Source organism: Spinacia oleracea, chromosome 4, assembly GCF_020520425.1.
Source record: "Spinacia oleracea cultivar Varoflay chromosome 4, BTI_SOV_V1, whole genome shotgun sequence".
Classification (NCBI taxonomy): Eukaryota; Viridiplantae; Streptophyta; class Magnoliopsida; order Caryophyllales; family Amaranthaceae; genus Spinacia; species Spinacia oleracea.
In genome coordinates, this window is record NC_079490.1 from 179,018,233 (window position 1) to 179,090,321 (window position 72,089).

The 72,089-nt window shown below is 36.7% G+C and overlaps 4 protein-coding genes across 5 annotated transcripts; all 4 read left to right on the forward strand.

The window, feature by feature from the left end:
* The first annotated feature begins 18,523 nt into the window (after positions 1–18,523).
* Positions 18,524–26,297, forward strand: LOC110801436 (MADS-box transcription factor 23). Its single transcript, XM_022006804.2, has 8 exons — positions 18,524–18,724; positions 18,876–19,090; positions 22,570–22,645; positions 22,865–22,926; positions 24,599–24,698; positions 24,779–24,820; positions 25,197–25,334; positions 25,821–26,297. The coding sequence occupies exons 2-8, from the start codon at positions 18,909–18,911 to the stop codon at positions 25,923–25,925; spliced, it is 705 nt and encodes a 234-aa protein (XP_021862496.1). The 5' UTR covers positions 18,524–18,724; positions 18,876–18,908; the 3' UTR covers positions 25,926–26,297.
* A 12,218-nt stretch (positions 26,298–38,515) lies between these two features.
* LOC110801434 (MADS-box transcription factor 23-like) lies at positions 38,516–45,253 on the forward strand. The gene is made up of 9 exons (XM_056843092.1): positions 38,516–38,672; positions 38,758–38,947; positions 40,755–40,833; positions 42,751–42,812; positions 42,919–43,018; positions 43,133–43,174; positions 43,272–43,355; positions 44,170–44,333; positions 44,438–45,253. Exons 2-9 carry the CDS (start codon positions 38,766–38,768, stop codon positions 44,451–44,453), a joined length of 729 nt encoding a protein of 242 aa, XP_056699070.1. The 5' UTR covers positions 38,516–38,672; positions 38,758–38,765; the 3' UTR covers positions 44,454–45,253.
* A 3,795-nt stretch (positions 45,254–49,048) lies between these two features.
* On the forward strand, positions 49,049–49,852 carry LOC130472223 (uncharacterized). The gene has a single exon (XM_056842727.1). It carries the CDS (start codon positions 49,049–49,051, stop codon positions 49,850–49,852), a length of 804 nt encoding a protein of 267 aa, XP_056698705.1.
* A 481-nt stretch (positions 49,853–50,333) lies between these two features.
* Positions 50,334–55,515, forward strand: LOC130472373 (uncharacterized). 2 transcript variants are annotated; one of them, XM_056843093.1, is made up of 4 exons: positions 50,334–50,850; positions 50,946–51,207; positions 51,837–51,901; positions 54,014–55,515. In XM_056843093.1, exon 4 carries the CDS (start codon positions 54,021–54,023, stop codon positions 54,663–54,665), a length of 645 nt encoding a protein of 214 aa, XP_056699071.1. In that variant the 5' UTR covers positions 50,334–50,850; positions 50,946–51,207; positions 51,837–51,901; positions 54,014–54,020; the 3' UTR covers positions 54,666–55,515. The 2 variants fall into 2 exon arrangements, 1 of the variants encoding a protein (XP_056699071.1); XR_008932494.1 differs by lacking the exon at positions 54,014–55,515 and adding an exon at positions 52,897–53,132 and having other exon boundaries at positions 50,393–50,850.
* Positions 55,516–72,089: the final 16,574 nt, after the last annotated feature.

Sequence of the window (72,089 nt, forward strand, 5' to 3'; positions counted from 1 at the left end):
AAGAACCTAAGGAATGTTTTCAAACTTATTACACGTCTCATATGCATAGTTATAACTTTCTAAGGCTCTTTAAAATCTATTATTTCACATTTAAGGCTAATTGGGTCGTTCTAGGTCATTTTTAGGCAAAAATGACGTTTTCGAACCCAACTTTGAACTAAAGAACCTAAGGAATGTTTTCAAACTTATTACACGTCTCATATGCATAGTTATAACTTTCTAAGGCTCTTTACAATCTATTATTTCACATTTAAGGCTAATTGGGTCATTCTAGGTCATTTTTAGGCAAAAATGACGTTTTCGAACCCAACTTTGAACTAAAGAACCTAAGGAATGTTTTCAAACTTATTACACGTCTCATATGCACAGTTCTGATCTGAGCTGTGCAGATCAGTGCATAGAACTGATCAGAACAGACCAGTTCTGTGCACTGATCTGCACAGTTCTGATCTGAGCTGTGCAGATCAGTGCACAGAACTGGTCAGTTCTGATCAATTCTGTGCACTGATCTGCACAACTCAGATCAGAACTATGCAGATGGATGCACAGAACTGATCAGAACTCATTGATATGCACAGCTCTTCATTCGCGTATTTACATGCTCAATTGCACTAAAACGCCCAAGGGTTTTGCAACATTTTGGAACAGAAACCCATAAAAGACACCATCAAAATATTGCAATGTAGGGACCGTAACTTAGAAACAGTCACCCAATCTCACAGAACTCTTCTCTCAATCATGCATGCTGTCATTATTTCGATTCTAACCCAAACCATATGCATAGTTATAACTTTCTAAGCCTCGTACTAATCTATTATTCCACATTTAAGGGTAATTGGGTCGTTATAGTACATATTTAGGCAAAAATGACGTTTTCGAACCCAACCTTTAACTAAACAACTTAAGGAATGTTTTCAATCTTATTACATGTCTCATATGCATAGTTATAACTTTCTAAGACTCGTACTAATCTATTATTCCACATTTAAGGCTAATTGGGTCGTTATAGTACATATTTAGGCAAAAATGACGTTTTCGAACCCAACTTTTAACTAAACAACTTAAAGAATATTTTCAAACTTATTACATGTCTCATATGCATAGTTATAACTTTCTAAGCCTCGTACTAATCTATTATTCCACATTTAAGGCTAATTGGGTCGTTATAGTACATATTTAAGCAAAAATGACGTTTTCGAACCCAACCTTTAACTAAACAACTTAAGGAATGTTTTCAATCTTATTACATATCTCATATGCATAGTTATAACTTTCTAAGCCTCGTACTAATCTATTATTCCACATTTAAGGGTAATTGGGTCGTTATAGTACATATTTAGGCAAAAATGACGTTTTCGAACCCAACTTTTAACTAAACAACTTAAGGAATGTTTTCAATCTTATTACATGTCTCATATGCATAGTTATAACTTTCTAAGACTCGTACTAATCTATTGTTCCACATTTAAGGGTAATTGGGTCGTTATAGTACATATTTAGCCAAAAATAACGTTTTCGAACCCAACCTTTAACTAAACAACTTAAGGAATGTTTTCAATCTTATTAGATGTCTCATATGCGTATTTATAACTTTCTAAGACTCGTACTAATCTATTATTCCACATTTAAGGCTAATTGGGTCGTTATAGTACATATTTAGGCAAAAATGACGTTTTCGAACCCAACTTTTAACTAAACAACTTAAGGAATGTTTTCAAAATTATTACATGTCTCATATGCATAGTTATAACTTTCTAAGACTCGTACTAATCTATTATTCCACATTTAAGGCTAATTGGGTCGTTATAGTACATATTTAGGCAAAAATGAAGTTTTCGAACCCAACTTTTAACTAAACAACTTAAGGAATGTTTTCAAACTTATTACATGTCTCATATGCATAGTTATAACTTTCTAAGCCTCGTACTAATCTATTATTCCACATTTAAGGGTAATTGGGTCGGTATAGTACATATTTAGGCAAAAATGACGTTTTCGAACCCAACCTTTAACTAAACAACTTAAGGAATGTTTTCAATCTTATTACATGTCTCATATGCATAGTTATAACTTTCTAAGACTCGTATTAATCTATTATTCCACATTTAAGGCTAATTGGGTCGTTATAGTACATATTTAGGCAAAAATGACGTTTTCGAACCCAACTTTTAACTAAACAACTTAAGGAATGTTTTCAAACTTATTACATATCTCATATGCATAGTTATAACTTTCTAAGCCTCGTACTAATCTATTATTCCACATTTAAGGCTAATTGGGTCGTTATAGTACATATTTAGGCAAAAATGACGTTTTCGAACCCAACCTTTAACTAAACAACTTAAGGAATGTTTTCAATCTTATTACATGTCTCATATGCATAGTTATAACTTTCTAAGCCTCGTACTAATCTATTATTCCATATTTAAGGGTAATTGGGTCGTTATAGTACATATTTAGGCAAAAATGACTTTTTCGAACCCAACCTTTAACTAAACAACTTAAGGAATGTTTTCAATCTTATTACATGTCTCATATGCATAGTTATAACTTTCTAAGCCTCGTACTAATCTATTATTCCACATTTAAGGGTAATTGGGTCGTCATAGTACATATTTAGGCAAAAATGACGTTTTCGAACCCAACTTTTAACTAAAGAACCTAAGGAATGTTTTCAATCTAATTACATGTCTCATATGCATAGTTATAACTTTCTAAGACTCGTACTAATCTATTATTCCACATTTAAGGCTAATTGGGTCGTTATAGTACATATTTAGGCAAAAATGACATTTTCGAACCCAACTTTTAACTAATCTACAAATTAACTTGGTGAAAAAAATAGTTGCCAAAATAGTACCTATCTCACTATTTCTCTTTTTCAACATAAAATCCTTCATCATGATCTCGGCGCGTATAACTCATGTCAACATCGTCAATCATTTGAGGGATATGCCAGGAGGAAGGTGGAATCTCATTAAACTACTCATCATACTCTTCTTCATCATGTACATCCTCAACGCCAAGTATTCTTCTTTTGCCTTCCAGAACAACTGACCAACTACGATCGGCAGGGTCAACCATGTAAAAGATTTGTTTTGCCTGTGATGCTAATATGAAAGGATCTGCAAAATGCCCAACTCGACTAAAGTTTACAAGTGTCAGGTACCCATGTTCATCCTTTTTGACACCGCGACTAATATCAACCCACTTGCACCGGAATAGAGGAATCTTAAAATACTTATATTCCAACTCTAATATTTCTTCAATGACTCCATAGTAAGAGTTCGTCTTATCTACAAGTGTTCTATCTTTTACACTAGCATACTCTGAAGACAAACATATTGCCGTAACACCACTATTTTGCATCGTCGTTTTGTCATCTTGTCGCTTCGTGTAAAAAGAATAGTCATTGATGTCGTACCCCTCATAAGATATGACTTGACATTTAGGACCATATGCCAACCATCTCACCATGTCAGATACCTCATTAGGCGTGTCGGAAAATTGATCCATCATTCGACGCTTGAACCATGTGAGGAATGAACTATTATGCTCTTTTATCAGTTGAGGACCATTTTTTGAAGGATATTGCTCTCTAAGAAAGTTCATGTGCTCAGCCACGTATGGATGGACTTCACTAAGACTTTGCACCACAAACAGCTCAACCTTACACATCATTTCAGAACCGATTGATATCCTTTTCCTGCCAATTGTACCTTGACCCCCAAGTCTCCCATCATGTCTAGACTTTGGTACTCCGACTTCTTTCAAACGTGCCATATATTGAGAAACCCATGCAGCAACTTCCTCCGCGACGGTTCGTTGGACAATACTAGCTTCAGGTTTGGCCGGATTCATCACTCTATCTTTCAAGGTACCCATTTCCCGTTCAAAGGGATACATGTACCTCATACAAACTGGCCCACAAAGCTTAATTTCACGAACAAGATGAATAATCAAATGAGGCATCATGTCAAAGAATGATGGCGGAAAATACTTTTCAAACCGACACATGGTCTCAAGTACATCGGCCTGCAAATCATCCAGTATTGTTGGATTGATCCCCTTGCTACAAATTGTGTTGAAAAAGAAACACAATCTTGTAATGGTATACCTCACTTGTGGCGGCAATATCCCTCGAATTGCAACCGGCAGCAATTGTTGCATCAACACGTGACAATCATGAGATTTCATTCCAACTAATTTCAAGTCAGACATGGACACAAGTCTACGAAAATTTGAAGAGTAACCAGCAGGGACCTTTAAGCCATGCAAAGAATCACAAAAGCTAACTTTCTCCTTTTTAGACAAGGTGAAACAAGCTGGGGGAAGGTACCAGCGTTTTCCCCTTTCTTGAGGTGCCAACTCGGAGCGACCCATAGCAGCCATATCTTGTCTAACTTTAGGCCCATCCTTCGTTTTCCCTTGCATATTCAACAATGTCCCAACAATGGCATCACAAACATTTTTCTCAATATGCATTACATCCAAACAATGCCTAACTTCCAAATCTCTCCAATATGGGAGATCCCAAAAGATAGACCTCTTCTTGTAACCACCACTTGGCTGACCTTTATAAGGCTTACCAAACTCTGTCTCAATGTCTTTAACCCGTTCATAAACCTCACACGCACATAAGGGGGCAGGAGCTTCTCTCATCTCTAATTCTCCATTAAAAGCTTCATTCTCTTTTCGAAATGGGTGATCTTCAGGAAGATACATCCGGTAATCCATGTACACATCTTTCCCACAAAATTTTAGGCGCCTCGAGACCAAATCATCATGACAAACTGGACATGCCTTCTTTCCCTTTACAGAATACCCTGACAAATTTCCATAAGCCGGGAAATCATTTATCGTACAAAAAATCATGGCACGTAAAGTGAAATTGGTTTTGTTGTATGCATCAAACATCAACACCCCTTCATCCCACAACAATTTCAAATCTTCAATGAGTGCCTCTAGATACACATCTATGTCATTTCCGGGTTGTTTAGGCCCAGAGATTAAGAGCGACAACATGATGTATCTACGCTTCATGCATAACCAAGGAGGCAAATTGTATATGGTGAGAAGAACCGGCCAAGTACTATATTGGGTACTAAGTGTCCCAAATGGGTTCATTCCATCCGTGCAAAGACCAAGCCTGAGATTCCGAACTTCTTCCCTAAAGACCTTGTACTTTCGATCAATGTTCCTCCATTGTGGAGAATCAGCAGGATGCCTCATTAACCCATCTTTTTTCCTCCCTTCGGCATGCCACCTCAAGAGTTTTGCAGTTTTCTCTTCTGAGAAAAGGCGCTTAAATCTTGGTATAATTGGAAGATACCAAAGCACCTTAGCCGGAGAAGGTTTCTTCTTAGTTGATGTTGCATCATTCTCCACGATCTTGTAACGGGACAATCCGCATCTTGGACACTCATGCAGATTTGCATACTGCTTTCGATACAACACACAATCATTTGGACACGCGTGTATCTTCTCATAATCCATACCCAAAGGACACATAAGCTTCTGGGCCTCATAGTTAGACCTTGGAAGTTTGTTTCCTTCAGGAAGATTACCAGACGTGGCCTCCAAAAACTGTGAAAAACTCTTGTTGGTCCAACCGTTTTCCACCTTTAAGTTGAAATATTCGATGACGGCACCAAGTACAGTTTGTGTAGAACCAGGATATAACGGTGTTGCGGAAGCTTTGATTATACTATCATACATATGGGGACGCTCAACGAAATGATGGTCTTCCACATCATGCATCATATCATTTATCCTATCTTTCTCCTCTTCTTCCTCACTTTCAACACCAATATCATCCTCAATTTCATTATCATCACCATTATCACAATGATTATGCTGACTCGAGCTCGGCATACTAGAACTTGCCCCATGATCTATGCTCTCACCATGCCATGTCCACGTCGTGTAGTTACCCTTAAAACCGCGACGAACTATGTGATCAACAATATCATCAATATCCCGATACCCCCTTGAATTATTGCAATCACAACAAGGACACATAATTAAAGTTGATTCATGTTCTGATTGATGTTTCAAGGCAACCTTAATGAACTCTTGAATCCCTTGTAAGAACCTTGTAGAAAATCGTTTACTACCATACATCCAACTCCGATCCATTTTCAACCACTAAAGATAAAACAATATGACCAAATTTTGTCAAAGGTTAGAATATAAACTAGGCTATTAATATCATTATAAATCCATGGCTTCCAACAAAACCTACCATAACTAATAACAAGTTCCCATAGTACAATTCATTTCACATCACAAATTCACAAACCCGAATTCTGTAGCAAACCCAAAACATCATTTCATCATCTAAACTTATTTCATAACCTACCCAAACCATCTCATAAACCTACACAAACCCAAAAATTCATTTCATAACCTTAATTCAATAAAACCTAAATGTAATAAACAAATAAATTCAATAAAACCAACTATTATAATAACCTATTACAATTCATCAAAAACTACAATTAAAATTCAACAAAACCTAAATCTTAAATGTGCACAATTAAAATTTAATTAAATAATATCCACAATCATAATATATTCAATCTTAAAATTCAACTAAAATGTACAATTGAAATTCAATCAAAATATCCAGAATTATAATTAAAATGCACAATTAAAATTCAATTAAAATTCAACTAAATAATATCAAGATTAAAATTCAATCTTAAATGTAAATAATACCTAATTAATTATTGAAGAGAGGAGAGACAACACATGGGGCGGCGGCTGTGAGCAGGGGACGGCGTGTAGGGGGCGGTGGTAGTAAGGGAAGTGCGCAGGAGCGGTTGTGAGCCGCGACGGGTGTGAGAGAAACTGCGGGTGAGCCACGGCGACACTGTGCAGGGGGCGACGGATGTGAGAGCAAGGGCAGGTGAGAGAAACGGCGGGTGAGGACTAATTCCTTGGCCGTGGGCGGCGGCGCCGGTGAAGTGAATTGAAGCATTGTTGTTTGTTTCGTTTGGTGGGAGTGAATTGAAGCACTGTTGTTGTTTGTCGCAAAACCTAAGTCAGAATGAAAAGTTCAAAGGAATAAGCGTGAGCGGGAAATTGAGGGGGAAAAAAAAATTGCCAGTGCGTCGCAGATTTACAAATCTGCGTGGCAAATGACTCTAGGAGCATCCTAGAGTCATTTCCGTCGCAGATTAGTAAATCTGCGACGCACTTGATTTAGTAAATTGCGTCGCAGTTTTACTAATCTGCGACGCAAATGACTCTGGCGGGCATCCTAGAGTTATTTGCTTCGCAGTTTAGCAAAGCTGCGACGCAATGAGTAAATTTTATGCTAAAATTTGTTATTTGCGTCACATGTTCAGAATGGCGTGGCAAATGCGGGGATGCAAATAAGCCTTTTTCCACTAGTGGTAAGTGGCTAGCAGTGGTGGTTGTGTGGGGTGGTGGCAGGTGTAAGTGGATGTAAATTAGGGTTGATTAGGGATAATGACTAAAGGGTTAGTCATTAAGGACATTTGGTGAATTTCTAAAAAAAATAGGGGTATTTTGTGTATTTTGGGAACTTAGTGAGTATTTGGTGCATTACGCGAAATCTTGAAGGCATTTCATGGGAAACGTTTTCTTACACTGTGATGCCTATGATAAATTTATAGATAGGAGTTGTCCTATAGGAGGACATGAGAGATACTCCGTAGTGTGGAGCAAGTATTAACCATCTTATAAATTTGAAGATCAACTCTCATTAGTCATTAGTCATTACCAACTTGTTTTGGAATGTAACGTAACATTTTAGATTAAGAGGATAACTCTTATCCTTGAGGCTCCATTCCTACTTTGAGATATTGTTAAATTCATCTCACTAAATAGTTTCAAAGTAGAAACTTTTAAATTTCACCCATTCATGTTTTTCAAACTTTCATAGAATTAACAGTCTACAATAATCAAATCAAACATTGTAAAACAAAGGGAGTATTTAAAATTACTGAATAACAATAAGCGTGAAACTAAAATATTATGGCTAATAAAAAAATAATGCAAGTATTAATTGGCATTGTTGTCTTCTTCGAAAAAAAAATCTCATCGTTCTGGGAAAAAAAGAAGTCTCTTCTCTCTCTCTAAAAAATAGGAAAAATCTTTCGCTTCTCTCTAAAAGAAAACCATCAAACACTAGCTCTTGTGCTCGTCGGCGACCTGAGTTAGCCGCTCAACTCGGGTCGCCGACGAGTACTCCTTTTCGTACCCTAGTGTTTGAGTCGCCTTACAAAGGTTGTGTCATTCCGTTTGAGAAGTTGAAGAGGAACCAAGCACCGCTTCTACCACATCTTAGACCGTTCTCTTCTCGTCGAGTATAGTTAATTCTCTAACTCATACACGCCGGCAGGTATGAGATTGGGTCAAGTTCGCAATTTTAGCGCCTCATTCAAATCGCCCCTAAGAACTGTCGTCGTGTGTTCGTCGGTAAATGTTAGTTTAGGTTTAGGGTTTTGGTTTGGAATAGGAACCGTTACTTTGGTTGTTTTCTTTTCGCAAATTTTGGTTGTGTTGTTTCCTATTTTGTGAGTTTTTGTCTTGTCATTTCCCAAGTCTCTATCCGCTGCATTCTTTTGGCGTCGGACCACCCCGATCTGAAAGATAAAGGTTTTTTCCGACGTCTTATAGTGTCGAACCACCCCAACCTTGATGGTAAAGGTAAAGGTTAGTTAAGGTTTTCCGTTTTGGTGTTTAATCTTGCATAGCTCGTGTGTCCATACCTCCCCTGCTTGTTGTGCATTGTTGTTATTTAGTTTTCCTAAGTATGTTTACTTTTAATAGGATTTTTTGGGTTGTTATTTTTTTTGTGTTCCTTCTTGTTGTTGTTAGTTATAACCCTTATGAGCTTGTTATTCTGGGAGTTCCATTGTGGTTTATGGTATCAATTGGAAAACCTATATGGTTTTTTGTTTTTGTTTATTTATTTATTTATTTATTTGGTAATGGCGTGAGCACTGTGTGTGTGCTTGTAGTTTGGGCCTGGTAGTTAAGATGGGGAATTATTGAGTGTTCTTCATTTTCCCTATAATGAAGTCGTACCTCGTGGTTGTGTATTGTGTGTGTCGGGAGAATTAATCTTCTTTGGATGTATGTTTGGGAGTTGGTGTCTCAGATGTTTGATTAGGGAAGGAGTTTTGGTCAATTATAGTAAGGTTCGGTGTCTTTGGGTTTGGGGGTGTTCTTGGGCTGGAGTTGTGGATGTTAACCTTTGTTAATCTTCATTTAGGTTAGCGTTGAGAGTTGGTCTTAATGCTTTCAAATCATTTATCCGAATGCTGCTCCCCGTTTTTTGGGGTTTCATAGCATGTTAAACCAGTCTCTTCTAGACGCTTGTGTGCAATGCACAAGGTCTTTCTACCTAACCCGTAACATTGTTTCTCTTCCGCTCTTTCCCTTTTACCCTAAGTTTTACAAGTTTTCAAATGAGCCTCGTAGTGATTGTCAGTCCAACAACAATGTCATCTTCTACAAAGAAATCACAGATATAAGAAGTGTTGGTACGATAGCACAATGTAGCTTATGTAAACAAGACAGTATCAAAATCAAGGGATGGATCAAGAAGATCCTGCCGCCCTTAAGTTTGAAGTTTATGTATTTTGTTTGTGTTATTTTAATAGGTCTTTAAATATTTTAGTGTTGTTTTAGTTTGTACTTATAGATGTATAAAACTTTTTAGTCATGTACTTCGTATATGTTATAATTAACACTAGTCTTATATGCACGCAATGCGTGCGAGATTACATATTATCTCTATTCTATAATACAATAGTACTACGTAGCCCTCTTACTACGTATCACCTCTAATGCGCCCTTATTAGAAAATAAACTTTCTCTCTCTGATTTGTATATTTTGATTATGTACGACTTGAGGGACGACTACCATCGAAAAGAAAGAAAAATTAACTGCGAGATTAAATGTGATCAACCAATATATAAAAAAATGAACCATATAGAATTTTTACGTTCTTTTTGTTTGACAACCAAATGCAAAGTACAATATTAGAAGCTCCCACATTATCAAATGGGGATTGTAAAATAAAATTGTGTAAAATCATGCATGAAACTTTAATTTTTCGAACATTTGTCTTCCGACCCTTTTCATTTTAAATTTGACATATAGATTATATGTACAAATATTTTGTATATTATTCTTTATATCATATTTAGCCACATATATTATTGGACGATATTCCTTGATTGATGAGAATGACATAAGTCAACATATATACAAACTAATCTACATAATTATAGGCTATAACTTAGTAACGGCTAATCACCTATCTAATTACATGAGATACAGAAGGATTACAAATCCTCACATATTTATATTAATGGTTATATTTATGGGGTTTTTTCATTAATAGTTATGCTTAAATAACATAGAGGGTAGTTTAGTAAAATCCTTAAGGGACACCAAAAGCAAGATTATGAAAATAACCCTTCCCTCTTGGCTTATATAATAGACATATGTAAAAAGAAAAACCATTATTTAAATGTTATTTATGAGTTAATTCCAACTAATTATGATTGGCTCAATTTTGTATTGTTACCAAATATATCCTAAAGCACCAATATTAATATGCGATTTGATCCACTATCTGGTCATGACATGTGATCCGATTCCATAATGTTATGTGGTTTCATATTATATTGATTAATTAGTTTATTATCTTGAGTCTTCAACTTTTAATATGGATTTATTAATTCTTTAATTAATGTATGTAATGTTGTATGGCTTATAGTATATGGGACATGATAGAGAAGCATAACTAGGAATCATTGTTTTGGGGAAAACTTCCCTCCCCCCTTTGATAAGTCTCACTACTTATCGAGTTGAAAATGTCTAGAATACACCCACAAAATAAAAAATTCATGGCAAAAACACCATACGTGGTCTTGACAAATAATCTGCAATATATTTTAAAACTTTTTAATATTATATGGCTCCATTCAAAATTTTAAGGATGTGAAAAATGCAAAATAATGAGAGATAAAGAAGCACCTTTGTTAAGAAATAAATTATATATAGCAGTTGGTCCGTTGTTGAGTGATTCTGTTATTTTTTTGACGGGAAGTGATTTTTTAAGTAAAATAAGTACTACCTTTGTATTTCACTACGCCCAAATTTTTGTTTTATTTTTGTTAATTAGATTGTACTAATATGTTTATTTTTAACGTATGTAGTGAATTACAAAATGTAACTATGTAAATTGTTGACAAGATTCAAATGAAAAATTTTATCATTAGAAAATAGATAAGTTTTACATATAAAATTTACCTTTAACTTTTTAAATAAATTTTTACTCTAATAAAATATTTATTGTACATCACATGTAAATAAGAATTTGCGTTATAAAGCATAAGAATTTGTATGGAGTATTCCGTACTTTGTTTAACATCAAATTTTTACTCCGTGTATTGTCCGTGTTACTCCGTGTCCGAGTTTTTCAAATCCAAGTCGTACTTTATGCTTAGCCAATAAAAATAAATAAAATAATGAATAATAGTTGTCGTACTTTTACAACTTTTAAAAGACAAACCAACAAACACATTATCTTTTTGCACATAAAACAAGGCCAATATAGTACCGCGCCGTCATTGAAACGTTCTTTTGCCATTTACTATATTCGAAACGTTCTTACTATCTCTTACAAGTATGTTGAATGTTGGGAGTAATTTATTTTATGGCTTTGTAACATTTGATTAACCTTAAACATAACCAAGTTAGGTGATGTACCTTAATTTTAGAATATGTTAGTTTGTACTTTAGCAGTTATAATTATCACCGATACATAAATGCATTTGGGTGGACCGTGTATCCTTTCACATTATGTTGTACCTTGTACGGTTGTACCCTCTCACAGTGTATTGTACCGTGTACCTTGTGTTAGCTAAATAAGTAATTGGAACGACTTAACTGGATATTGCATAATACGAACTGAACCGATTGTCGTGCCGTGGCCGGACCACTGCTCTAAAAGACAATTCCGCGCTACCTCAGATGCAGTAGAACGCTTGCGGTTGCCCTCCAGGGTTTACACGACACCGAGAATTATGTGCACTCACAATCCCCGATTGGAGACCAGAATATTTGCCCAGAAAGAGAGGAATTTGAGAGAGAGATTGATTGTAAGTTTCTGTATATTTTTGTGGAAATAAACGATGAATTTATAGTGAGGCTTTTGGGAAACTGTAGCAGCAAAAAATGGCTAATGGAGAAGTTACGGGAGTAATGGGGAACTGCAACAGTCATAAAACGGCTAGACGTGATTAATGGAGCAGTTTCCAAAGTTAGTGGGTTGATTAAGTCTTCTGACTTAGTCAAACCGCCCTTGACCAAAAAGAATAACCCGGCCCACAAAACCCACCCACGCCCGCGAACCGCATTCGCCAAGTACCAAGTACCAAGTACCAAGTACCAAGGCCCACGGCCCACGGGTCACGGCCCTCGCCCGAGCCCGGCCCGGCGCGCGCGCGTGTGTGTGTGTTGTGACCACCCATGCCACTCACATGCTTTCTTAAACAAATGTTTCCCTCAAACCCCCAAATATAAACATTGAATATGGTTTGTGTTTTTCCCATGTGGGACTTTTCATATTCCCACATTTTCCCACTCATTTTCTTTTGTTTTCTCACTAGGATTTCCAACAATCCCCCACAGGTCCGAAGATGAGAAGAAAAAGAAAGAAATAAAAGAATTGAATTTCTGGGCAAAACAAACAATTGAATAGGTGTCAATGTCTTGCGACTTGAATTGACACTTAGTGACATTCAAGCTATAATCTCTTTCCTACCAAGTGACTTTCGTATTGAACTTAATAGGGGGTTAGAAACTCATTACTCAAAGCACACAATTGAACATGTATGATTTCTGAATCTCCTCCAATAAAAGTGACGCATTATACTGGCCATACGTCCATAACCTGGATGCTCATAGGTGCTCTAGAGAATAGCCCATGCAATTCTCAAAGGAAGAGGCCTCACTTCCACACCTAAGTAGGTGAATCCCATCAAGTGTGAGCTACATCACACCACCAAAAATATGGATATGGGTTCATTAAGAGCCGTATGCTCAACCTCGTTCAATAATAGCAAGCACATCATAAACATCTAAGGGATGGACAAAAAATAAAATTTGTGCTTCTGAATTATTACATAATGTTCCCCTTTGAACTCATGGTGAGTAGGAGTTCATTACCTTACAATTCATCCAATGGGCCTCAAGCCCATCCCCTCCGACGTTTCCAAAACTAGTTTCTTACATAGGCCTTTCGTTAACGGATCCGCGATGTTCTTTTCGGACTTGACATAGTCCAGTGATATCACTCCACTTGACAGCAATTCTTTGACAGCCTTGTGCCTCAAACGAATGTGTCTTTTCTTTCCATTGTAGGCTTGGTTGTTTGCCACGGCAATAGCAGATTGCGAATCACAATGAAGTGCAACTGAAGGAGCTAGCTTCCCCCACAGTGGAATATCTGCAAGCACGTTCCTCAACCATTCTGCCTCATGACCTGCCAATTCAAGAGCAATAAACTCAGATTCCATAGTAGACATAGCAGTACAAGATTGCTTACAGGATTTCCAAGAGATAGCTCCACCCCCTAGGGTGAAGACATAACCACTAGTGGAGTTGACTTCATCATTTCCGGATACCCAGTTGGCATCACAATAACCCTCCAATGCTCCTGGAAAATTGGAGTAGTGCAATCCCCAATCCATGGTACCCCTTAGGTACCTAAGCAATCGCCTTAATGCACCCCAATGCTCATTGCTTGGGTTATGGGTGTACCTGCTCAATCTACTTACAGAATAGGCAATGTCAGGTCTAGTATAGTTCATGAGAAACATGACACTACCAATAATTTTAGCATACTCAGATTGACAAACAGGATCACCTTTGTTTTTCTTTAAATGAATGCTTATATCATAAGGGGTCTTGATTGGATCGACATCAAATGAATCAAACTTTTTAAGAAGCTTTTCAACATAGTGAGCTTGGCTGAGACAGATGCCATTTAGAGTTCTAATAATTTTCACTCCCAAAATCACATCTGCCTCACCCATATCTTTCATTTCAAATTTTGAACTCAAAAATTCTTTTGTTTCATTCACTCGATCCAAATCAGTACCAAAAATTAGCATGTCATCCACATAAAGAAAAATAATCACACAACCAGAAGAATCATGTTTATAATAAACGCAAGAATCACCTTCATTTACATGATAGCCATTACTAGTCATTGTCTTGTCAAACTTGTCATGCCATTGCTTAGGCGCTTGCTTAAGCCCATACAATAACTTGACCAGTTTACAAACTTTGTTTTCTTGACCTGGAACAACAAAACCTTCAGGTTGAACCATATAAATCTCTTCATCTAAATCACCATTCAAAAATGCAGTTTTCACATCCATTTGATGCACAACAAGATCATGAATACATGCAAGAGCAATTAAGATTCTAATGGTTGCAATCTTAGTTACAGGAGAGTATGTATCAAAATAATCAATGCCATGTTTTTGAGTGAAACCCCTTACCACAATCCTGGCCTTATATTTATCAATGGACCCACATGATTTCAACTTTTTCCTAAAAATCCACTTACAGGTGATGGGTTTACAACCTCTAGGCAGATCAACCAATTCCCAAGTATTATTACTTAGGATTGACTGAAGCTCGCTATCAATGGCCTCTTTCCAGAAAACTGCATCAACCGACCTCATTGCCTCTTCATAGGTTCTAGGGTCGTCTTCTAGGATAAATACATACACAAAATCATCAGTAATCAAGAAAGGTTCAGTTAGGAAAGCAGTAACAAAATCATCACCATAACTTGTTTCCTTTCTTGCCCTTTTGCTTCTCCTTGGTTCTAAATCAGACTCATTATTAGTAATGGAACAAGGAGCAATGGGTAAAGCATTAGACGTGCTAGAGGATGGTACATCATTACTAATGCAAGAGATCTTTAAAGGAAAAGTGTTTTCAAAAAACTCAGCATCTCTTGCTTCAATAATGTTACCACTTGCATAAGAGTTGTTAGCACCCTTAACTAAAAAACGATAAGCAGAACTTTGATAAGCATAACCAATAAAGATAGAATCAACCGTTTTGGGACCAATCTTGTCCCTTTTGAAACTAGGTAAGGCAACCTTTGCTAAGCACCCCCACACTTTCAAGTATTTCAGGCTTGGTGCTCGACCTTTCCATAGCTCATATGGGGTCTTGTCCAGCTTCTTGTGAGGCACCCTGTTCAAAACATGACAAGCAGAAAGAATAGCTTCCCCCCACATATTATCAGGAAGCCCAGAACTAATAAGCATTGAATTCATCATATTTTTTAAAGTTCTATTTTTCCTTTCAGCAATCCCGTTTTGTTCGGGTGTGTAAGGAGCTGTTGTTTCGTGAACTATACCATTCTGTTCACAAAACGCCTTAAGAGTGTTAGGGTCATACTCACCCCCCTATCACTCCTAAGTCTCTTGATTTTCCTGTCTAGTTGGTTTTCAACTTCAGCCTTGTACTTGAGGAACATCTCCTCAGCCTCATCCTTAGACATGAGAAGATAAACCATGGTGAATCTAGAGCAGTCATCAACAAAAGTAATGTAATATCTTTTACCGCCCCTGCTTTCATAGTTTTTAAAATCCCCCAAGTCACTATGAACAAGTTCTAGTACTTCTGTCTGTCTATCTATTGATTTAAAGGGTTTCTTTGCAAATTTTGCTTCTACACATACTTCACATTTTGCAAAATCAGTTTTAGAAAAGCTTGGAATCATGTTCATTTGTTTGAGTCTTTTAATTGAAGCAATATTAACATGACCCAATCTAGCATGCCATAAATCAATAGACTCAGCAATATAAGCAGAAGAAGTACTAGCTTTCTTATTCATAATTCCAATGGAAACATCAAGAGTAAACAACCCCCCATTACAAAAATCCTTTCCCACAAATTCCCCATTGTGAGTAATAACTAGCCTATCAGAATCAAAGGACAACTTCAAACCAGCTTTCATAAGTAAACTACCGGAAATTAAATTCCTACGCATTTCTGGAACATGCAAAACATTAGTTAAAGTGAGTGTTTTTCCAGAAGTGAGAGTGAGAACGATCTTCCCTTTGCCTTGAACAGTTGCAGAAGCAGAGTTACCCATGAATACATTTTCACCATCAGTCTTCTCGTAGGAAGTGAACATTTCTTTGTTGGTGCAAATGTGCCTGGTTGCTCCTGTATCAACTATCCACTCAGCAACATCACCTGCCAGATTAGCTTCTGAAACAACAGCAATAAAATTGTTAGGATCAGCAACTGCTTCAACAAGGTGAGCTTGATTCTGATCTGGCTTCTTCTTGACCCTGCAATCCCTGGACTTGTGACCAGCCTTCCGAATTTTCCCTTGAGGCTTGAACTGACTGCCCTTCCCCTTGAACTTATTAGAATAGAAATTGCCCTTAGGTTCAACCAGATTAGCTTTAGCAGACCCAGAAAATACAGATTGACCCTTATCCTTAATACGGTTCTCCTCCTTAATTTTTAGGTGACCTACGAGTTCCTCTAGGGTAAGGTCTTTCTTCTTATGCATTAACTGGTTTCTAAAGTCTTTCCATGAGGGTGGCAGTTTCTCAATTAAAACAATAGCAAGAGTTATATCACATATACTCAAACCCTCGGCAGCCATAGCAATACAGATATTCTCATATGCATGAATCTGATCAATAATAGGTTTATCATCTTCAACTTGAAAACCTAACCATTTACTAACACAATAACGTTTCGTACCGGCATCATCAGTTCCATACTTTTTCTCTAAACCATCCCAAATATCCCTAGCATGATTATAGCCCATGTAAATGTCAAGCAAAAAATTCGACATATGATGCAACAACATTCCCTTACAGGTTCTATCATCCTTAGCAAACTTAACCTCAAAATCATGCAATTCATCATCATTAACAGGTTTCACAACACCAGAAATAACATACGCAACATCAATTTGCTCCAAATAAAATCTCATCCTAACAGCCCAACGTTTATAGTTTTTCCCATCAAGAGGTTCCAATTTCGACATATCAGGAATAAGAAATTTCGACATATTCATAGCCATAACAGAATTATGTGCACTCACAATCCCCGATTGGAGACCAGAATATTTGCTCAGAAAGAGAGGAATTTGAGAGAGAGATTGATTGTAAGTTTCTGTATATTTTTGTGGAAATAAACGATGAATTTATAGTGAGGCTTTTGGGAAACTGTAACAGCAAAAAACGGCTAGTGGAGAAGTTACGGGAGTAATGGGGAACTGCAACAGTCATAAAACGGCTAATCAAACCGCCCTACCCCACGCCAAGGCCCAAGGCCCAAGGCCCAAGGCCCAAGGCCGAGCCCGGCCCGGCGCGCGCGCGCGTGTGTGTGTGTTGTGACCACCCATGCCACTCACATGCTTTCTTAAACAAATGTTTCCCTCAAACCCCCAAATATAAACATTGAATATGGTTTGTGTTTTTCCCATGTGGGACTTTTCATATTCCCACATTTTCCCACTAATTTTCTTTTGTTTTCTCACTAGGATTTCCAACACCTTGTCACATTATACTTTACCATGTACTCTCTCACAGTGTACTAGCTACATCGTGCACTGTGTATTATCAGTTATATGCTAGAGACCACCAATAGGCACAAAAATACCTTAGGTGCACATAATAAATTTTCAAGTACTACTAATTCAATCGTAGTACTCCGTATTAGATCTAGCCTGGGCATATTTAATTTCATCTGAAAAGAAAAAAAGCTAGACATATTTAGTTAGTCAATTTCAGTTAAATTCTTGAAAACCAAGGGCTCTCATATATAAGATTTCAAGTAAAATTTGAAGTTAAGTTTCACATAAAAAATAAATGAAATTAGGTGAATATAATATATCGGCCTTACGTTATAATTCTGTTTGGATAGAGATGGGTAGAGGTAACCAAACTATAAAACACAACCATTTATATTTTACTCCCTCATTTTTCAATGTAAAAACAAAGTTATCTAAACTTATTAGTTATTTATCTGTAAATTGTAAAAATAAGTTGAATATACAAGTATATAATTGATGGTAAGTAAGATATTTATAGATGATCTCATGTTGATACCATGTTGGATTGTAAGAGTTTCCATCAATTTTTTTGTAAGGTAAGATGAAGAAGACTTATGAAATTTATACTCATCTCAGGTCAGCCGGCTTAACTACGTAAGTCAATCCTTAAAAGTAGAGGATAGTAATTAAGAGAATCCTCACTCTCGAACACAAATAGTTGGTGAGCTCAAATTTATAATATTATGAGTAATAAGGTGAGTATCCCACCATCTCCACAAATTAAGTTTGGTTCAAATCCTTCTAGCTCCATTAAATATACGAAGTATATAGACTGTATTGCTATCTCTATATACGGAGTAGTAGTTAAAAAATAAAAATTGTACGGAATATAAAATAGTTTTTGAACAAAAGAAGGTGGTTTGACCCGACCCGCTGCATTAGTGCTGCAACTTTTTCAACTCTGTTGAGAGCCAAGACCCCCAAGAAATGCAGCACCATACAAGTATATTTTTCCAATAACTCCCCCAATTACAAATCTATCTTCTTGTGTGTGAGTTGTGACTTGTAAGTTAGTTATTTGACCTACAAATCGCACTTGCCATTTTCTGATCATCAAAACTCAGGTATTGTATATTACCAACATTATCCTACTTAATTACTTGCATTTTAATTTTCTGTTAATTAATTTCTGGGTAATAATAATTATTCACTTTCTTAATTAGTTCTTCTAATCTCTGCGTCTGAATTAATTCTTGTTGTTTGTTGATACCCTAGCAATTTAGGTTGAAAAATCGAGAAATCAGAAAAATGGGAAGGGGAAAGATCTCGATCGAGAGGATTGACAACTTGACAAGCAGACAAGTAACCTTTACTAAGAGAAGGAAAGGGTTGTTCAAGAAGGCTAAGGAGCTCTCCATCCTTTGCGATGCCGAGGTTGGAATCATTATCTTCTCTAGCACCGGCAAGGTCTATGAAATTGCAAGTCATTGGTATGTTTGCTATTCCGTCAAATTTACTTAATTTTATATGTTTTCGATCATTCAACAATTTTACCTTCACTTATAAACAAACTCGTTGCCTTACTATTTCTATTATTTTCTTGATTTCGTTTTTTCAAAACCAATATTCAACGTTACTAAGGATATTTCATAACTTGGTACTCGTATATACTTTATCAATATTTTCCTTCACAACGTTGAATTTAATACTCCGTATTTATTTGCTTAATTACAGAATGTATTTTTCTTTAATTGTTCTTGTATTAATTATAGTGATTTTATTGAATTTTTAAATCGTTTATATCGGATGATTGATCTAATGCTATGTGTTTGTTAAACTCGATTTCTGTTTTGTAGATAGATGTAGACATGTAGTGTGAAATTTTGTTAATCAAATCATTTTACTATGAAAAAAAAGTTGGAACATCAATGTTAGGAATTAAAAATATAATTAACCAGAGACGACTAATTTGGAGCTCGTTAATTCGGCACGCACATAATAAGCTGAGTTTATTCTACTATTATTTAGTCTTAGATAATACTCCGGAGAAGGAATCTACAAGAAAAGATAACAATGCATTATAAATGTATACTAATATATTAAAAGGCGCTTTGAAGAATGTATACGTGTCACGTAGATCTCTCCGTATTACGCCACGTCACCACTTATTAGCATCATGACACGTTATTACAACAAAAAACATCTAACAAGAATCGAACACCAAACCTCTTTGTTAAAAGTTACACTTCTTACCATCTTAACCAAACTTATGTAATATCTTTCCATATAAGCCTATATATTCTTTTTACAATAAAAAATACATTGAATAAAAGTGAATGCAAAAAAATGAATGATTACTTAATTCATAAATGTACAATTATTATTTTGAAGAAAAGGATCCGACTTTGTTTAGATTTTTGGATGTGGGGTTAATCGGGAAAGTTGTTGATCAGCCACTAATCTTATGTCACCACCGTAATTTGATGATGACACCATCTCTACGTGCACATATTTGTAAAAAAAACAAACCCGAATAAAAGTCAAAACCCGGGGCAACGCCCGGGTTACATACTAGTTTACAATTAAAATGGCCGGATAAGATCACTAGACCAAATGATGTATCAATGGGTCCATTCCATAACGGATAATAGATGATCATTCTACTAAGACAAGTTTTGATAAGTTTTCTACTAACACAAGTTTTGATAAGTACGTATATATCGAACACACCCTACAATTAAGGTGACTCCATTTCCGGATAGTATTAGAAAGTCGAATAAGATCAATACTTTGCTAAGCAACTTTTGAGGATATCATTACATTAGTTTTGTCAAATTAACATTCTAACTAACATTTCATTCATCATTGTTCAACAAATAAACTCTTGTGTATAATGTTAGTACTAATTTCTATACATAACCATAGTTTAATTTAACAAATCATCGATGTTGTAATTGGAGTCACTACTTAAAAAATAGGGCATTCGCAATGGGATTGAAGAAAGAGGTTTTAAATTCTTACTCTTATTCGGTTAATTGGTTTATTGGTAATTGGCCTATGTTCTCCCCAACCTAGTTATATATATTTTCCGAGCTTAATTTATGTCGTGCCGAACTTAAATGACTCCGTATTTTGAACTCTTTTTATTTTATTTTATAAGTCTAATCTTTTTATTTAAGATGATTTTATAATGGCTACATTAATTATGTAGTCATTATACCCTTTTAATCATGACCGTACATTTCTCGTTATTAAATCTATACCATTTATTCAATTGACTCTATATAATTATTTTTCTTTCTGGGTGATGATAAAGGTCACAAGTTGCTACAACATTTAGTTGTCGCAATCTTACGTGTCGGAGTTTAATTGGTACATATAGGTGACACGTAGGCTATGAGTCATCATAATATTTTTACTATCAATGCAAAATTTTTACTATGAAAATATGTAAATAAGGTAATCGATATAAACAAGAAACAAATTAGAATATTAAGATTTTCCTACCTTTATTTTAAACATGTATAATAGGATATATAAGTTAAATATTTTAGATTCTAATTTAAATTATGACACATAAGCATGACATGTCATCATTGTGACACGGCTTAAAGGTCGCATGTTGCGACCTTTAATCATTTTCGTTTCTTTTTATAATAAGATTAAACAAGTGGAAAAAATTGTCAAATTGTAGGTTATATACTTCGTAAACTTTCTCCTACGGTAAATCTATGTGATAATATGTTGTGCTTTCCTCACCCTTTTCCTTCTCCCTTCTCTCTAGATGCTCAAGGTTCCACGGAAACATAGATTAATTTATTTATTTTGACGAGATCATAGATTATGTATAAATTAGTTTTTAAGATTTGGGGCAACTTTAAAATTAAATATTACAGTACATGTTATGTAATTAATTTGAAGTTGATTTATGTGATTATATGGATTTATCAATGGATCGCTGAATGTAATTAAGTAGTTATGCATTTCTGATTCCGTAAAAAAAACTATGAATGAACTGCATACTTTACCAACAGTTTATTTTGAGTTATTAAAAAAAAAAAAAAAATTAAGGTCAAAGTAATAAATGGTTGAGATTGTTCCCTAAAAATAAACGGCTCGGATCTCAAACAATTACAATAGCTACCATTTTATCGTAGCCATTGAAAAACCTTCATTTTATTTATAACTTTATATTCACCTAGCTTAAATTACTCCCTATTTTAAACTTTTTTTTTTTCTAATGAAATCTAATATTTTTTTTAATGTTACCATATTTCTATACGTACTTGACTTTGTTAATTACTAGTACCATTTTGGTTATAGCATCTTGTTTTATTGAAAGCGATTTGTAGGATCCGAAACCCTGTATCAATAATTTATTTTCTGAAATATGTCTCGTGAAAGAAAACAATTGGTCGCTTACGTTGGTGCTTACGTTTGAAATGATAGAAATCACATGATATCGAATCAAATAAGATAGGCTTCATATTTACACTTAGTTCAAAGTCAAGAATAATGATTCTTCTTTACTCGTTTCAAAAGCAACAAGAAACCCCGTAATATTTTAAATTCATAGCCCATGCATCCATTATACTTTATTCATCATCATTCATCATATATTGATATATATATATACTCCACGGACAACCAACATTATAATTAGTAAGTTCACGTTAGTTATATGAATATTAAAGGCTTCCATGGCTAGTTTACTGTTTAGTGGTACATGGCTGACAATTAGCGTTGAGACCTCGTGATAAAAAAGCACACTATAATTTTTACTCTTTTAGTTACAAGTTGTATTGCTAGTACATTCACATAAAAAGATTCTGTGACTAAAAATAATAATTTCAAAAGAAAAAGTGGTAACAACGAGAATAGTTGGGGGTGGATCTAGGATTTAAAATTTGATACAGGGTGTTTTGTTTAAGCTGAACTAATGTTTGGTGCTATGTTAATATATATTCAGCATGCAGTCATTGTTGGAGCGGTACTACAAAGCAAATGAGGAGAATCAAGTGCTCAATCCTACTTCTGAGGCCCAGGTTAATTTCATACCTGCTCCATTCTTAATTACTTTTACCAAGTATATCAATTTGTAGTGGTCGTTTAGTTAGACATAAGAAGTAACAACAAGTTATCTACAATAAATAGTACAAATCCGGCCTATGGAATTCCAATTCATGGAAAATGCACCAAAGGCAAAAGGTGGATATAACAAGAATTGACGCAAATACATAATACTTGAATCTGTAAATTGTCAGTTATGGAAGGTTGAAGCTGAGGGTTTAAGGCAACAGCTAGAGGATTTGAGGAAGAACAGCAGGTATATCGATCTACATCATCTTCTTTTCTTACACCGGTCCATAAACTATGACTTACTATTCATGGAAAATTGTTATGGCATAATATTCATACGAGACAAATCATATAATATTTACATTCAAGACCTAAATTTTGTTTATACCATATATACTGTGTATAATAAACTCGATGTATGCAACTTGTTCAATGTACACACGGTCCAATTATTCTAAATAATTAACTACAGTATTTAATCAGTAGCACATTCCACATAAGATAATACGTAGTAGCAAATACATGATTTATAAGCATTTAGTTGCAAATGTTTGATTAGCCTATAAATAAGAATAATAATGTAGTTGGCAGGATTTGTTATGTGGATTTATAATTATTTTGTGCATGTAGCTGCTTGCAATTTATTAGACACGTGATAGCTTTTCATAATGCTTTGCTTATTCGAACCAATCATGTAAGTTGTTGTGTACGGAGTACTAAATCTATCTTGTTCCCGGGTAGCTAGACTTAAAGCTAAGTTATGTCATACTACGTACTTCTTATGTTGGTCTCCTTAGTATTAAGATTTTTAACCTAGAACTACTAGGATTAGGATATGTTGCACCAGAAAATAGTCTAGGGCAACGAAGTAAGTAGTACATATATAGCAATCCGTGGAATATGGACCATGGTGCACAGTGAGCATGGTGCACCAAAAGAACATATGTGTATAAGCAAAAGAACATGACACTATGACAAAAGAACATGCGTTATAATAATTCACTTTTTTGTTATAAAGAATATTATATTATTTTCACAATTTATTAAAAATATAAGTAAAAAATATATTCATGTTCTTTTCACGTAACCTAATGTTCTTTTGATTATATACCAGTGTTTTTAAGGTGTACGATGCTCATTGTGTATCATGGTCCACCTTCTAAATTGCGCATATATAGCAAAGGGTGTTGAAATTACAAATGAACTTCAGTAAACAGACAATTAGGTTTCGAAATTTAGATAATGAGTTGATTTGTTTCTCCTTGTCCATATTTTATTGCAAAATGTAAACCCATCTAATATAACGAGACTGAAACTTTCACAAAATGTACGTACGTACACCCAAATTAATAAGTACGGTGTTTATAATAATATTTCATTGGATGAAACATATATAGTTCTAATACTAATGAATTGGACATAAAGAATAACACATATTATATCACATCATTTGGAAATTGGAAATCAATCGTCTTTAAGGATTTGCAGCATTGCTCGGTTATATAAGAAACGAGTTGTTGTGATGAATTGCAGCCAGCCAAACACAATGTTGTACATACTACAACGTAACCTCGAGCAACAAACTACTAGTAAGTGTTTAGCTAGCTGAAGATCTATCTATCAACAAGCAGCTAGGAATTTGATGAAGAAGATCCATCACGAAGAATTAAAAGAACTCACATGGAGAGATGTAATACATACATGATGGACACATATTGAATGCACTACTACGTACATAAAAGAATGCATATCCTCGTCAGGAGATGTCAGCTAGCTTAGCTAGTCTGGTAAAGGCAGATGTCTGGATTTAGAATCCATTTTTGTCGATTTATATATGATCTTTTTTCTGGGGAAACAAAAAATAGAGGGATTTAGAGTGAAAGAATCATTTTGTTAGTTTAATAATCTTTGTTTTGTAGGCAGTTGTTGGGGGAAGAGCTTTCAGAATTAAGCATTGAGCATTTGGAAACCCTAGAGGCCCAGTTGGAGATGGGCACAAGGTCCATTCGTTTAAGGAAGGTGAATTTTCAAATCAAATTTATTTATGCTTTTATGATCTAAATATTGATTTGTGGGAAATCGTAATGTGAAATTTGCAGGAGGAAATCTTCAAAAACAAAATACAAGAACTGAACAAAACGGTATGTTATATTGTTGTAATAAATACGTTTTGCATGATAGTTTGACGCTTATTGGTTCGACGTAGGAAGTTACACTTCTCAAGAATTTTCACTTTTGAAACTTACTGGAAGTGCAGAAAACTGTTTGGTTGACTGCATAGAGTTACTTCCAGTGGGTAGTTCCCCTTATCGATTAGGGATTAGGTAAGCAATTAACTTACCTCGTGCATTTTGTAAAAAAAAAAAAAAAAAACTTTACAAGAATTGCTACTTCGATTCCCATATGTTTTTGTCAACCAAACAACTTCCTAAATTTCAATTATTGCACGTTTGGGAAAATAGTTCTATACTCGATCTTCATAGACTAGTAACTAACATAAAGATCAATATATGGCAGGAGATTATGGTGCACCAGGAAAACATGGAATTGCACAAGAAGATAAATCTCATGCGTCAAGAAATGGTAGAATTGCAGAAGAAGAATGAGGTCAATCATGAGATTAATGACACCAATATGACCAATTTAACTATCCAGGTCACCACTTCAGCTCATAGGTGTTATAACTTAATTAACTCGCCGTGGTAGTAGATTAGACTATATCTACTTATTATGATTAGAAAAGTCAATAAATGTTATGATAACAAATAGAGGTGGGCTGAGAATCTCCATCTTGTTCCCATGTACACCTAGAGCTATGTGTACTTGGGAACAAGATGGAGGTTCTCGGCCACCTCTATTTGTATGTGTATCTGGGAACAAGATGGAGGTTCTCGGCCACCTCTATTTGTATGTGTATCTGGGAACAAGATGGAGGTTCTTGGCCACCTCTATTTGTATGTGTACTCGGGAACAAGATGGAGGTTCTCGGCCACATTGGGGGTATGGGCCTGTTTAGTCCGAGCTCACCCTTGTGTTGCTTTAAATGATTTATCTAAGTTATGCTATAACCATGATCTTACACACGTTAATTATAAGACTATTAGGTAGAGGGACTAATTAATTTGCATGAAATTAATTCAGGTTTCTGGAGGACAAGGAAAGGATGATCAGGAAGGTGGTGGAGCCTCTAGCAGCGCGGCATCAGCATACGACACCTATGATCCCATTGAGCTTAAGCTTAGCTAATTAAAGACGTAAACGAGATTAATGGTACAAGCTTAGCTAAGCAAAGCCTTACCAAAATCCAAGCTTAAGGATCGGAGCATATTTTGAAGCCTTCCTCACAATTAAGCGCAAGCTTAATTAGCATAGAGGATAGATAATTTTCTAAATGCATAGACTAGACTTATGATTGAGTGGTTTGTATCCATTATTAAGCCCGATCAAGGCCCAAAGGGCTTTGATGTTGGGTTTGGGCCGTGAGGGGATGTTAAGTTGCATGCCTGAGCCTATTATTGCTTATTGTATTTTTCTTTCCTTTTTATCCTCAAAGTTGAAAACAATGTTGTGGTTTTCAAGAGAAGTTTCAAGTTCTATTATGTGACATTCAATCGTGAATTCCCGATGTTCTATTTTGTTCTCAATCGTAAATTTGAAGGTACAGTGGTAACTTGTCGAGTGGGGATCTAGTTTCAGGTAGCCCGATTCCATATTAATGTTATTACTGACTCCGATTCAAGTTTGAATTTAAATATTTCAAATTTGGTTTAGCTTTGACCTGAGCTCGAACCTAACATACACTTAAAAAAAAAAGTACCATTACTTAATTAAGTTGCAATACTCCATTTCTCATTAGCTTACTAGTTTTTTTTTTTCCCTACATATTTTGAGTTTTGAAAAAAAAACATTTTTGATAGGCGATGATCAATCAATTATACTACTAGAGATGAGGGTCGTGGCTCATGCCGAACCTGCTTATCTTGGATCTAAATAGATTTAGACCATATCCAAGCCAAACCCAATTGTTAAATGTCGTGCCAATAATTTTAAAAGGGTGGTTCAGGCACGACAAAAGTCCACGTGCCCTCATGACGTGCTGCTCCGATATGTAAGCCAACATTCTCCCAGGGTTTGGATCATTTCAAGTGAGTTTCAAACCATTGAATTTTGTATTATTTCTAGGGAGTTCCAACCCATCGGATTTGAAATTGGATTTTGTACATTATTTCTAGGGATTTTCAACCAATAGGATTTGAAATTGGATTTTGTATTATTTCTAGGGATTTTCAAACCGGCAATATAACTAGGAATATTTCAAGGAAATTTCAACCCATTGTAAAATTTGGAATGTTTCAAGGGAATTTCAACTCATTGTAGAATTTGGAATATTTCAAGGGAATTTCAACTCATTGTAGAATTTGGAATATTTCAAGGGAATTTCAACCCGTTGTAGAATTTGGAATATTTCAAGGGAATTTCAACCCATTGTAGAATTTGGAATGTTTCAAGGGAATTTCAACCCGTAGATTTTGGAATTATTTTTGGGGATTTTCAACCCATGAATTTTGGAATTATTTCTGGGGATTTTCAACCCATGGGAGTTTGTTTTTGGAATTTGTATTATTTCTAGGGATTTTAACCCATTGGAAATATTTTTGGAATTTGTATTTGAAAGCGGGGGTAGATAGGAATTTTTGTAGTTTGAACATTGAATTTTGACACTTGAGTTTGAATTGAGAATAGAATTTTGAAATTCGACAAGATAAGTTTGGTATAGAAAATGAGACTTTGAATTTGGCATTTGAAGAATTTCGAATTTTCGGACTTAAAAATCCGGCATTATGCCGCCATAGGTTTGAGTCATTTGAAGTCGGATTTGGAACTTGATTTCGAAAGGTTTTGAGTAAGGGCTTGAAAATTGAACATTTGAAATTAGGATTTTGTACATAGAACTTGGATTTGGAAACTTTGACTCGAAAATCCGGCATTATAACGCCGTTGGATTGGGTTTTTGGAACTTGGATTTGGAATTTTGACTCGAAAATCCGGCATTTTGACGCCGTTGGGTTGAATTTTGAATTTTGGCATTTGTGTGTGAGACGTGTTTAGGGGTTTTGAATTAAATGGAGTGACACTCCTAGAAGACCCTAAATCGACGATTTTAGATGCATGAGGTTTGGATGATGCTCCTAGGGGTTAGGTTTCCTAGTTGGAGGATAATGGTTTCGGCAAAGCTAGAATTCGAGGTTAGTTATTCACGCGTGCAAAGACGCCCACACAATGCACAAATAGCACGTTGTCACACTAACATGAACATGAATGCGACATGCAAAGTTCTCAACCTAAGGTCGGTTTAAGTTTTGTATGATGCAAGAGGTCGGCTTGGGTGTCAAAAGGGTCCTTGACTAAGAGGCGGATCTGGCAACAATCTTTTCACCTCCGCCTAGGGGAAGTGTTTGTTGGCAGACGACCTCCATGCTTGACGTCAGGAACGTCAAGAAAATGTCAAGTTTTGGTAGGCTCGGGAATAATCAGACACTTTCAGGAACGTACCGTATGGAAAATGACCATTCCGTTACCCCCGGGGCTAGCCCGAATGTAGAACACATTCATATTAGGTAAGGTAGAAATTCGTTTTACACAAAATAGTATTTTCGAAAACATGCATGAGATGCCTAGAATCAAAATTGTATTTAAATATTGTTCATGAAAATTTTACCTTTCGGAGTTCGTCTCGAAGTTTGGGAGCGCTCTTCCGAAGTTCAAAATTTGAGCCGAACTCCCACTCGAATATTTGGGCAGAAATGGGCAATCATCCACTGGAGGCCATTGTGCTGATGGCAAGCAGCAGCGCCAGACGTAGAGGTTGCGCCCATCGCTACTGCTCGCATTCAACACTTGAGCTCAACAGTGCCAGGTTGCTCGTAAGGTGCTCGCATACTCGAATTTGAAGTTTGAAACTCCCCAGCGGAGTCGCCAGATTGTAGGGGGGGTTATTTTTGTATATAGGATTCCCTACGGTTTTTAAAACCTTGAACTTGAAGGAGTCGCCACCAAACATTTTAAGGGTCCGGTTTGGATGGACCAAAATTGACTCTTTTGGATAAGGCATTGAATCTTAAAACCGAATGTGTGAGATTCGGGTACGGGAACGAACCGCTTATTTTGGCAAACTTTAAAAGTGCATTCAAACACAAGACAAAGATCATTTTCGTGAAATCCTAATCATGACACTAGGTTGGTTGGATCATGCATTTAGAACATTGTATTTGCTACTTGTACGTGGTCACTTTGCTTTACAGTTAATTAAAGGAACCTAGGGCCGGTTAGTCCAAAATTTATCTTTGTTAAACGTGATGTAACCTTTTGTACATTGTTGTATTTAGCATGAGGGGGTGATGAAAGGAATAAACATGTAAAGCATCATCACAAATAGGAATTATTGAAATGCGTACAACACCGTTTAGGTGCGAAACCACATCACCTTAAAAAGGTGAGTAAAGGGTGCGAAATTGAAATAGCCAGCATATGAAATAAATGTGCGATATTGAAAGTGCGTTATTGAAATTGCAATATTGAAAGTGCGGTATTGAAATTGCGATATTGAAAGTGCGGTATTGAAAGTGCGATATTGAAAGTGCGATACTGAAATTGCGGTATTCAAAGTGCAAAATTGAAATGACGATATTGAAATTGTATTATTGTACTTGAGATCCGAACGCTAAACAACTACTTAATAATAAGTGTGTCCGACACGGATTCAATTCTCTAAAAATATCAACTTTAGATGAGTTGCTCATCATAAAGCATCATGGATTTTGATTATTGAAATAGAACTCGAAATAGAACTTGAATATAGAACTTGAATATTGAAATTAGGAGGCTTGGTTCTTAAATATTAGACCTTTTCATTCTTAAAATGCTTCACCTTTAATATGCTCCATAACTTGAAATTCATTCTATATTAAGGAGAAGTTGATCTCACTTAAACATCATTGAATATTGAAAGTATAACTTGTATTTCAACATATAAAGTTGAATGTTCATATGTTCTAGTTTGAAAAAGGGTTTGCAATTTTCAAACATCCTTGAACTTTAAAAATATTTGTATTTTGTAAAATTGTATGATGATTGTTGTAAAAGGGAAACCTTTCAAGTATGAAAGTTCCTCACTTTACTAATCATTTTCGAAAATAAAGCTTGAATCATTCATATTGATATTGAAAATGTGCTTAGAAAATAATTTAGGAATTGTTTCAAGAGTGAAATCCTCCCAAAGATTGCACTTTTGATTACTTTTCCTAGTTTATCATGAGTGTGCACTTAAATGAAAACATCATAGGAATTGAATTTTGGATTTAGAAATGTAGAAAAGTAGAGAATATCATGATAATTTGATTAGGGATTCGGATTTACCTATTTAGGATTAGGTTATTTTTCTAATCTGTACTCCCAATTGCTTTGATATTTTAGAAAATTATAGTGACAATTGAAAGTTTGAAGCTTGAATTTTGTATTGGAATTTGAGAGAAAATACCAGAATTACGACGTTGTATTGTTTTTTCGTCCTCCTGATTTGCCTGAAATGAGTGGTTTACATAGGAGATTATGCGGCTAAACGCCAAGACACGTCAGCCCCCAGCGCAAGGCTAGTGCCTGGCGCATGTGACGTGTCCCAGGTACCACCAAGCAAGGACGATGACACCGTCCTTTTGCTTTGTTTTGTAGCTTTGTACCTTTATACGACTTGTACGAATTTTGGCACGTATCTTTGCTTTGAGGTTAAGGCATTTTGCGTCTAAAAACACTCCTTTTTTTTGTACTCGGGTTTTGTATTTTGGACTCGGTTTTACTGGACAGGGCCCGACATGCTCAGTTTTATGGGTCGACGCCCGATTATGGATTGCTTAATGGCATTTCGACTCGAAACGACCTTGTTAAACCAATAGAGAGGTCCATTAGGTGAGATTGTGTTTGGATTTTGAATTTGATTTTTGAAAATTGAATTTTGTACCGAGTTCCGGAATGGGAACGGGTTCGGGAATTGGACTTTGGATTTTGGATTTTTGAATATATCTTATCAATTGGGACTTCCGCACGGAGTTGTACCAACCACCTAGCAAGGATAATGGTTTCGTCATCATCCCATTAGGGGAGACACGAATTAGGTGTCTACAGAAGCCCCCACTTTGACTAAGCGTTCGGTTAGGAAAGAGAAAGTCAAAGTTTTTGAATAGGGACGGAGATTGGTCAAGATATTCTGCAATCAAGACCATTCTTTGTACGTTGGTACCTGCACAAGGCAAGTGTTAAAAAAAAGGATAGAGTCTACCTCCGTGCGGCTTGACGACTCTGACCTTTGTATTTGTATTGCTTTTCTGCCTTTGGATCTTGGCATTGAAAATTTTGAATTTTGAATATTTATTATCAAGTTTTTGAATTTTGAATTTTTAATTTGAATACCCGGAGTTAATCCGCTGGGTTTTGTACTTGCTTCGAATGTCGTCTAAAGCTTGAGCCACTGGGGAATATATCCACTAGGGAGAAGAGTTTTTTTATTGACTCTTGGGGTTTGAATTTCTTTGACTTTCCCAAAGCTTGGGTCTTAAATCCGCATATTTTTCGGACTTCGTATGCTTGAGATATTTATCTGTTGATGTCGGTGGAACAGGTGTATACCCGTGTTCATCGGAAAGTAGCATGATTCGATGTTTGATGCCTGTGTAGAAAATCGTAGCAAAAAAGTACGTATTATCAGCAGGAATGACCGCTCCAAGATTCCGCGCATGGATTAGGGGCTACGCCTGGCGCAAGGCTAGCGCCCAATGCAAGGTTTGAGTATAAATACCCCTCGTCGTGTTCTTTGCATGAGAACATTCATTTGCTTCTTCTTGCTCTCTCAAAGTTTGATTTCTCTCTCCCTTTGGTTTTATTTCTCTTGTCTCTCCTACTACACTTGTCCATGTAAGTATTTCAATTTTTGCTTATGAAATTACCTTATGATTGCATGTAGGATAAATCTTTGTACTTGGAATGTTCTTGTATTTGTTGATGTTGTACTTGTATTCTAAGAATGTTTGAATAGTAGTAGGCTTCTTGTACTTTGTGTGAAAAATAATTGTTTGGTAGCCACCTTACATAAATTCGTTACAATTCCAAACTTCACGCTCCTAAACTAGCTCGCTTAGCTAAATTCAATCTCTCCGTTCACTTGGGACGATCCATACACTTGCCACTATGATCAATATAGTTGGTCAGTTAGGTGTTCTTATAAATATTGTTTGATTAGGTGGTATTCGTATAAAGACACGAAAATCGCCTATCAATATTCTCTACAACAAGATTGCCGGAAATAAGTAGCACCCATATATAGATTTTTACCATACATCAGCCTAATCGGCAGTGATACAAGATACGACAATAATAAAAAGTTGAGTACATCGGTCCAGTCGACGATGATACAAGAGACGCCAATAATCAAAAAGTTGAGTACATCAGCCCAGTCGGTGATGATGCAAGAGACGTCAGTAATTAAAAAGTTGAGTACATCAACCCAGACGGTGATGATACAAGAGACACCAAAAATCAAATGTTGATAAGTACATCAGCCCAGTTGGTAATGATACAAGAGACGCCAATAATAAAAAAAAGTTGAGTACATCAGCCCAGCTGGTGATGGTACAAGAGCAACAATACAAAATTCAGTTGAGTACATAAGCCTAAAATGCACAAGTACAAGAAACAATAAGAAAATCAATTTTGTACATAAGCCTAAAGGACATGAGTACAAGAAATAATAAGTCAATTTTTTACATAAGCCTAAGCGGCATAAGTACAAGTAACATCGGTACAATAGCCTAAACAACATAAGTACAAAACTCTCGTACAGAAACACCAATAACACTAAGCTTACAATACAAGAATTTGTATCTTTAATGACAACCTAATTACGACGGGTCAAAAATCCCGTCGCAAAAGCCTTTTGCGACTAGGCTAACAACCAAACAAAGTCGGGATCAACTGTCGCAAATGTCTTTTTACGACGGGTTAACGACGAGATTTTACATTAACGACGACCCCCTTTTATGACGGGTTCGCGACAGGAAATCCTGTCATTAATCAAAGATTATTGGCCTGTAGCGACGGAATTTCCCGTCGTTAATGGTACAATTTTTTGCAGTGTTAGAAAGTAATATTGTTTTATACAAAAAATCCTAAACGGCATAAGTACTTCGACACCATTTTAATCATTAAGCCAACCATTACAAGTTAGCGAGTACATATCTAAGCGGCTACAATATATGTAGTATACCCACTCCGAGAGGTTAAGCGCATTTAGCAAGAACATATCAAAGTGGTCACAATATAACTATCATAGCCACTTTGAGGGGCTAGTTAAATTAATCAGCTAGTTTCAAATCAGTTTATGTCAAAGTTTGTAGCCATTCGCCCTAAGAAATAATCAAGTGGGCTAGTTAGCCTAAAAAATAAAAACGAGTAATTCAGCTGACTTTTTCTTCTCTTCCTCAAGCTTGGCTGGAAGAAGCCCCAACTCGACCTTCTTATTGCCTGCTGCAATCACATCCAGCCCACGCTTAACAATCTTCTCCCTCAAAAAAATTAGCTCGTGCACGTTTTAAACGATATTGATAACTCTGATAGCACTCCACGGGCTCGTTCGCAGATTGCATTACCTGAAGAGAAGAACCAACATAAAAATCAGTGCGTCTGGCAGAGTCAGCCTAAAAAATTAAGGGGGCTAATCTGCCTAAAAAAGCAAGGGGGCTAGTCGGTCTAAAAAAGCCAGGGGGCTAGTCAGCCTAAAAAAGCAAGGGGGCTAGTCAGCCAAAAAAAAACAAGGGGTCTAGTCAGCCTAAAAAATCAAGGTGGCTAGTCGGCCTAAAAAAGTAAGGGAGCTAGTCGGCCTAAAAACGCCAGGGGGCTAGTGAGCCTAAAAAATCAAGGGGGGTAGTCAGAAAAATCAAGGGGGCTAGTTAGCCTAAAAAAGCAAGGGGGCTAGTCGGCCTAAAAAAACAAGGGGCTAATCGGCCTAAAAAAGGCAATGGGCCAGTCGACCAGAAAAAGAAATTTTAAATAATGTTTTTTATCTGCATATTTTCGCCTCATAAGCAGGCTACGTCGATTCTGAAGGGGCTAGTCAAATACTAATACAAAATCGAAGCACCCATCTATTATGCGAACCTCAGCAGATAATTAAGGGGATATTTGTACGGGGTGATTCACTTTTTCAGAGCAAACACAACAGTCTAAACGCTTGCAATTGCTCTGTGGAGGCTAGTTGTACGGGATGATTCACTTTCTTAAAGCAAGCACAACAGTCTAGACGGTCGTACTTACTCTGAGGGGGCTAGTTGTACGAGATACTCCCTTGAGTCCAATTAAGGGCCCCAAGGTCTAAAGACCCAAGGTCCAAAATCCAGAAGCCCAATGATGGTCCATGACCTAAATCCTCCAATCTCTATAAATACTCATTATATGGCAAGGTAAGAAGGAGGACTTCTCCACTCTCACACTCTACTCTCTACTTTCTCTTTCTATATTATATACTAGATACTAATGTTGGGCGTTGGGGGCCGGTCACGATCCTGAGAACCTCCCCCGGACTCGGGGTTCACTTTGCTGGAACTCACTCCACACTCAAGATCTTGAAGCCCGACCACACCACCTGGTTCCAATACCGGAACAGAAAGAGAGCAAGTGAGAAAAATTACCATTAAGAACATCCAAAAAATATTATGAACAATATTTTAGTGACGTACGGATGGAGTACAGAGTAAGTATTTTCAATTTATTTCATGTTATCTTCGTACATTTAAAACTCGAGAAACATGATTTGTAATCCGTACAAGACTTGAACACTTGGACCCATAGTATTTGACTTTTAGTACTCAATACTAATTGATATAACTATATGTGGGCGAAAAAATGCTTATATGATGAATATGGGTCTATAAGTTTTAAAATAGATATCAAATTTTAATAAAAACAAAATTAGCTCATACTTTTATATGCTCAAAATGAACCTTTATTAAAAAAATATATCTTTATGCATATTAATTATCTTGTAATTAAGTAAGTACTCCCTCCGTCCCAAATTAGTTACACTTTCCTTTTTCGTCCGTCCCAGATTAGATGTTACACTTCTAAATTAGGAATGACCCCACAATTATTATATTGTCTCTCTCTTCCCACTAAATTCTTTTTTGTCCCCACACCCTCTCTCATTCAATTAAAAAAATACCCCACTAACTCTTATCACATCTACTTTTTCAATAAAATAACAATTGATAACCAAACAACCACTTATCACCTAAAACTTTGTGCAAAGGTAAGTGTAACAACTAATCTGGGACGGTGGAAGTATTTATTTTATTGTAATATTTCAAGAGATCGACTAGAGCAAGATTTTGAAATTATAGGATTCTGCAAAGGATATATAATAATTATTTAATAATTTGAATTCAACAATATATTGGATTTAATAAAAAGATATTATGATATTATTTCAGTTAAAGACGTATCATTTCGGAACCCTGATCCCTGATTTCTCCTAGAGCCCTCAAAATGTCAGGACCGGATCTGAAAAAATGGAATATAATACATGAGAGATTTTTAATTAACGCATTTTTAATTAATATAATACATGAAAAAATGAGAAAATTAGTGATTAAAAATAGCAACATAATGATAATTTTGAGACACCCAAATTAAAAAGCGGGACTATAAATATAACACGGAGAAAGTATATAAAAAGAAAAGAACCAAATAATTCGCATATAAGTAGGTTCATGGTTTCCTTAAAATAAAAAATAGAAGTTTCATGGGAGGGAGAGACCGGAGAGATAGCCAATTATACCACTAATAGTCCGAAACGTGGAAGTCTTTACCATGTGAAAAGCGTACTTTCATTCATTAATTAAATCCCCTGGATTTAAAATACAACCATCTTCATCCAATAGATTTTCGAAACGTGGCAGTCAATCTTCATGTTCAACTTCATATTCATACTGCCCGACAAAAGTTAGATTTTGGAGTCCTAGGTCACATATTCCCCATTACAAAGCCCTAATTTGGAGTGATTTGTTCTAATTGGATCTTCCTTTTTTTACCATATTTATTGGCTTTACACTTTCGATTTATAATTGGACTTACTAATTACATCAACAGCCACTTATTAGAGTACTCGATAATTTTACGGTATAATACGAAGTAATAAAAAAAAGTGATCATATATGCCCATAATAAAATATCTAAATTGGAATTGATTTGGACATAACGAATAAATCACGCTTTGATATATTTGATTTAATACGAGTGATAAAAAGTGATCATACACACCCATATAATAAAATACCTAAATTGGAATTGAGTTAGAAATAATGATTAAATCACGCATTGATATGTTTGATTTAATATACGAAGTAATAAAAAAAAGTGATCATATATGCCCATATAATAAATTACCTAAATTGGAATTAATTTAGAAATAATGATTAAATCACGTATTGATATGTTTGATTTAATCTAATATTTTCATATTTAGCTCCTTATATGTAACCCTTGGAAGTTGGGACTGCATATATCATGTTTCAATTAAAAAAGCACATGCTATCAAAGATACGTTCTCTGGAGTACCACACATGCACCGGATGCTTCTCATTAGCACACAAAAAACACAAATTCTTATTTAAGGTTGGTATACGATAAAATTTGTAAGGTCGATGTAAAGTAAACTCAATATGCTTAAAATTTACCTCGCTATAAATATTATGTGTCGGTTAAATTGTTGCGAGCAATCTTAGCTTGGAGTAGTTATCTCTATTATATAAGAGAACGTCTAAAGTGTGATAAATAGTGATTGTCTATTTTATCCTTTAATAAGATTAGAAAAATAAACAAATTAAACAAAATAACATTATCGCTTGTTTAGATATAGATATTTCATTTCAAATGATGGAATTGCGTCAAACTCAGTGTTTGGGATGCAAAGCATTTGGAATTGAATTTAGCCCAATTTTACACACTTGTTAAAAACAAACTAAAATGAGAATTTCAAATTCTTTTAAAAAATAGTGAATTCATAAGTGAAAGTAGGGCATTTTGGGTCTAATTACATACTCCCTCCGTCCCAAAATTATCTTCCTGCTTTCCTAAACGAGCGTCCCAAAATTATCTTCCTGTTTCTAATTTTGGCTAATAAGGAGTATTAATTAAAATTGAATTGAAAACCCCACCCATGTACTATATTTCACTTTTTCATGTACTATATTCTCTTTCACATGTACTTTATTCCCCTTTTCCATACAACTCAATCATCATTTGTACTTTTTTCCACTTTTTTATGTACTATATTCCACTTTTCTTAAAATCCGTGTTTTTTGTCAAACAGGAAGATAATTATGGGACGGAGGGAGTATTAGTTAGCATTTAGCGAATTGCATATTTGCATACCCGTACACAATCTCGTATTCGTTGGCCATGTCATTTAAATACCAACCATTATTGTCTTTCTTGCTTCCTCTGCCCAAGACCCCTAAGTCCGATACCTGCCATCTTCAGCTCCTCTTTGGCTCTCGATCAACCGTATCTTCGATGTCTACTCGGCCATTTGATTTAGTACAATGCTTGACGACACAACTTTTAAAAACTCTGTAGGCTCTTCTATTTTATTCAGGTGTTCTTCCATTGCAGATCTTATTTCCACATTTTTCTCTTTCTTTAAAAATTAAAAGGATAATGAAAATTGCAGATGGGATGGTGGAAGATTGAAGTAGAAGAAGGGCTGAAGGGGATTAGTACGTGATACCTTAATATTTTTAGGTGCGAAATAATCATTTAATTGTGAAATAAAATATTTAATTTCTTTTTTTTTTTGACATAGAAAATATTTAATTTCTTGCTGGTCAAAAAGAATTTGAAATGATGGATTTGAGTTTTTGTTTTACCCAAACAAGTGATTTGAAATTGAATGTCAAGATTTGAAATGAAATCCCTATATTCAAATATTTTGTATATTTAATGACAACTCAATAACGACGGGTCAAAAATCCCGTCGTAAAAGACTTTTGCGACGGGGCTAACAACCAAACAAAGATGGGAACAACCGTCGCAAATGTCCTTTACGGCGGTTTAGCGACAGGATTTGCCATTAATGACGGTCCCATTTTATGACGGGTTCACGAAAGAAAATTCCGCCATTAATCAACGATTATTGGTCTTTAACGACGGAATTTCCCATTTATGACGGCCGCCTTTTATGACGGGTTCGCGACAGAAAATCCCGCCGTTAATCAACGATTATTGACTTTTAGCGACGGAATTTCCCGTGGTTAATGGTACAATTTCTTGTAGTGCTACAAGTCTACAAAAGATATTTACTAAAATTAACAAATATTAAAACTGAAAAATATATGAATAAAAAGAGCAAAAATAATTAACTACATATTGTGTGTGCGTTTTTAAATTAAGAGCACGCATCGCATGTATAAAAAAACTAGTATAAATAAGGAAAATTGTTACTCCCTCCGTATTTATTTAAAAGATACACTTGGCCGGACACGAGTATTAAGAAAAAGAATTGAATGAAATAAAGTAATAAAACAAGTGAGGTTGAGTAGATATTTTAATAAGAAAAACAAGTGTGGACCATGTCATTTTAGGGGGTAGGGGGTGGGAGTGGGGTGTAGATAGATTATTTAATTAGACGGTGGGGTTGATAAGTTACTAAAAATGGCAAGTGTATCTCTTAAATAAATACTGCCGAAAAAAGCAAGTGTATCCCTTAAATAAATACAGAGGGAATAATAGACTTTCCAAATGAAGAAGAGCAGTATATATATATGCGCAGAAATAGAACAGAGCCAGGCCAGGTCCTAGTGTATACATAAACAAAGTTAAAAATAAATAAATAAATAAAGCTGTCTGTCCCGCCTCATTGATCTCGCAATCTTCTTGATCAAATCATCAACCTAAGTAAGTTTTCGTACCTTTATCTTATCGATCAAGTTAAATTCGATCTGAATTTGTTCTGATAGATTCTCTATTTTCTTTCTTTCAGCTGAAAAAATGGGGAGAGGAAAGATGGTAATCCAAAGGATTGATAACACAACAAACAGGCAAGTAACGTTCTCCAAAAGGAGGAGTGGATTACTCAAGAAAGCTCGGGAGCTTTCTATCCTTTGTGACGCCCAACTCGGACTGATTATCTTTTCAACCACTGGAAAGCTCTATGAATTTGCTACCACCAAGTACGTAACTATAATTTATACTCTGTCCGTCTCTAAATGTTGTGTCTGATTGACTTTTTTTTCTTCTTTTTTTTCTCCTTTTTAGAAACGGAGGGAGTAATTATATTTTTGTTGAGATATTTTATGTATATATTTCCTCTATATTTATTTATTTAAGGGATATTTTGCCTTTTCCAACCGTATTTATTTAAGAGCACAAACTTTTCAAAAAGGCCGATCTACGATAATATATTGTGTGGCGGCCTAAAAGAGAAAGGTTATCCGCACATGTTTTGTTCTTTTAGTTACCCTTATTGATGTTATAAGTTTTCTTTATTGTAGTTATAAGTTACCTTATTTTCAAGACTATTAGCTCAAAGGGTAGAGCAATGTACAATATTGTACATGGTGTGCGGTCAAGCTCCACATAGCCTACTACCTATATTACATTTGTGTATTGATATAAATTTTCATTTGTGGTGTTGTATTGGTCATAGTTATAACTTGTAACAAGCATATCACTTTTGATTAGGGTCACTTCATTGTTTATTGTTAGAGTTGCATTTTTCAATCGTTAGGGTCACATTTATCCTAGAGTAAGGTAACTTTAGTCTTCGAATAAGGTCACTTAATATCTTTGGTCTGATTTACTTTTATATTTGGATGTACAGTAAAATACCGTAGATCGGGGGCACAAAAAAGTTTTTGATTTAAGATATACACTTGCCATTTTTAGTAACTTATCAACTCCACCATCTAATTAAATAATTTATCTACATCCCACCCCCACCCCATCCCCTAAAATGGCATGGTCCTCACTTGTTTACTTATTAAAATATCTATCCAACCCCACTTGCTTTATTACTTTATTTCATTCAATTCTTCTCCTTAATACCCGTGCTCGGCCAAGTATATCCCTTAAATAAATACGGATGGAGTATTCTTTAGGTTTTTATTAATGTTTTTCTTAGTTTATTTCTAGGGTAAAAGTTAGGGCTTGCTTTAAATTACCTCAATTCCCCTTTTCAATTTCTGTTCTCTGGATTGCAGCTCAAATTTCCCATTTTTTTCCACTAGTCAAAACCCTAATTAATTCTCCCGATCTCTTCGCTTCATATGTTCCCCAAAGTTGTTTTGGGTATGTATGAGCCATAACGGCCCTATAAATTAAAAATTGGGGAGTGGAGGTTCTACTCTCGTGTAGATAATCTTAAGGGCACGCTTGGATTGGGTGTAATGAATTATGGGGGTAATAAAAGTCAAACCACCATAATAAAAGGACAATGAAGGTGAATTGAGGTGGTTATAAGGAGCTGAGGGTGATGTGGTGGTATTGTGATGAGAAGTTGTGGTAGTGGTGGTGTTGTGAGGAGAAGGGATGAAGGGGGGAAGTAATTACTCCCAAAATGAGGGTAATAATCACCCTAGTGGGATGGTGGGTAACTATTCCCCCCATGATGAGGGTATTTGTTCCCCATTCCTTTTTATTTTCTTCTTGCCAACACTAGCTTGTTCCCTTTGCCACCACTTCATCCCCTCATCATCACCTTCAATTATCTTAGTTTGACTTTTATTACCCCTTTAATACATTACCCTCAATCCAATCATGCCCTAAATAATGAATATGAATGCCGACTAATTTAGTTGATAAAGTCGTATATATAGGTAGTACCGGAAGATCTAGACAGCACTCACAGCAGCAAATGATTTTAATTGATTGTATCACATGTACAGTTTTAATTGTGTACTTGAGCATTATATGAAGTAAGGAGCTAGTATTATTTATTCAATTGAAGATAACAATTTGTTTATATGTTTTTAATTCCAGCATGGAATCAGTTATAGAGAGATATCATCATAATACAAGTGACAATAATCAACCACCACCTCCAGCTGAGGATCTTAAGGTACACTTCTTAGTTCATACTTGTAATTTAGAGCAACAATAGTGGGGACTCTTAAGTGAAAATTGGAAAGAGAGAAAAATTAAGAACTAAGGTAATAAGAGTTATAGAGTAAGTAGTGTTAATTAAAAGTTAGTGCGTTTTCACAATTTTTGGAAGAGACTCTTATTTAAAGTTGGAGCTTATATAGCATGAAAGAGATATTACTCCGTAAGATTTAAGAGTCCTAAATGTATAAGAGTATTCCCCTCATTGTTACTTAATCTATTTGCTTGTTTCGTAAAACTGATTCGATCATGCGGCTAGATATAATATTTATATGTATTGCATAGATCGACTGTCCATATTCCTTTGACAAAGCGCGTTACGTTGTAACGTGTGAAACCTGCACAATAAGAAAAGGTACACAATATATAATACGGAGTATACGAAGTACTTGGTATAAAAATAATATATACGGAGTATATGTATTAGACGTGTCCCGTTCTCGCTTTGGAATAAGACCTACTTAAGTCATTTTATAGATGCTGGTAGTAGTATACTCCTTCCGTCCCTTAATACTCGTATCGGTTTGATCGGTGTGGAGTTTAAGACATATGAATTGACTTATTAATTTAATGGGTGTTTGTTGATAGTGGGGTATTTTTTTAATATAGTTAGTGGGAAATGTGTAAAGGGTGGGGAGTGGTGAGTGAGGGATGTGGATTTTTAAATGATTTTTTGCTGCTAGGGAGTAGGGGTGTAGGTGGGGTAGTAGGTAAGTGAGAGAAATAATATAATATTGGTAAAGATTTTCATTTATAGAAACGGTGCAAGTATTAAGGGACGACCCGAAAAGGAAAGCGGTGCGAGTATTAAGGGACGGAGAGAGTATATGACAATATGAGTGTTGTAGGTATTGATCACGATGTAATTAATGATGTATAGTATGACATCTATACGACTTTACTTAGTATTTAAAAACTCAAACCATAATGATATGTGTGACATGTGTCCACTTCCTCATCATCTCCATCTTTTTCTCATTATTTATCTTTTTTTAATTGACTCATTATAATGTTAATATTCAATATTAGTACTTGTATTAAAATTGTGGCAACTCAAAAGACAACTTTGAATATAAAAATAATAAACAACTCAAAAGTCACCCATAATAAAAACATAGAAATAAATAACCACAAATCAATAACATTAGTACCTATAACTTAATACTCCATAATCTTTTTAAATTCTTAACTTCGAAAAATAATAAGAGTCGCATAAATCTCTCATCTCCTATGCCCCCTATAAATAAATTTGACTACCAAACATTTTTTTTTTTTTGAGGGAACCCTTTAAAGGGACTACCAAACATTTTTGGTTATATTTCGCACATTCAATTGATCAACATACATTTTCAGAGGTAATATGCCTTTATCTCATATATTTTCTACCTTTTCGATGACTATTTTTTTGTAGTACCTTTTTCAATGACTATGTCTTAATTTTTTCCTTAATTTTTATTATTTTAATTAATGACCATCTTTCTTTGCCATGTTAGAAGAAATTATATTGTATATCACGATATCACAGCAGTTGATATTTTGTTTAGGCTGCCTTTATAATAACATTAAAGTAGAAAAAGTGTAATAAACATAAAGTGTTTATCATTATTTATATGTTACACTAACCAAATATTTGTGAATTTACCATAAAAAAGTTAGATTTTATGACACCTAAAAATTGTATGTTGAGGGATAAAAGTTTTCACACTTTATATATATAATGCTCCCTTGCATTGCACGGGTGAAAATGCTAGTTCAATTCTAAAAAGTTGTTAGATTCTACCTTTATTTCGATGAATTGTAAGCCCTATCAAAGGCCTTAGATATATTTATTATACATATAGATTGGATTCATTTTTGTTTACTTGGTCTCCAGTTTTGGCAAAGGGAGGCAACAAAACTTAGGCAGCAACTAGAGGTTTTAGAAGAGAGGCACAGGTTACAAATTATCATTCTTTTAAGTTTTAAGCCCTTAATTTGTCTGTTTTGCAAGCTAAGAAAGATGATTATAAAAGGCTAGCTAAGATTGGCGCTTTGATTACAGAAAAGTCATGGGTGAAGAGCTGACAGATTTGAGCATAAGAGACCTACAGAGTTTAGAAAACCAGTTGGAAGCAAGTTTAAAGGGTGTTCGAATGCACAAGGTGATCGATCGAGTAACTTCAATTCTTAATTTGTCCTTGGGAATAATATTATTAATTAATAATGAATTCATGACTTAATTACTGACAAGCTAAGTTGGTACTGTTAATTGGCAGGATCTTGTTCTGGGTGATGAGATAAAAAATCTGAAACGAAAGGTGAGTCATCTGATATAAATCCTACCTGTTATAGATCGATATCGTTGTATTCTGAGCTACCTATAAGTCTCCTAATTAATTATATTGTTGTTTGCAGGGAAGCCTCATTCGTCAACAAAATCTCGATTCACATCACAAGCTCGACCTTGTAAAACAAGAAAATTCAGATCTTATATTCAAGGTAACCTAACTACTCCCTCCGTCCCATAATTATAGTCCCGTTCAATAAAAAACACGGATTTTAAGAAAAAATGGAATATAGTACATGAAAAAGTGGAATAAAGTACAAATGATGATTGGATTGTTTGAAAAAGTGGAATAAAGTACATGTGAAAGACAATATAGTACATAGGAAAGTGGAATATAGTACATGGGTGAGGTTTTCAATACATTTTTAATTAATATAGTACATGAGAAAGTGAGGACCTTAGTAGTCAAAATTAGAAATATGACTACTCCCTCCGTCCCGGAATACTCGACCCGGTTTGACCGGCACAGAGTTTAAGGGACTTGAATTGACTTATTTAATTTAATAGGTAGTAGTTGATAGTGGGGTATTATTTTAATGTAGTTAGTGGGAAATTTGTAAAGGGTGGGGTTGGGGGAGAGTAGGGGTTGAATTTTTAATTATTTTTTGTATGGAGTAGGGGTAGGTGGGTTAATAGGGGTGGAGTGAGAATTTTTAATTATTTTTTGTATGGAGTAGGGGGTAGGTGGGTTAATAGGGGTGGAGTGAGAAATAATATAATATTGTTAGAATATTTCCATTTTTAGAAACAGGTCAAATATTAAGGAACGACCCGATAAGGAAAATAAGTCAAGTATTCCGGGACGGAGGGAGTATAATTTTGAGACGCCCGATTTAAAAAACAGGAGTATAATTTTGGGACGGAGGAAGTACCTTTTTATTACTCCACGTACCCTCAGTCATCTCATTTATATACGAAGTATATATATTGAAGGTAAATTGATTTTTTTATTATTGTCTCATGCAGTTGAAAGGCGGTTACAAGGTGCATCAAGTATATCAGCAACCACAAACATCAATCAGGGTCCAAAGCGAGCATTATATAACACCGATTCATCTTCAGTTAAGCCAAACACAACCACAACCACTCAACATTGATGCATCACCAACAACTACAACTATGAATCTAGGGTAATTTTTCGACTGCATGTAATCCTAGCTAGCGCGTTTTCAATGTTCCAAGACATCATCATTTTTACTATTGTTAATTTCATCAATATATGATCTATCTGCAGGTTAATACTGCATTAGCAAATTAAAAGAGATTAACCATCCATCAATTCTATACTCGAGATCGCTCGTTAGTCGTTACCATTAAGGTATTGACCTAGTGGCTAAAACCGAGGGTCGGTTTTGTGTACATTCGCCGTTCGGTTGTAGATACAAATCTCCCCTCCCAAGTTAGTAATTTTGTGGGTAATTCGCATCCAAAAAATTATGTGTGCTGGTTTGTATTAATTCCATTTAGCAGGAAGGCCAGTACGAAGCCACCAATTAAGCTAATCCCTTTCAGAAAGACATTGTTTTTTTTGGTGTTAGTACCCGATTCATTCTTAGGGTTAATTCGGATTCGGAGCGAGTTTTGGGTGGATACGTTTCAGTCCCCTCACAGTTATTGTTACGGGGGATCGAACACGGATTCTCCCTACCAAGTTCAGCCCCAATCACCACTAAAGCAACAGACAATTAGTTGCAAAAGGCATTGTGTGGTAGCATATCAATGTACTCCCTCCGTAACCAATTGGTTGTTGGTTCAGTGGTGATTGAGGCTGAACTAGGTAGGGAGAACTCGTGTTCGATCCACCGCAACAACAATTAGGAGGGGACTGAAACCTATCCACCCAGAACTCGCCCTGAATCCAGATTAGCCCTAAGGGTGAACCGAGTGCTAACACTAAAAAAAAAATGTACTCCCTCCGTATTTATTTAAGGGATACACTTGTCTTTTCCGGCTGTATTTATTTGAAAGATACACTTGCCATTTTTAGTAACTTACCAACCATATCATCTAATTAAATAATATTCAATCCGTCTCACATTAGTTGTTACACTTTCATTTTTCGTCCGTCTCAGATTAGTTGTTACACTTTTAAATTAGGAATGACCCCACAATTATTATATTGTCTCTCTCTTCCCACTAATTTTTTTTTGTCCCAACACCCTCCGTCATTCAATTAAAAAATACTATACTAACTCCTATCACATTACTTTTTGGGACGGAGGGAGTACATCTAATTTATTCTATGATCCACCATCCTAATAAACAAATAATTTCATAAACCCACTCCACCTTCCACCCCCAAAATAATATGGACCCCACTTGTTTACTTATTAAAATATTTATCCAACCCCACTTACTTTATTATTTTATTTCATTCAATTCTTTTTCTTAACACACGTGTCCGACCAAGTGTATCGTAACCTATTTTGTAAGTCTGTCAGTTTATCAATTGTGGATGTTAGAGATATAGGAGTATCAATTTATAATTAACGAACTGCCTAAAATTCTTTTCAAGCATTACATTATCCAGAGATTTATGAATTTTTAGTTCCTTCAATGGCACATGCTTATGAATTTTAAGATCCTTCCATTGTACAAACTTAAATTCCATAAGCCAATAACATGTTCGAAGCTAAAAACTCATAAGTCTGTACCATGGTACAAGCTTAAAATTCATAAGCATGTACCATGGTACAAGCTAAAAATGCATAAGTTTCTAAAAAAAAATTCGGACAAAAAAAAAAGAACTCCTTTGAAGACTCGGCCATTTTGTCGCCGACGACGTGATGGTGGTGGCCAGAGGTGGTGGGAGAGAATTGGAAAGTAAGATTAAGTAAGGGTACTAATGGAAAACAGGGAAAATAGTGGGACGGTTTTGAGTAATATAGGGCGGCTTTTAGCTCTACTTTCATCTTATTTTAATAAATTCAACACACTCTCTTAAAACTATGTGCCAGTCAAATGTATACTCCCTCTGTATTTATTTAAGGGATACACTTGCTTTTTCCGGCAGTATTTATTTAAGAGATACACTTGCCATTTTTAGTAACTTATCAATCCCACCATCTAATTAAATAATCTATCTACACCCCACTCCCACCCCCTACCCCCTAAAATGACATGGTCTCCACTTGTTTTACTTATTAAAATATCTATTCAACTCCACTTGTTTTATTTCTTTATTTCATTCAATTCTTTTTCTTAATACCCGTGTCCGACCAAGTGTATCTCTTAAATAAAGAGGGAGTATCTTTTTAAAATGTGGGAGGAGTATATTTATTCTCATTTTAACATTTATTACTGGGTACCAAATGGCCCAAGTGTAGGAGTTTTATAGCAAGTACATAGTACGTGTTACTGTTTCTTTTGCTGCAATTGAGAGTTTAAGACCGGAAAAAACAACTAAACAAAATTAACGAGTAACAAAACGTTCATAAGAGCAGTTTTTTTTTACATACGGCATAAAGCTAAGTCCTTATAAACATCGAAAATGATAAAGGTCGCAACATGCGGCTTTTAAGTCGTGTCACAATGATTACATGCCAGACTTATGTGTCATGATTAAAATTGGAATCTAAAATATTTAACTTATATATATCCTATTATACATGTTTAAAATAATGGTGGGAAAATCTTAATATTCTAGCTAATTTGTTTCTTTCTTTATATCGATTACCTTATTTACATATTTTCATTGTAAAATTGTTGCATTGATAGTAAAAATATTATGATGACTAATATCCTACGTGGCGCCTATATATACCAATTAAACTCCGACACGTAATATTACGACAACTAAATGTTGTCACAACTTGCGACTTTTATCATCACCCTATAATTGACAAGGAAAGATGTTTAAATGGGATAACGTACGTACAAATTAACAAATTCACATGAATCTTCATATGAATATACTGTATAGGCTAAGGGACCTTGCGTGTATAAAACGAATTAAAAATACGAGCACTTTAGTTATAAAACAGGAAACCACAAACCCAGGCCTTGTCCGGCACTACTTTTAATTTTGAGTTTTAGGTTTTAAAAAAACTGAAAACTGGTTTTAGGTTTGATTTTCTTTATTTTCAAAACCAAAATTAAACACACCTTATTCCTTTCCCCTTTTTTCAATTTAGTTTATGTTCTCCAGTCAAATACTCAAGTTCTCTGTAACTCCATCTCCATGACCCACTGTAGCCCCAAAATTATATTTTTTTATGATTGATGATTTTTTCCTCGCCATTAAAACTATAGGTAATACAGCTAATATACCCAGCTATTTTGGTGTTGGTAATCATTTTAGCAGTTGTATTTATTCAATTCCTCTTCTTCCCAAATAAATACCGTAAATCAATTGATGGGGTCAACAAAGAGTCGAAGGAACCAAGTCGATGAAGTTCCTCGTAGATACCATGCGACAGAGGAGATTCCAAATTCTTGAGTTTTGGAGGAGTGACAAAGTGAGAAGCAAAATATGAATTGAGGAGGAGAGATAAAGTGAGGCGGGAAGGAAGGGAGAGCAAGTGAGTTATGAAGTATAGAGAAAGTGAGACAGTCAGGCAGAGGGTTGAGGAGGAGAGAGAAAGTGAGCTATGGCCTATGGAGGAAAGAGAAAGGAAGAGTAAAACCTGAAAACCGCAGAAAAGCAAAGAAGGATTGAGGAGAGAGAAAACCTGAGTGACAGGAAACAAAACTCATCTTCCGAAACGACTAAAAGTAGTTTGGTGTTTATCGTTTTTGTTTTGTTAAAAAATCCCAGAATTGGTTTTAATAATTGATTTTACCGAACAAGTTTGTTTTGTTTTTTTTTTCAAAAAAACGGAAACGGAGGAAACTGAAATAGTACCGAACAACCCCTCAAATAGCCAAATGATTCCTCTCGGAGTATTTCTCTCTAAATAGTCAAAATCCGTCTCAAAATGATGCTTAGAGACGGATTTGAGATAGAAATAGGGCTTCTCTATAGAAGGCGTGTCAAAAAATTTGAGACATACACAATTCCGTCTCAAATTGGATTTAGAGACGGAATTTTAGTAATCCATCTCAAGTTTCAGATGTTTATTGTATCCGTCTCAAAATCCATCTCTGATTCATGCATAAATTTATAGTGTATGTTGGTGTTTTAGGTAGTGTCTGACTGTCTGGTTTGATGTAAAATTTATTTTTGGAAAACAATTTTTTCTCTTTATAATTATTTTCCATTGTTTGTTTCGGTAAGCGGCTAAAATTAATTTTCAATAAGTCTTTTAATTGCGGAAAATATTTACCATTTGAAAGAAAGTGTTTGGGAATACAAACGGCTCACGACACGTCGACACACGGGCCATACGCAATAGGCCTTGACGAACATTAACATGGGTAAAATACAAATATTAGGGATGACCCACGGGAGACGGCCCACAAGGGCTGGCCGGCCTGTAGTTATTAAGATCGTCCAAGTATACTCGCCGAATGGATGTGCTCCCAAACCTAACAGAAGTCGACTAGGCAAAGAGTTCGTCTTGACCAAGGAACCAGATTAGGGTTTCTATCCTATATTCCTATATATACGGCCCGGATGCACATCAGAAGGCACGCAATCAACAAACCTTAAACCTAATTCTGGAACTTGAGCCAAGAACCTCCGTCTAACTCCAGTCAGGAAGAAGACTTTTGAAGACCTCTCGTCGTGTTTACCGTACGACTCCTTAACTAAGGATCCCCTTTATTTTTACCGAAATAATTTGGCGCCGTCTGTGGGGATTCAAACAAAAAGCTAGCAAGAAACCATGTCTAATGGAGATTACGATGGACGAGTCCGTACCAACTCACGGGATCTGGAGAGAACGACTGCCACCAGGACCAACCCATGGCTGACGCGGAACTCATAGGTCTCAATATGACCAACCGGGTATCCGACGATCGACCTAGGGTGGAAACCCCTGTTGTGGCCAGATTGATTGCCGAAAACCTTCCAGGATCCTCGAACGCTGCACCAATCACGCCGGAACAAGTGGCCGGCTACATGAACTTGATGAAAAACCTGCTCGAGGCCTTCTCTCAGGCCGCGACGCCTAGGGTGGAACCTGTCCGCCAGGAGAATAGGGCAGAGCCCTCCAGGGAAACCCTAAGAAGGCACAAGACCGGTGAGACAAGATCTCACCGCAAAAGTAACGTCTGGAGAAGAGAGGACGCCCCGAGCCAAATGAGGAGACGTTCTCCCCCTAGAGGATCTGTCCGGACCCCCAGAAGTTGGGAACGTCTGAGAACAGATTGGGAAGAAGAAGAAGAATGGAATAGCAAGAACGCCCAAGAAAGACACCCCTCGTGGTTCGTGGCCGAGCAGGAAGAGTCATCTGGGTCCTCTCGTTCTGAGTACGCTCCGAGACCACCTAAGATGATTGAGAATGAGCAACCTCGCCTACGATCTGAGGTGGTGCTCCCACCACCAAGGTCCTTCGAAGGACGATCCCCCACCAGGGCTCAATCACGGAGGTCGTCACCACACAACGGGAGAGGTCCCCATCCCACTCGACCATCGACCGGTCGATCACCTCCAAGGAAGGAAAGGTCTAGGCACGACGCCGGGGGGCACACCGGTCAACACCCCAGCGATATCATGATCCCGGAAGGTTCCCCTTTCACTCCTGGGATCCTTGAGGAACCTCTCTGACAGGATAAATCGCACTCCTATCAAAGATAAACCTAACGTTCACCAACTAAAAATATAGTAAGGGAAGCAGGGATCCTATCCACAGGGAAACAGTGTTCTTTCTACTATTAATTAACTAATCTAGACTACTGGTAACAAGGAGTTGGATTTCTTTGTATATTAAACTAAGGCAAATAATCAAATTGGAATATAACAATATTAAGGGAATCTAGGGCAGCGATTCACCATAAATGCAGACCGGGATTGGACAACGGACAACAACAATCAATTAACAATCATAACTAGGAAAACATGCATCTCTCGAATCTTATGAATTCCCTAGGCAATTATAACTAGCAGGCTCTCGCTATATACTAATTACAATCCCTATCTAATAGCCACAGATCAAAAACATCAGATTTATACCTCTCGGAGCATAATCTAAGGCTAATCAAACTGTAATCCCCCGTAAATTTATAAATTTTATTAATATATATTAACGTACATTATTTATATTTAAATAGAATTTATGAATTTTAAGTAATAAATATATAATTAACGTATATTTATTTTATTTAATTACGTTCTAAATATTTAACGATTTGAGAACTTTATTATATATTTAATGTATATTTAATTTTATTTAAATATATCCTAAATATTTTAACGGTTTGCGCAATCAAGAATAATTTTAGAATTTTATGTTGAAAAGAATTTGAATTACGAAATACATTGGAATTTGGAAAATAATCATAACCGGTTTTGGAAGTTTAAATGCAAACTTAAATCTAATCCTAGCCCAAATTGGCAAAGCCCAATACAATGAACCCATAACCTTCCTATACTCCTATTCCACGTGAAAACAAAAGAAAAACAAACCCTTCCCTCTCAACCACCATTCACGTAAATTGCAAACCCTCCTCCTTTCTCACATTGCTTCCCCTTACTGCTACAACTCACGCCGCCAGCTGCCGGCCACCTACAACCGCCGGACCACCGCCAGCTTCCTCTTCCGTTCGGTAATTTCGTCTTCCTCCCTCTCCCTCTTCTTCTTGCTTCTCCTTCGTTCTTACTCTTCCCCTCTTTCTCACTTGCTGCTCTGTGTTCGAACCAGCAACCACCAGCCCAGCACCACCGCAGTCACCGTCGGCTCGTCGCTAACCTCTTTCCGCCACCCCTGCTCGCCGCCGCGCAACCCTATCGCCGACCAGCACGTTCTCTCTCCACTCTGTTTCGTCACTACTCCACGCGGGCCATCACCACCTTCGGCAACCAGCCCAACCGCAACCTCCACCGCGCCCAGCCGCGTCTCCTAGCTCGCCACCACTGCCGTGCCTGCACCACCGCCGGCCAGCACTCTCCTTCCTCTCCTTTTGGTTATTTCTTAAACCCTAAGTTATTTAAATATTTTAATTAAGTTTATTAATTTGAATTTATGTTCTTGAATTTAAATTATGTTCTTGAATCTAAATTATATGTTTTTATGATTTAACTAGAATTTTCAGATTTACATATTATGTTTAAATAATGAATTTAATAACGTTTTAATAATTTAAATTGCGTTTCTTGAATTTAAATTATAGGCTTTATGATTTAATTGTGGATTTCAGAATTTTAGGTTTGCATAATTAAATTATTAATTTTCAGATTAGGTAATTGAAATGAAATAATGATTTTAATTATTAAAGTGTGAATTTTTAAGGTTTTTAATGATTTAAATCATAATAGAATGGTTATATATTATTAAAGCTATTATTTTTATGATTTTAAGAACATTGATTATGCTTTAGAGTAGTTTGGAATTAGTTTATATTGCCGGAAATTAAAGTATGATGTTTGTAAAGAGTTTTCAACGAATTTCAATCACTAATTCAATAATTATGATGCTAGGAAATCAGATGTTCAAGTTTAACGTTAGGGAAGGTTCTGAATATGTTTAGGATGTATTTAGAATGCTTTATTATGGTTGCGAAAATTGATTGGGAATATGTGTTGGTTGTGTTAGGCGAAGAATTCTCTTTAGGCGACTTTTGAAAGTGTTAAAGTGGTCTATCAGTTTGTTTACACAAGGTACGTACATACCTGCGTGCTTGGAATGTGTGCTAATTGTTGAAATCATGTTGATATTATTGTTGAACTTGGTGATGTTGATATTATAGACAAACTTGGTTATATGGAATGTGCATGTTTAATACTGTTGGACAAACTTATTGAACTTATTTTGCACTATAAGAACTGTAACATGTTAGTATGGATGTTTGATACAAACATGTTGGTTGGGAACACTAGATTATTCTATATGATTGGGTTGGATCAATTGGTTGTTGTTCCCTTTCTATCTTTTCACTACTTTATAAGGGCGGAGGACCTTGTTTAGTAAGTTGAAACTTTATGCCCATATACAGGGTCGCTCATGGTTAAAGGAAAGGTTGGTTAAGTTGGAATGAGTCTTGATTGATGCTTTTATGATCACTTACTTAATTCCAAGATAAAAACAGTTGTGAACAAATGTGAATTGTCTGTCTTATGTAATGGTTGAGTCATAACGAAATCTCAATTTGTAAATCATGTAAAGTGAAACTGAATAGCAATAGCTTTAGACTGTGCACGTCTGAAGTGACGGACAAACAGGAGTTGGGGTTCATGGTGGTAGCCCATGGCCTTTTCTGGGACCGGATTGATCACCGTGTCCTATTTTTATTTAAACGTTCCTCGATATCGCAGGTCACTGAGGTTACGGAGTCGCGCCCGTACCTCGTCTTCCTTAGTGAAGACTTCTGGATGGTCAACTCGGTCCATTGTCTATTTCAACTAAAATAATATTATTGCTAAAAGTCTAGCCTAGTCTAGTCTGGTCAAGTATGGTCGTCAAACTATCATGTTTTGTCTGCCCTTGTTTGTGTTCATTAGTATCATGTTAGGGTTGTTCGTTTAATAGAATCATGTTAGGATTATTATTGATTCAGTATGTAGTACTCAGCTTTGCTGATTACGTGCTTTTGCTTGTGCATGTTGATCATGGCTATGCCTTATTGATCCTGTGATGACCCAACTTTGGTGAGCAGTCTCTAAGGATCAATAAGCGTTGCCCATCTACAGGTTTGAAGATGATGCATCATTGGGATCGGGATTAGAGAGCTCGTAGTTATATTTGTTTTATTAAGTGATTTGGGTTGTTAACTTATATTTGGAAGTTGTCGTACTATTCGTATTTCCTTATTTCCGTTAATTGGTTTTGGACTTAGTATGTAATCGATTATTTATGAACCTAAAAGTTAGTTTTATGTTTTCCGCTGCAAAATTCTGAATAAGCCGTACGTTTTCACACGGGCGATAATGCCTTGATAATTCTCTATAGTTATATTTATAAAAGGGTTGTTTTAGAAAAAGGGAATTGTCGGGGTGTTACAAAGTGGTATCTAGAAGCTAAGGTTTTACTTTAATAAATTTTTAGGCGCCTAACTATCTAGTTATTTAAAATAAATTTCTTAAAAATCGAGATTCTACGTATTATAGTGTTCAAAAATTGGTACTTTTTTTTGGGGGGGAAGATCTCCTTTTATCTTGTTTGAAAGTATATAATATTTCTTATTTAAGTTCGAAATCAAATTATTTATTCGAATTAAATTGACTTTCGAAATTTTTATTCTTTTTCTTATTAATTATTATTCAAAAAAAAGGAGTACAATTTTTTTTTAGAAGTTCAATTTTTTTTTAAAATTGTTTCAAGAGTTAGAATTCGTTATTTAAAAAAAAAAAAAAAAAAAAAAAAAATATATATATATATAAATCTTCTTCGAATTAATAACTTTATTTTCGAATTTATTCGCTACGCATTTCCTTAATTTATTTTACTTTATTTATTTTATATTTTTATTCTATGTTATAATTTAATTATATTATCGTCCTTTTAATTTGTTATTTAAACTATTTCAATGCTTTAGTTTATGAGAGATGGGTAGTATAAGAAAGGCATATAAGATAGAATTATATGTGCATTAGCAGCTAGTCAATGCTAGCATAAGAAATTGATTGTTATGTACGTGCGTATGCTAATTGTTTAATGTTACATTTAAATGTGCATAAAGAATTGTTTGCTTCCACCAAACTTATTGCATTATTGAACTTTGTTTATGATTTGGCTGGAAAATCGTTAGTGAGACTTTGAATTGTTTATTCCAGGAATAAAATGTTTCTTTCCAAGTATACTAACATAGGATCCTTCGAGAAACTTGATATAGAAACCCCTGATATTTACGTGAAGAAAATTGTGTTTGGATGTGAATATTATGCTAAAGTTCAAGGGCAACCTATCTTAATGAGAAAGGATATCATAGCAGCCACAATCATTAATTGCTTACCTAACAAATTTCCATACCTAGAACTCAAGGAAAAGTTTAAAGACATGCATTCTGATAATGGGACTCCAAACTTGACTAAGTATGGAACTTGGGATGGTAGATGGAAATATGATTCAGAAATTCTGACCACCATTATTGAAGCGGCAGAAAGTGGGTTTAGAGACGGTAAAATCGTAGGGAGTCATGTTGGGGATTCAGTTACAGAAGAACCTATGGGAATTAGTGTAAATAATGACCTAGAGGAAAATGATGTAGCTGTGGAGAATGAGAATGTAGGTGTTGAGGCAGAGTATCCTAACCCAGCGGCTCATGAGCCAACCATTGAGATCTCTAGTGATTTGGATGCAGAGCTCGAAAGTGAACAGGAGATGGCAAGTGAGCCTAATCAAGATGAAGACATGGGTGAAGATGCAAACCCTGAGGAAGACCCCGATGAAGACCCTGAAGAAGAGTTCGATAATCTTGAGATCTAAATTTCACTTCGCAAGTTTCAGGAGCAATGGATAGGCAAGAGGCCACAAATATTTTGAAGTCATAAATAGTTAATTTAACTCTTTTATGTTTTAGAGAATAAGTAGCGAAGCTACAATAGTTTAAAGTTAAAGTTTATTGAAGTTTGAAATGTTCTTTATTATTTTGAAGGATGTAATAAATATTTATGGAGTTAGCAATAAAAGTTAAAGTTTTCAAGGAATTGTTCTTTATTCTATTTTGAGGATTCCATAATACCCCAACCTTTAGGTAACACGTCATGGATTAATTTTCCATTGGTTGCATACTCAGTGTGAATTGTGGATCAATTTAATTGCCACAATAATATTAAATGATTTGAGTACATAAAGAAAGTGAGGGCCAATCTAGACCCTCATGACCAATATGATTCAAAAGGTTATGCCATATGTGCAGTGTGTGAATGTCTTTCGTGAATTATCGAGGATGATTATTTTTCAATGATTATTGCATCTTGTAGACGATCGTTGCACCTTCATAAACGATTGTCGTGCCTTCATAAATGATGTGTATTAATGTGAACATTGTTGGTTGAGGCGAACTTTATGGTCAATTCAAGTATTAAATTGTATGGGATAACGTATAGGTGATGTTTCAAACCTAAAGTAGAGTATACTAATTGCAGGCCGCGTTCTAGAATGGCCAACAATAATGACTTAGTTGTTGCTATTCGCCTCTTGGCGGAAAAGATGACCCCACCTTTTTAGAAAACCAGATTGGAGAGTTTGAGAAATTGTTTGGGGATTTGAATTGTCTTGAGAATATGAGAGTGGGTCAAGTTGTCATGTATTTGAAAGATGAAGCCGATTTACAGTGGAGAGAAAATGGGGTTAGACTTAGCGTTGTTGAGAGATTCAATTGGGATTCATTTGTTACCGTCTTAAGGAAAAAGTTTTATCCTCTTTTTATGAGAAAACAAAAGGCACAAGAATTCATAAACCTTAGGATGGGATTGGCTAAGTTTGTACAACGCTAAGATAGACGTACTGTGAAATTCAGAAAGTAAAATTAAGGAACCATATTGGAAGATTGACCTCATATAGATGTTTTGAGAAGACCAAGAACCTTTAGTTATTTCGGAAATGCAAGTGAGAAAATTGATGAATAGGGAGTGTGAACTATTTTTCCGTAGTGTGTTAGAGGTGAGTAAAGAAGTTGGAGTGAAAACCGAGGATGTTGCCATTATGAGCGGATTCATTGATGTGTTTCCGAGTGAAATTGCAAGTATGTTACCTGTTAGAGCCTTGAGTTCACTATAGACTTAGTTCCTGAAACGACGCCTATACCTAAAGCACCATGTAGAATGACACCTCCCGAAATGAGGGAATTAAGACACTATTGCAAGAGTTGTTTGGTCAAGGAATATATTTATTAAGTAGAAACATAAGAGTATGGAATTATGCATCGATTTTAGGGAACTAAACACCGTCAAGAATAAATATCATGTACCTAAGATAGATGACATATTGGATCAATTGAATTGGGCGAGTGTGTTCTCGAAAACTGATTTGTGTTTGAAGTACCACCCATTGAGAATAGCTGATAAGGGCCTAAGACCTCATTAGCATTCGTCATTGTCATTATGGGTTTAGAGTAATATATTTTGGGTTAACCCATGCACCTGCCATAAGTATGTATTTGATGGATAAGATTTTCCATGAATTCCGAATTAAGTTCATTATTATGTTATTGATGATATCCTGATTTATTCAAGGAATGAGAAAAATCATGACAAACACCTGAGGATTATTTGGAGACGCTTAGAAAGAATCTAGTTTTATTAAATGAAGTATACAAATCTTGAAGTCATATGTGTATAAGTGACACCGACAGAAAAGTGAAGGACTAAATTAATTGAGAACTATGTTACGTAAGGGAATAAATTTAAGAGAAGATTTGAGTGGTCCAGGATCGTTGGAAATCATTGTTGGCTGGAAAAGATGAAAAGAAATACATGAATTGGTGCAAGAGCTAAGAGTTAAGCCCAAAAGTTATACACCCATGAAAAGTGTAATGAGGTTCGGTATCAAGGAAAAGTTGAACAGAAGGAGTTTCTGTAGATCATGCTAAGATTCAAGCTGTGAGTGAGTGACCTACTCCAAAGAACGTGTCCGATACTTGAAGTTTTATAGGCCTAGATGACCATTATAGGAGGTTGTGAAAGACTTTTGGAAGAAAGCAAAACCAATGACCAACTTGTTGAAAAAGGAATCGAAATTCAAGTGAAGTGAGAAATGTGAGGAAACTTTCTAGATTTAGCTGTTGTCGCGTCAATTGAAACCTTATAAGGCTAATTACCAAACCCATGACCTAGAGTTAGCTGTTATGGTGTTATCTACGAATATTTGGAGACATTACCCTTATAGGGCAACATATAAGATCCTTACCGAGAACAAAAGTCTGAAATTTTGGCAATAAGGTCCAGGTGAATCTTGGGGACAACATTGAAAATGAATATTTCTTTCCGCCCTGCAACCAATAGACAGATTGAGATTACTAACGGAATTTATGTTGAAAACCTGTGTTATTGACTCTAAGGGTAATTGGGAAAGCCACCCAGGTTCGATTGAATTTTCGTGCATCAATAGTTACCATGCAAGCATTACGATGTCACCTGTTGAGGCATTGTGTGGAAAGAAGTGTAGAAATCCCACTTGCTATGATTTTAGTGGAAATATAGCTTTGGGGACATGATTCGTTGAAGTAGAAATATCCAAAGTCATTCCCTGGGGTGAGTTACGAGGGCGTAACTCGTTTTCTTTAAGGGGGTAGAATGCGATAGAAATTCGCGCTTTTTACCTATTTTTATGGTATTTTTATGCATTTTATGCTTATTTTTAGCAACCTTTACAAGTTGATGCAAAGCAAATAGATTCTCCGCATAAGAAAAGGTGTTCATGAGTAACACAAACAGCTTTGAGTTGGCAAAATAGTGCACTTAGGTGGCACAAATACTTCTTTAGTATGAATAAGTTGAAAACTTTTGAAAAAGGTGTGAATTTCCCTGTCAAGTTTCGGGACGAAACTTCTTTTAAGAGGGGTAGATTGTAATCCCCCGTAAATTTATAAATTTTATTAATATATATTAACGTACATTATTTATATTTAAATAGAATTTATGAATTTTAAGTAATAAATATATAATTAACGTATATTTATTTTATTTAATTACGTTCTAAATATTTAACGATTTGAGAACTTTATTATATATTTAATGTATATTTAATTTTATTTAAATATATCCTAAATATTTTAACGGTTTGCGCAATCAAGAATAATTTTAGAATTTTATGTTGAAAAGAATTTGAATTACGAAATACATTGGAATTTGGAAAATAATCATAACCGGTTTTGGAAGTTTAAATGCAAACTTAAATCTAATCCTAGCCCAAATTGGCAAAGCCCAATACAATGAACCCATAACCTTCCTATACTCCTATTCCACGTGAAAACAAAAGAAAAACAAACCCTTCCCTCTCAACCACCATTCACGTAAATTGCAAACCCTCCTCCTTTCTCACATTGCTTCCCCTTACTGCTACAACTCACGCCGCCAGCTGCCGGCCACCTACAACCGCCGGACCACCGCCAGCTTCCTCTTCCGTTCGGTAATTTCGTCTTCCTCCCTCTCCCTCTTCTTCTTGCTTCTCCTTCGTTCTTACTCTTCCCCTCTTTCTCACTTGCTGCTCTGTGTTCGAACCAGCAACCACCAGCCCAGCACCACCGCAGTCACCGTCGGCTCGTCGCTAACCTCTTTCCGCCACCCCTGCTCGCCGCCGCGCAACCCTATCGCCGACCAGCACGTTCTCTCTCCACTCTGTTTCGTCACTACTCCACGCGGGCCATCACCACCTTCGGCAACCAGCCCAACCGCAACCTCCACCGCGCCCAGCCGCGTCTCCTAGCTCGCCACCACTGCCGTGCCTGCACCACCGCCGGCCAGCACTCTCCTTCCTCTCCTTTTGGTTATTTCTTAAACCCTAAGTTATTTAAATATTTTAATTAAGTTTATTAATTTGAATTTATGTTCTTGAATTTAAATTATGTTCTTGAATCTAAATTATATGTTTTTATGATTTAACTAGAATTTTCAGATTTACATATTATGTTTAAATAATGAATTTAATAACGTTTTAATAATTTAAATTGCGTTTCTTGAATTTAAATTATAGGCTTTATGATTTAATTGTGGATTTCAGAATTTTAGGTTTGCATAATTAAATTATTAATTTTCAGATTAGGTAATTGAAATGAAATAATGATTTTAATTATTAAAGTGTGAATTTTTAAGGTTTTTAATGATTTAAATCATAATAGAATGGTTATATATTATTAAAGCTATTATTTTTATGATTTTAAGAACATTGATTATGCTTTAGAGTAGTTTGGAATTAGTTTATATTGCCGGAAATTAAAGTATGATGTTTGTAAAGAGTTTTCAACGAATTTCAATCACTAATTCAATAATTATGATGCTAGGAAATCAGATGTTCAAGTTTAACGTTAGGGAAGGTTCTGAATATGTTTAGGATGTATTTAGAATGCTTTATTATGGTTGCGAAAATTGATTGGGAATATGTGTTGGTTGTGTTAGGCGAAGAATTCTCTTTAGGCGACTTTTGAAAGTGTTAAAGTGGTCTATCAGTTTGTTTACACAAGGTACGTACATACCTGCGTGCTTGGAATGTGTGCTAATTGTTGAAATCATGTTGATATTATTGTTGAACTTGGTGATGTTGATATTATAGACAAACTTGGTTATATGGAATGTGCATGTTTAATACTGTTGGACAAACTTATTGAACTTATTTTGCACTATAAGAACTGTAACATGTTAGTATGGATGTTTGATACAAACATGTTGGTTGGGAACACTAGATTATTCTATATGATTGGGTTGGATCAATTGGTTGTTGTTCCCTTTCTATCTTTTCACTACTTTATAAGGGCGGAGGACCTTGTTTAGTAAGTTGAAACTTTATGCCCATATACAGGGTCGCTCATGGTTAAAGGAAAGGTTGGTTAAGTTGGAATGAGTCTTGATTGATGCTTTTATGATCACTTACTTAATTCCAAGATAAAAACAGTTGTGAACAAATGTGAATTGTCTGTCTTATGTAATGGTTGAGTCATAACGAAATCTCAATTTGTAAATCATGTAAAGTGAAACTGAATAGCAATAGCTTTAGACTGTGCACGTCTGAAGTGACGGACAAACAGGAGTTGGGGTTCATGGTGGTAGCCCATGGCCTTTTCTGGGACCGGATTGATCACCGTGTCCTATTTTTATTTAAACGTTCCTCGATATCGCAGGTCACTGAGGTTACGGAGTCGCGCCCGTACCTCGTCTTCCTTAGTGAAGACTTCTGGATGGTCAACTCGGTCCATTGTCTATTTCAACTAAAATAATATTATTGCTAAAAGTCTAGCCTAGTCTAGTCTGGTCAAGTATGGTCGTCAAACTATCATGTTTTGTCTGCCCTTGTTTGTGTTCATTAGTATCATGTTAGGGTTGTTCGTTTAATAGAATCATGTTAGGATTATTATTGATTCAGTATGTAGTACTCAGCTTTGCTGATTACGTGCTTTTGCTTGTGCATGTTGATCATGGCTATGCCTTATTGATCCTGTGATGACCCAACTTTGGTGAGCAGTCTCTAAGGATCAATAAGCGTTGCCCATCTACAGGTTTGAAGATGATGCATCATTGGGATCGGGATTAGAGAGCTCGTAGTTATATTTGTTTTATTAAGTGATTTGGGTTGTTAACTTATATTTGGAAGTTGTCGTACTATTCGTATTTCCTTATTTCCGTTAATTGGTTTTGGACTTAGTATGTAATCGATTATTTATGAACCTAAAAGTTAGTTTTATGTTTTCCGCTGCAAAATTCTGAATAAGCCGTACGTTTTCACACGGGCGATAATGCCTTGATAATTCTCTATAGTTATATTTATAAAAGGGTTGTTTTAGAAAAAGGGAATTGTCGGGGTGTTACACAAACTCAAATCAAAATAGTCTGGCCGAACAGAATTGACGAGCAATAATAATGAGCTATAGAAATTATAACCAATCAATCAATAATCAAGTTCACATATAATCCCAATCATGCATTCATGGATCCCCTAAACCCTAGAAATTAAACTACTCACTCATGATAATAAATAACAAAGCAATTAACATAATGGAAAACATGATTAAAGCAATAAAATAAATTAAAGTAAGAAGCAATACCGAATTGAAGAACAATTAAATAATAAAGCTTGAATTTTTACTTGGAATTAAAAACTAGGTGTTTGAACAAAGTAGAGAGAAACTAAAAATAAACTAAGTATTGAAAACTAGAATAAAAGATGTCACTCAAAATAAAAGGACTAAGTATATATAGTTTGCCCAAAATAACACTTAAAAACGGAAATAAACTACGCGAAAAACTGCTGGAGGTCGGGCGACGTTTCGCCCGATCGGGCCAAATTCCGATCGTGCGAAGGGTCCAAAGCTGCACTCTGATGGCCGCCCGATCCGGACCAGGCAAAGTGCGCCCGATCGGGCGCGCACGTAAGGCTTCAGTTCTCTTTTCTTTCGCCCGATCTTCGCGTTTCTCCCTCAGCTCACAAGGCGATTTGCAATTATCAACATCCTTCGCCCATATCACGGAGTCTAACTCCCGGGGCTCAATCATAAGCATCTAAGGCTCCCGAAAGTCGACGATAATGGTCCCGAACTTCCTCGGGCTCGTGTAGTGGCCTAAATCACCATGAAACGGGTCTAAAAAGACCAATTTCTCACTAATCAAACCTGAAACTCAAGGCACACTCAGTAACACATATTAGTACTAAAAACGTCTCCTAAGTGCTCATTTGACGCATAAAAGTACTAAGGGACGGGGGAAAAACTCTATATAAAACACATATATCACTCTCCCAAGGATGAAACTCCCTAGCCACCTCAAGTACAACGGCTCCACAGATCCAGACGATCACATAGCTGCGTACGAAGGACATATGTACCTATACACCGCATCCTCGGCAGTATGGTGCAAGTGCTTCCCGGCTACCCTAAGCGGTTAGGCCCAAACCTGGTTCAAAAACTTAAAAGCCGGGTCCATCCGCAACTTCAGGCAGTTTTCTAAACAATTCTGTGAGCACTTCGTCAGCAACAAGCGCAGAAAGAAGACATCAGCCGAACTATGGAACATGAAGCAGCGTGGGGACGAAAGCCTAAGAGACTATCTTGGGCGATTCAACCGAGAAGCTGTGATGATACCCAATATATTAAGTAGGACGTCTCCATACGGGCTCTTACTCATGGCCTACGTAAAAGCAGGTATAGAGATTATCTAGCAAAGAAGAATGTCTCCAACCTAGGAGCTGCTCTTGCAAAGGCGGACGAATACATCAGGATTGAGGAATTTAATAGGACACTGGCCGTATCCGACCATGATGATTACGTCCATCCACAGATGACAGACTCCATGAAGGACGACAAAAGGGAGAAGGGTAGTCAAAGAAGAAATGACAACCGAGATGACTACGAGAACGACGAACGGAAAGATAAAAAGAAAGACAAGTATGACAGTTACACGCCTTTGCTCGTCCCTCAATCACATATATTTGTCATGAACAAAACTGATGACAAATGGCAGCGCCCTGGGAAGATGCACTTCAAGAATCGGGATCATTCTAAATGGTGCGACTTTCATGATGACTACGGCCACATGACAGACGAGTGTCGAGATCTCAAAAACAATGTGGAAGACCTGATTCGGCGAGGCTACTTCAAGCAATACATGCCTCAAAACCGAAATCAAAGGGAAAGGCATGAAGATAACAACGAGGAACCTCCGAACTCCGAAGACACCTGAAGGTCAGAAACCTAGTGCTAAGGAAAGCAGCTGCAGTCAGGAAGGCAAAGATAAACGGGAAGCTCTCTGCAAATTGGGGGGACCGTACTTGATCTACGAGGAGCTGCAGCTGAGGACATGCAAACTACAAAAGTTAGATGGATCAAAGATGACAAGTCATTGGAACACATATGTCCTTAAGAAATACTTCATCTAAGATCCAACTCAATCTATCATTTACAATCTTATATTTATTTTTGAATAAGACCCCTAAGCCGTACATGATGCGGCTTAAGGGGAAGCAAAAACAATTTTGTGTGTGACTTTATCTTCACTTAAAGAGGGTCTTTCCAGTTTCAACACAGTTTTCACCTTCTATCCTGCATGTAGTAAGAAGTTTTTAATATACTTGTAAAATCTCTTGTTCCACATTCTTCCAATTACACATTTAAACCACTATGTGTCATCCCATTATGAAACAAATGCGACATGTGATGCCACTCGAAACTCTTAAAGGCAAGACCGAGCTAAAACATACCCACAAAGGGTAGCAACCGAGAAGGTCAAAGGGGGAGTAGGCACAAATGTTGCGTATATCTCACGCTCGCTCGAATCACGAAAGCATGAAAGTTATCCTAACCCGACCTACCCCGAAGATTTATTCGCTAAGGCGAAAAGTCAGATAGGTCAGGGAAAAGAAGCAAAAAGCCAATACAAGGCTCAACATGACTAGAGGTAGCACTCTAAGGCACGCGACCCCAAAAGTCCAAACGCAAACCTAGAGTGCACCCAACCAACACATGTTGCGCATATTCCATGCTCGCTCGAATAATGAAAGCATGAAAGCTATCCTAACCCGGCCTGACCCGAAGATTTATTCGCTAAGGCGAAAAGTCAGATAGGTCAGGGAAAAGAAGCTAAAAGCCAATACAAGGCTCAAAATGACTAGAGGTAGCACCCTAAGGCAAGCGGCCCCAATGGCCAAACACAAACCTAGAGTGCACCTAACCATCACCTTTGGAAATTCACAATGTTGGTGGCCTAAAAAAATACGAACTGGCATAGAATTCCAAAAGGTAGAAGTCAATACAAATTAAAAGGGTTTCATACAGTTTCGTGAGCCTATAACAAGAAAAATAAAACTACGATCTGGCGGCCGCACTCTACATTCGCTGCAAATACGACCGACCAACTAGCACAAAAACAACCGAAAGGGAAACCATACAATTCTCTAGCAACTATGGGGTAATTAAACACTCGGGGTGGATGGGCAACCCTTAGATGGATACCTCGAAAAGTTAGCTCGAGCTCGTCGGAATCACATGGATGATTGCCGGAAATTAACCGTTCAGAACTCGTCGGATGGCGCCCGAAAAGTCGCTTGAAAACGGCGGGAAGACCAACGGAAAACTTTAGAAGCTGTCGAAAATTGACGTAGGACGGTCGAAAAAAGGAATCACAAAGTACGTCACCTACATTTGGTTGATGATTGTACATGCAAAAAAAAAAAGTCGGCACCAACAGTACAACCACTAGCCGGCCCGACGAAAATAAATAAATAAATAAATAAATTGGAATCCACCGGTTCAGCACCTAGCCGGCCGGCCGGAGAAAGGGAAAAAAAAAAAAGTCGGCCACCACCGGTACAGCCACTGTCTGGTCGGCCGAATTAAAAAAAAAAAAAAAGAGTCGGCACAACAGTACAACCACTGGCCGGCCCGACGGAAAAAAAAAAATCGGCCTCCACCGGTACAGCACCTGGCCGGCAGGCCGGAAAAAAAAAAAAGGAAGTCGGCCTCCACCGGTACAACCACTAGCCGGCCGAACAAAAAAAAAAAATAGAAACAAAAAAAAAATGAAGAAATCGGCCACTGGCTGGCCGGCCCAAAAAAAAAAAACCAATTTCTTCTTTGCCCCTCTTTTCTCTTTCCATGAATCCTCACCTGTAGACACCTACTTTTGTCCCCATTCCCGAAAGGGAAGGTTCGATGATGAGAACATAAATCTCCACTTGGCGACGCATCTCCTATAAAATAACGAATCTCAATCACCCTTTTCATTTCAGCCAAAACTGCTATTTATGAAAACCTGCTAAGAATGGTAACGGTCGTAAAAGGTAGTTGTTAAAAGTGGAAAAGTCATAAAAGATAGAAACCTGTCAGAATTAGGTGTTGCACTCCAACATAAATCCTAAAAGAGATAGAATTTGCATTCCTGATATAATTCGAAAATAAGAGTCACGTATGAACTAAATTCCTAACGAACCTAGAGTTCGTAACGGGCCCAGACGCATTCCGTCATAAAGTTAATACGCACTAAGAGACTCGGATAAATCTCAAAAGCTCCGTATTCTAAGAGTCCAAATCTGACAAGAACTCGGCCCAGATCACATTTTCAATGCTTAGCCCTGGGCGCCGAAATCTTTGGCGCCCAGCCCTGGGCGCTGAAAATGCCTACTGCTGTTTTATTTCCGGATTCTTTTTGGATTCGTATTCTAAAAATCTATCTTTCCACAAACTCTTTCCCTATAAATACAGCCTCAAAACCGACGTGAAGGGGACACACAACACACAATTCCATAACCTGAGTATTGACTCTAGCCTTAAGCCTAGCCTCACGCTGCGAAATCGATCCGGCGTTCTGTCGCATTCGACCCAAAAGTCGAACAGAACGCGTCGTGCCCCTTGTAGCTGATGATTTAAGCCTAAATACTGGAACACTGCTTAGAAACCCGAGATTCGTTAAATAAAAGGAGAAATAGCAAAGCCAAGTGGTTAGTTTTCTGAGAACCGTAACGCACCTCTCAAGGGTGCGTTGTAATGTGTCCCTCATATGATTTAATCGCTTTCATCACCCTTTTATAAAATTGTCAAACTATTAACTTGATTGATCTATCACGCCTAATAAGATAATACCCTGGACAATTGAATTATCATGCTAGGTACCTTAAATCAATCTAAATAAGATAATCACGATCGATTTAGTGTTATGTGTTGCATATTGCTAAAATCAATTCAGAATAGTTTAATAGTTTAACGCATGTCCCTTCAATTATTTATGCTGAGCTAGTAAGGATAACCTGCCTCTGGAGTTATCGATGATCACTCCTCTCGGTAGTTACAGTCCCCCGAACTCTCAATCTCTGCCCTGCGGGAGTACGTTGAGCGATCCCCACACCAGGGATCACAAGGGAACCTATGGCCGTCGTGGTCGAACATAATTGCACTCCCTTTATGTCACGATAACCGGGTTTTGTCAGTTTTTCTCATTGTCGTTAAAAACTGAATGGCGACTCCTATATCACTTGTCGATTGGGTGTAAACTCACAGGAAATCTAACTACACTTGATCTGACGACGTCACGCCCACGAGGGACGAGGTCATGCATTAGCCTCGTGCTTTTTCGACCCCCTCACAGTGGCGACTCCGCTGGGGAGCGTTAATGAAATACTCGTGCTCGTAGGTAATCAAAATAGCTGAAGGGTGAAACGATCCTACCCCGAGTTTATTTCCCTATCAAGTTGGGACGACCTGAAAATCAGCATATTAATGTGAACGGACAGAACCGCATAACGAATCTCGGCTCCCTTGGCATGTTTCATCTCGGGAGTTGGGACTAAGGATACCCATCGCCAACCGGGGGGTGCATACGCTTCGAATGTTGTCCACTCGGCACTTTTCGCTAGTAGTACACCCGTCCCAAACCCAATCGCTCGCCCACTAAGGTCCCTCTCATTGGTGCATGCCCCCTTGGCTTACATCATGATTGGCCTCTTAGGACGAAATTCGTCTGTTGAATGCACTACCTCGACCGGGGCATGTGTTGGATCTACTATAGAAGCGGTACCAAGCCGGCGCAAATATTACCCATAGAAGCCTATCATAAACTACGTGACATGTTATTTTTGCTTCATGTTGTAATGTTAGTTATGTGTAGTCAATTACGTGATTGTGTTGTGATTGTGTGTAACAAATAACGCTAGAAAACCAACGACCCTAAAAATTGCCCAAACATTCATAAACACCAATTGGCCAAAGAGTTATACCTAAATACGTGTCCCGCAGTCCCGGGCGATCGCTACAAAAATAAGCGACGCCCAGGACAGCCCGTAACGGATCCCACAACGCTACACAACGCGTAAAGGACGTTATTGGGCGAACACGCAAAATTAAGTCGTATATACGAAAAAAGGATACGCGAACAGAATATGAGTACCAGTCAGGGACGTATTTTCAGCGCCCCTGGCTGGGCGCCAATCATTTTCAACGCCCAGAACTGGGCGCTGAAGTTGCTGCCTGGCCTTTTGGTCAGGCACAGCAGCCTCGGTGCCCGCGCATAAAATATACGTAGCAATAAAAAAAATTCGCAACAAATTTGCTACGAGGACGTATGAAAAAAGGCACTCGATTTTAAGAATGACTTATAAAATAAACAACTCTTTGTGTCGTCATTAGGCCTCCCATGACGACAATGTTCGGCACCAAAACCGAGCACGCTAATTAAATGACCTTGAATGTCACATGGGCAAAGTATTCAAAAAATGATGTTCAAATAAAGTTTTCAAGGAAAAATAATGTTCGAATAAAAAATAAATAAATCCGAGTCTAGACTAGGCTATGCCAAAGTACAATCTAAATCCTAAGCCTTAGTTGTCTTATACATAGAATCGGTCCTAATGCTTGGTGTCGTTCTGCAAGTTAAAAGGTTAAACCATATTGAGTATCCCTTCCTAACATTTAAAAGAAATCAATAAGCACCCATATGTAATTGTCATCCCTTGCTAAGAATTTACAGCCTCAATACTCCCTCTCACCAATTAAAAGAATATATAATTCAAGTATTTGCGAAATGGAAACAGTCACATTCTGAAAATCATTCCTTCATAGTCACACAACCCCCAAAGTGAACCTAAGGTGTCAATACCATTGGCAAAAAAAATTTAATGGCCTCAAGGCTTATAATCACATTGGGTCACGACTATCATAGTCCTCTCGAGCCACTCGCTCCTTGAAGTACTCCTAAGTACGGACTAAAAGATTTTCCATGAATACAACATGACGAACCATGAAAATACCCAAGTCGGCATGCCATGAGGCTACCATTGGGATAAAGCAATACACACTAAGAGGGAAGCCGCACTAATGATTCTAGTCTTGCAAAAATGAAAATTCGATCTCCCCAACTAACTACCTTGCCAACATTAAGCAAAATGGCGCATTACAAATGAACACCCAAGGGTTAAAATCTAAAGTGTCAACCAACGAAAGTTATGGTCCAATTAGCCTAAGTTGAGAGTCGCTTGGTCAAGTATTATAGGCTTACGCCACGTCATTATTTTGAGTCTAGGCCACCTCCTTGTATTCATACACGGGTTATAATCAGAAAAATTAATGAAAGTTCGAGTCTAAATCACAACTTCCAATTAAATCCCAGAAACTGGAATCTGAAAAGAAGCAAAAGATTATTTTTGATGTAATTCTTTCGTTAAATTTCAATAAAGTAAAAACAACATTTTGAATCTACGCTATTTGCACATTTTAAGAAACGACTAAATACGCTTGCAAAGTAAGACAATTTAAAGGTCCACCCTAGGCCTATTAAAATTAAAGGTCCACTATAGGCCTACCAAACGAGGCTCACCCAGTCTCGCCTCGTGACTCAAAGACCACAACCATCTACCTTTTAGCCCAAATAAAAAGGGGAGAAATCCCAAGCAAAAAAAGAAAAAGAGAAAGAGAAAAGGGAGAGCGAAAAGAGAGAGCCATGAAATACTTAGCCCGTACCTCCCAAAGTGCGAAATTTACCAAAGTAAAACGAAGGAAAAAAATTGAGTCAACCAATCCAAATCATACCACAAAAACTACATAAAGTTCTACAATCTTCTACCCTTTCCAATCCTCATGCTTGACTAATATCTATACCAATTATCCTATCTCATTCAACCCATCTTTCAAGCCGTCTTGAGTCACGAATAAAAAAAGGACAAAGGAAAAGTACATTCTACGCTTAACGTAAAAAATTAATAATAAAAAAAAAACTTTGCAAAGCACCTTTAAAGTTCGTCTAAAAAAAAGAAGAAGCATTTAGCGCACAAAAAAAGATTCGCAAATATTTGGCACAAAACGAAAAGGAGCAGCGCAAAAAGGCAGCCCAGAACACGTTTTCAACGCCCAGGCCTGGGCGCCAAAAATAATAACGCCCAGCCCTGGGCGCCGTTCTTGCTTATCACTCCCAATTCCTAAAAGTGTTCGTATATTTTCCTATATACATGCGGAAGAATAACGAACACTTGGGGGTAGAAGATCATATAAAATACGCAAAATACGCGCACTCCAAAATTTTCGTACATTTATTTCACCCTATTTCAAACATTACGATTCCACTCGAACGTAGTTGTTTAAAATCGGCATTCTAAAGAACCATTTTCTGGCTAAGAACTACGCAAGACCTGATTCCAAATTAAATCTATTTAAGGCGGATACGTAGGCAATCCATGATTCGGTCCAACCAATTTGCAAAAATGTTAAAACCTATAGAATAACAAGAATAAAAAATAGAGTCCCTTATTGAAATTTAATTACTTGCAACCCAAGTCGAAAGAAAAATTTAAGTCAAAATTTAAGTCAAAGGAAGAATCCAAGTCATCAAAATGCCAAAATGAGCACACATCGAAAAATAATAAGGGCACGTACCCTTGCCAGAAGGAGCACTCACAGTCCTAGGCACTTAGCCAATACTCAAAAGATCGCTTTGCCTCAATTGAATGGGGGCTAGCGCGAGCGTCCATGACCTCTAAAGTACTCGACTTGACCCTCCCTAAAGCAAAGTAACCCACTTAAGACCTCCTTTCACCACTAGACACAGTCATAATCGCCAACAAGTAGTAAAGGCCGTAAGCTTGCAATAAAGAGGATTGTTCTACGGCATTGCCCCATCGTTCCTTCGAACTCAGGGCACCCGTTCATGGTAATTCAAATGCTTGCAAATCCCTTTGAAAAAGCAGACATTGTCAATAGGACTTGGCACTTAACCAAGGCTCACCCTACTCAGACATATGACGCGGGCATCTAAAATCAAAATCTGAAAGCATCATTAATGAGAAGACATAATAGCAACTGGGGGCTAAAAATTGAAATGAAAGAGCTAGGGAAAGAACTAAGTATACCTTGACCTTTTGTGTAGACATACAACAAGTAAATCTAAGTCAATTTGAAAACGGTTTATATTCCCGCAATTCTGGAAAAGATGGCCCTAAAAGCCTAAAGCATGTGCCACACGGGCACAAGTAATATCTTGACGCCTGCACCTGGCTTCCAGCAAAACCTTAGACAGCATTCTGAAAATCGTAACAGTATTTTGATTCGCTCATGTAATCCTGTACGAACCTTTCTATAAGTCAACTTACTTAGGACACCTCGGATTGTACACAGTAGGACTCGGATTTCAAATAATTTTCAAAGACTTCTTCGAACATAATAAAGTGTCGTTGGTTTAAGCTAAGTATGCGTTTATCTCGATGTTGCAAGTGAGTCAAAAAGATTTCTAAATATGATTATGGGTAAAAAAAAAAGGGCACCTAGATTTTGGTCAAGGAACACTTCAACATGTGACTACCTTGACCATGGCAATGTCGCACAATACGACATTTACAAGAGAAGTAGCAAATCACTACTCGAACGTACCTCGCACTAAACGAGTCTGGTTCAAACTATTCATGATCCATGTCACCATGAATGCATAAAAACGTGTGCCAAGCATTATAGCACCAAGCCAATCCCGTAGCTACAATTGGGGGTCTGAGAAAAACACTCTAAAAATGCTCGAAATGACGATTTTATCGCAAATTCTCGACGCTAATGCTATACGCACGTCATAGGGGCACAGTCCTAAGGTTTGATCATGTAAAACGAACCTTAGAATGGCTACAACCCCTCCCAAATTTTAAGCGCTACCTAGAATATATAAAGTCACCCCACTAACAATGGTAACTGAAAATCGCGAGTCACCAAAACTCCGATCAAACTACTGCACATAACGCTCGCCCTACAAGCGCCCGTTACATAGTCTACGTCGTTCCAAAGCAAAGGAGAAAGAAAAATCAAGGATAAAAAAAAAAAACATCTATGAATCCTCGCATCGAACGAAGTAATAAGCCGTGCACACCCACGCAGAAGGTGCTACACTTGTTCGAGCACCTGAACGAGGCGTGATGAAGTACTCCAATGCAAAAGATAATAATGATATCCCAACACCTGGAGGAATGTTCTAAGACACGCTATTAGGCCACACAAGCCTACGTCGCACCATAAGTTCAACCATCCCACGGTACAAGTCTAAAAAAAAGAGAGTAAGGCATATTGCACTAATGCAGGCACGACCAAGAGCATGCGTAAAAGAGGCAAAGACTACTTATCGCCCGAATTCAAAATGCAAGCCACACGACTTCTACATTAAGGATTAAAGGTAGCAAAATATTACCTACCACGGAAGGGATAGCTCGCACCTATACGAGCGGAACCCCAAGGCATCTTTCTCGAAAGAACCTACAAAAATTGTACGCCAAAAGGAAGCATCCCCATATGCATACTTGGGGGCTCCAAGCTACGAAACGACCGTAGCAAAATAAAAAATATCAAAGCAAATGTTTGAACGATCGGAAGGGAACGATGCTTGAGCCCACTTCATGAATGGGCCTGAACCCTATCAAGCTTCTAAGCATACTATTCAACATCAGTCATTGCTCAAAAAAAATGATCCAAGCGAACTGATTAATGGACCGCACGCAAAGGCTATTCTATGAACGCTCGTTCGCACATACATTCTAAGTATCGAACATTCACGAACACGTTCAAAAAAAAAATATACGTTCAAATAGCAACAAGAGCGATCAAAGTCTTACGCCTCAAGGCATGTTCCTCGGGCCATATAGACTCGCCCAACTATTGCAATAACGGTACGCCTTAAGAGCGACAGTTCCTTTAAATAATCGCCCCAAAGCGACAAACACCGTAGTCCACCAATCGGCTACGGCTTCTCGAGAAATCATCATGAGAAAGTCCTGCCTGGGACGCACTTTCAACGCCCAGGACCAGGCGCCAGATATTCCGACGCCCAGCCCTGGGCGCTGAAAATCAGCTCAACTCATTGTGATCTCTAAGCCCAAACAATATTTTCAACGCCCAACCTGGGCGTGAATTATTTATAACGCCCAGGCCTGGGCGCCGAAAATGAGCCCAGGCCCAAAAAAAGCCCTGGCTTCTGTAGGGTCCTGCCGTATCCATTCGACTCGAAAATTGCCGATTTCTTTACTGAAAGTCGCACCTCACGGCTTTGTTAAGAGTAGCACACCACTACAAAGATCGCTCGCACTTACGAGCACGATCCCAAACACGATCAAGGACATTACAAAATGCGTATCCCCAAGGAACCTCTTTGACAAGAAATGACCGTCAAGCACGAGTGCTTGGGGGCTCGAAAGAAAATATATATTTCAAAAGAGAGTATGCAAAATTAAAACAATATTCCCAGACTATGCTGTACGAAG

Excerpts from the sequence above, each read along its gene's own strand:
- LOC110801436 (XM_022006804.2), top strand. The coding sequence starts at position 18,909 with ATGGGAAGGGGAAAGATCTCGATCGAGAGGATTGACAACTTGACAAGC. Across the intron at positions 22,927-24,598 it reads GATTTGAGGAAGAACAGCAG|GCAGTTGTTGGGGGAAGAGC; the intron begins GTATATCGATCT and ends TTTGTTTTGTAG. Across the intron at positions 24,821-25,196 it reads TACAAGAACTGAACAAAACG|GAGATTATGGTGCACCAGGA; the intron begins GTATGTTATATT and ends AATATATGGCAG.
- LOC110801434 (XM_056843092.1), top strand. The coding sequence starts at position 38,766 with ATGGGGAGAGGAAAGATGGTAATCCAAAGGATTGATAACACAACAAAC. Across the intron at positions 42,813-42,918 it reads GTTTTAGAAGAGAGGCACAG|AAAAGTCATGGGTGAAGAGC; the intron begins GTTACAAATTAT and ends CTTTGATTACAG. Across the intron at positions 43,356-44,169 it reads ATTCAGATCTTATATTCAAG|TTGAAAGGCGGTTACAAGGT; the intron begins GTAACCTAACTA and ends TGTCTCATGCAG.
- LOC130472223 (XM_056842727.1), top strand. The coding sequence starts at position 49,049 with ATGGCTGACGCGGAACTCATAGGTCTCAATATGACCAACCGGGTATCC.
- LOC130472373 (XM_056843093.1), top strand. The coding sequence starts at position 54,021 with ATGTTTCTTTCCAAGTATACTAACATAGGATCCTTCGAGAAACTTGAT.